This window comes from Hylobates moloch, unplaced genomic scaffold (genome assembly GCF_009828535.3).
Source record: "Hylobates moloch isolate HMO894 unplaced genomic scaffold, HMol_V3 SCAFFOLD_12, whole genome shotgun sequence".
Taxonomy (NCBI): Eukaryota; Metazoa; Chordata; class Mammalia; order Primates; family Hylobatidae; genus Hylobates; species Hylobates moloch.
The window spans coordinates 91,081,402-91,153,490 of NW_026652287.1; the positions used below are offsets into that span (position 1 = coordinate 91,081,402).

Here is a 72,089-nt window from a genome sequence, read left to right on the forward strand (position 1 = left end):
ATTACAGGCACACACCACCACACATGGCTAATTTTTGTATTTTTAGTAGAGACAAGGTTTCACCATGTTGACCAGGCTGGTCTCAAACTCCTGACTTCAAGTGATCCTCCCTCTTTGGCCTCCCAAAGTGCTGGCATTACAGGCATAAGCCACCACACCCATCCAGTTTCTATATTTTAAAATGGAGGCACCAATAGTGCTTAATTCACAGGGATGCAGCTAACACGTTGCAACCAATCAGTAATGTTAATTACTATTTCCTTTCATATGTTTTTTAAAAGTATACAATAATAGGTATAATTTTTTTCAATTTTCATAATTTTTACTTGGCTGAGTGTCTTAATTACATTTCCATGGCCAGTGAGATAATAAACAAAGCCCGCCCTTTCTTTTCACATTGTACAGATATCCACTTTTTAAACATGTTTAATTGACATATAATAATCCTATATTTTTACAGGGCACGATGAGATATTTTGATGTATATGCATACAGTGTATACTGTAGAATATTACAATTAAATCAAGCTAACATATCTATCACTTCACCTATTTTTTATTTGTGGTGAGAGCGCTTAAAATCTACTCTGAACCATTTTGAAACATACAATATATCACTATTAAGTATAGACATCATGTTGTTCAATAGATCACTGAAACTTATTTATCCTGTCAAACTGAAGCCTGGTACCTTTTGGACAACATCTCTTCTTCCCCTATTTGCCCACTGCCTCTCCCATTCCCCAGCCCCTGGTAACCACTATTCTACTCTACTTCTGTGGATTTGAATATTTTAGATTACACATGTAAGTGAGATCATGTAGTATTTGTCCTCCCATGCCTGGCTTATTTCACTTAGCATAATGTTTTCTAGTTCATCAGTGTTGAAACAAATGACAGAATTTCCTCCTTTTTTAAGGCTATATAGTGTTCCATTGTGCATATGGAACATATTTTCTTTATCAGTTCATCTATTGATGGACACTGAGATTACTTTCCTATCTTGGCTATTGTGAACAATGTAGCCATGAACACAGGAGTACAGGTATCTTTTCAACATACTGATATTGATTCCCTTGAATATATAGCCAGAAGTGGGATTGCTAGATCATATGATAATTTAATTTTCAGTTTTTTTCAAAATCCTGTTTTTCATTATGGTTGTACTAAGTTATATTCCCACTAACCATCTACGAGGATTCATTTCTCCACATCCTAACGTTCCTTTTATTTTCTGAATAATAGCCATTCTAGTAAGTGTTAGGTGATATTCCATTGTGGTTTAATTTGCATTTTCCTGATGATTAGAGATGTTGAGCATTTTTTCATATGTCTAGTCACCTTTTAAATTTCTTTATTTAAGCAGTGTCTGTTGAGGTTTGCCTTAATCCATTTGTGCTGACATAATAAAATACTACAGACTTGATCATTTGTAAATAACAGTAATTTGTTTTTCACAGTTCTGGAGCTATGAAAGTCCAAGATCAAGGCATCAACAAGTTCCGTGCCTGGTGAGGGCTGCCCTCTGTTTCCAAGATGGCACATTATTGCTGTATCCTCACATAGTGGAAGGTGAAAAGGCAAAAGGGCTGAATGCTGAATAAGCCTCTTTTTAAGGGCCTTAGTCCCGTTCAGAAGAGAGAAGGCCTCATGACTAATCACCTTCTACAGGCCACACCACTTAATACTATCACACTGGTCGTTGTTTCAGCACGAGTTTTGGGGGACAGCCAGACCATAGCAAAGTTCTTTGCCCATGTTTTAATTAATTGGGTTGTTTTCCTGTTATTGAATTGTTTAAGATTCATATATTTTGGATATTTGCCCCTTATCAGCTATATGGTTTGCAAGTATTTTCTTTTAATCTGTAATTTTTCTTTTAACTCTTTTTTTTTGCTGTAAAGTTTTTTTAGTTTGATGAAATATCATTTGTCTATTTTTGCTTTTGTTGACTGTGCTTTTGGGGTAATATCAAAGAAATCATTGCCTAGAACAATGCTGTGGAACTTTTCCCCTACGTTTTTCTTCTAGTAGTTTTACAATTCTAGGTCTTAAGTTTCTTTCTTTAATCCATCTTGAGTTTATTTTTGTCTTTAGAATGAAATAAAAATCCAATGTTATTAGTCTGCATTTGGATATCTACTTGTAAAGAATACAGTTATTTTTATTGTCTGGAGTCCTGACAAGAAACAGAACTCACTTCAGATGGTTCAAATGAAAAACAAAACAAAACATTAATGTATTGTACTTTCTGAGGTATAGGAACAGCAAAAGGAGTAAATCAGGGATGGCGGAGCATGCAGAGACTAGCAACAGCTGAAAGTAATTTCCTCTCACAGGCCCAAAGTGGCATGAGGAAGAAATGGTGTTACCAGCATTCACTGAGGATTAGAATTGCAAAAATGATGCTTTCTAGTGGGGAAAAAGGAAAAAAAGTTATTACCAAGGACAAGGTAATGTACAACTTCCTCTCCTCCCACCTTCCTATCTCAGTGCACTAGGACCGCTGGCTGGTTAGAAGCAGAAGCCAGCTGGCAAAGAAATTACAGTGAGGCAGTTTGCAGAAATTAGCTTTCTAAGGCCCAGATGGAGCGGAGCATGGTGGAGCATAGACTAAGGGAACAAAGAAAGACCATGGATGCTTTGATATTCTCTAGTGTCATGTTCATAGTCAAGTCCCAGTAAATAATACCCAGACACAAGTGATTCTTCCCAGTTTCAATATCCTCCTTCCACGCTGGTAGCCTATCTACCGTCAACACCACCAGCTTCTAAGCTGTGCTTTATGTCATCAAGATTTTTATAGTCATTAAACTACATGGTATCTCCTTAGCACTTTGCTTCTAATTAAAATATATATACTGATATATGTCATATATATATTCAGTTGCAAAAGTGTTTACAAATTATTAAAGTTACATGCATGATCCAAACTCTTCTGCAAAGTAAGCCAAAAATCTTGTTTGTTTTCAAGATCTGGACAGAATTCTTTGATTTGACTATATTCCACAAGAATGCTTTCATTCTTGCTTTTTACTGGAAACTTTTAAACTGTTGACACCACAGATTTTAAAAAATAAACAGATGGGCATAGCTTCATGACTTCATTTTATATTGTGAATATAAATATTCAGAGAGATAAAAGACAATGTCTCTATTTTTAATGTTTGTAAATTTAAAAATTTGCTGACGTCATTTTATCCATCTGTACTTTGCTTGGCTTTTGTCCCTTAATAGATCTATAACTGTGTTGGGAAGTTGTTTAATCATAAGTCATTCTAGGTAAGTTAGAGGTTTAAAAAAATAAAAATGAAAGAATTAAAAAAAAAAACCCTGATGTCAAGATAACTAAAAATGTGAGATTAGCAAACCTGGTTACAGTCACAGTAGAACGAACATAAATCATTTTCAATAATTTTTTTCTTTATTTAAAAAAACCCTTTTCTCACTTTACAGGGGAAAAAAAAGGTATTTGGCATACAGTAGTACTGGACGCTATCCAGAGAAGAGTTTTTTTCAGAACTTGGTCCCTTTTCTAATCTGAACAAGTTCAAGCTACAGCAAAATTACAGTTTCCCAGTCTCCTTTTAATTTCCAATTTTTGTTAAAAAGGAACCTCAGAAGATATTGACTTTATGCTCCTAAATTTGAGACAGGGCAGGTTAGAAATCTTTACAATTTAACTAATATCAGTAACCTAATGGTGATGAACAAAATTTATATGTAGATGGAAAAATTTAAGCTAGTAAACACTAGGTTGTCATTTTAAATTGAGATGGATTTTTATGCTTTTTTTTGTTCTAAATGGATATTTTACCATCACAAAATGGATGGTAATTATAAGTTACATTTTGCCAAACATGGAATCAGAAAAAAGAAAAGACTTTTCATGATGCATCAATAAGTAATGATTACATATCAGCTGAGTGCAAAATCATGTGGTCAAAATTAATAAATACAAATAATTTATGTCTTCATTTTCTATGTATCAGGTTTTGTTGTTGTTGTTGTTCAAGAGTAATTTGTCCAAAATTTGTTTCCACATAATTTGATCGCATTTATATTTTAGGGAGAATTCTTACAGTCTTGTTAGTGCTTTGCTCAGGTCAAAGACATGTAATAAGCAAGTCATACACTTTGGGATCTCATAATTTCTCTATAGAGAGTGGAGCCCTAAAAGGGATAAATAATGAAACAAATAGTACTATAACACTGAGCAACAGGTGCCATAAATATACATAGACTAATGTGAGCCCATCTATTCAGTAAAGTTTCATGGATCTGAGACTTCAGATGATCCCACAGTGAGACTGAGTTAGCCAGTATACAGATCACATAAGTAAAAATTTTTTGGAAGAAAATTTTCTAAGGTGATGATCTGACAACTTTGGTTTCTAAAATATTTTTAAAGTAATAACTCAGATTTAGAATTTGTTTCTTGTATACACAATTTTCTTTGAATACTAAGAGCCACACATCTCAGTGTGATCAAGATACACGCTTTTTTAAAAATGTGAAATTGGCTACTTAAAATATGCGATGTGGCTTTGAGAGAGAGAGAGAGACCTGTGAGTTGGAAGCTTGGTCTAGAGAAAGTCTGCTCTGTATCCCTTCTGTCTATGGAAAGATTCTCAAGCCACAGAACAAATACAAATAATTCCAGCTGAAATAACTACAAATAGCGTTCTAATTATGCATCCAATTTCCAGGCAAATATTATTTAAGAATATTGCAGTATTTTCTAATGTTATATAACATAGGTTGGGATACATTTTAATAGTAGAAATTTACTCTTCAGCTGAACAGGTAAGTATTTTCCCTTATTTTTATAGCTAGTATCAGAATTTGTTTATTTTGTAAATTTTCCAGCTCTAGCCTTTTTAGCAATCATAAAAATCCTCAAGAAAATGACATATTTTATCTTTAACCAAAATATTTTGTTTTCCAAAACTGTTTTCACTAGTGATAATATATTATAGCAAGTAATATTTTGATCAAAGCTTTGTCACATAACCTATAAGAAAAAAAATTACCAACTACTATGCTTTTCTTACTAGACACTTAAAAAAAACTGAGAAAAATAGAATACCAACAGTATCATTTTCTTTTTTATTTTCCACCTAATTTTTCAGATGAGAGTATTAAAGTCCAGTGTAATAAAGTCTTTTGCCCAAAGCCACACAGGTAGAAAATATTTTCCTATGAAGAAGTCCATTTGTTTCACTATACTGGGCAGTATATGTTAATTGAATGCATAAATGCACTTTTGTTATACAAGAATGGTATATTTGAAATGCATGAATAGAACTTTTGTTTATGAGAACCTTTGAATTCTAAGATCCTAGAGGAAATCCTTAAAAGAGAGGAGCAAATGAATTGTAGATATAAAGGACAAAATTCTCCAAATTAAAATTGATGGATTGGTAACTATCATTCTACTCAATTTCTGTAAGTTTGGCTTTTTAAGATTCTACATATAATATGCTATTTGTCTTTCTGTGCCTGGCTTATTTCACATAACATAATGTCCTCTAGGTTCACTTATACTGTCACAAATGACAGAATTTCCTGTTTTAGTAAGGCTGAATAGTATTCCATTGTGTATATATATCACATTTTTAAAAACTCATTCATCTTTTGATGGACATTTAGGTTGTTTCCATCTGTGGCTGGGGGAGGAGGTAGTCAGGGAAAGGGGAGATGTTGGTCAACAAGTACAAAGTTAGATAGAAGAAATAAATTCAGGCATCCTATTGCACAGCAAAGGTGACTATAATTAATAATAATGTATTGCATATTTCAAAATAACCAAAAGACAATTTAAAATGTGTCCATTGCAAAGAAATAATACATATTTGAGGTAATAGATATGTTAGTCATTTGATCATTTCACTATAATTAATAATGTATTGTGTATTCCAAAATAACTAAAAGAGAATTTAAAATGTGTCCATTGCAAAGAAATAATAAATATTTGGGGTGATAGATATGTTAGTTAGCCATATGATCATTTCACAATGTATACATGCATCAAAACATCATATTGCACCATATAAATATATACAATTATTATTTGTAAATTAAAAATAAAAGAAAACAAAATTGATAGATTGGAAAGAAACGAGCATTGATCACTAAAAGTAGAAGAGAGAAGATTTTTGTTGGTTTATTTATTGTTTGTTTGTTTTGGCAGGAGAGTTTGACAAAGTCAAAAGAATGGTGTGATTAGGAACTGCTTCATGAAGATCTGAAAAGAATTTTCCAAAAATGTTGCAGTCAATTAAATCCTGTACAGTGAATTTGCTGATTAGGATAAGAAAGATGGCCACACTCAATATTCACAATAGCAAAGACTTGGAACCAACCCAAATGTCCATCAATGATAGACTAGATTAAGAAAATGTGGCACATATATACCATGGAATACTATGCAGCCATAAAAAAGGATGAGATCATGTCCTTTGTAGGGACATGGCTGAAGCTGGAAACCATCATTCTGAGCAAACTATCGCAAGGACAGAAAACCAAACACCACATGTTCTCACTCATAGGTAGGAATTGAACAATGAGAACACTTGGACACAAGGCGGGGAGCATCACACACTGGGGCCTGTCATGGGATGGAGGAATGGGGGAGGGATAGCATTAGGAGAAATACCTAATGTAAATGATGAGTTAAGGAGTACAGCAAGCCAACATGGCGCATGTATACATACGTAACAAACCTGCACATTGTGCACATGTACCCTACAACTTAAAGTATAATAATAATAAAAAAAGAAAGATGGCCACACTATTGGAAGTTTCTATTGATGAAGATAAGGGTAATCTCTAACTAGGTTTATTTTGTAAGTAAATGCAGCACCATCTCACTTTAATACAAGTTGGGACTAAAAGTATTGCAGGTAGCACAGAGTACCCCTTCAAAACATAAAACTTAACATTTGACTGATAACTCGTATATGTGGGAGGAATTCTCTATCATACTGTTTCTTACGACGCCCTACTGAGTGACATATGGTTTATGTGATACATTTACAAATAATACAGTTCAGAGACAGTATAAGGTTCTGTTAAGGCCACTTGACTGATGGAGTGGTGCCACCAAATTTCCAAGAAAGGAATGTTGCAAAGAGAAAATATATAAGACCTAGAATTAGGATAACATCTGGATTTAGGTGTGCCTAAACAAATCATGCTATTATGCAGAAAGTCATGGGAAGTGCCCAGACTGAAAAGTTGCGGGTTACTGATGCTGCTCCGATTGCCTGCACACAGTGTAATCCCATCCATCTGCCAACGGACAAGAATTAGATCCATATATATACATGTGGATATATATATATATATACACACATGCATATATGCATGTATGCATATGGATCTTAAACATAAATGAATTATCTTTCTCTATAGATATATGGTATTGCCTTCTATATAGAAAGAGCATTCATTTGTGTTTAAGTTCTGACAACCCCTAAGATTTCAAAGTATTTTCAATGTATTGATAGAACATCAGGAAGCACAGATCAATTCAACCCAGGAGCGTTTTACAACTTAGTTTAGCACTCCGAAGAGAAGTCTGGGTAAAAACACAAATATAATTCTGTGTTTATTCAAGAAAATTCTGAAAATTGAACTTACAAAAAAGAGAATGTCGATATATACATACGTAAGGCACAACTTATTTGATGGTTCCTTGGATGTTGGAAAAAATTAGAAAGTTGGCATAAAACAATCTCTACCGCGGGGTTGGTAATAGAGAGATTCGAAAGTGCACTGGACATATTGGACTTGAAGTTAAAAACATGAATCCCAGTTTGAAGATATGTTTTTTATCTTCTGTATTTTTGTTGTTGTTGTTTGTTTTGTTTTCAGAGACAGAGTCTCACTCTATCCCCCAGGCTGGAGTGCAGTGGCGCAATCACAGCTCACTGCAATATCCCCCTCCCAGGTTCAAGCAATTCTCATGCCTCAGCCTCCTGAGTAGCTGGGCTTACAGGCGCCCGCCACCATGCCTGGCTAATCTTTATATTTTTAGTAGGGTTTCACCATGTTGGCCAGGCTGGTCTCGAACTCCTGACCTAAGGTGATCCTCCCACCTCCCAAAGTGCTGGGATTACAGGCATGAGCCACTGTACCCGGCTATCTTCTGTATTATTTTGGGCAAGTCACTTCACTCCTCAGAATAAAACTTACATCTCACAATATACACAGTTAAGCAAATAATACTTGCTTTTGCTACTTCAAATGGTCTGAGGAGATCATTCCTATCTTGGTTGAACTCTGGAGATGTGTTTGCTCCTGCCTGGTTTATTATTATATAGCATCTTCTGTGTCTTCCTTTTTAGTTCCCTGGTGCAATGCCTGTTGTACAGTATACATTTAACAGACGCTGCAAAATTTGTATAACTGTATAATTGTATAACACACACAAGAGGAAATAAATAGAGTACTCAAAAAGATTTGTTGTGAACTCTAAAATGTGAAAAGTATTAGAGAAGTCCAAAGTAGAGGAAGAAACAGAGTGGCAGAGGGCATAAGAAGACATTAACCTGAGAATTTTCCATGGCTGGTTGTAAATTTTCTTATGAACCCAAACAAATTATGAAACAAATATTTTCAGCTATTACACACGGGATTAGCCTATCACACTATGTAACTGACCTTGTGTTATACTCTCTTTATACTCTCTACAATTAATGATCAATCTATAACACTGCTGTGCAAGAGAACTTTCAGCAACGATGGGAAGTTCTACAAGCGTATCTTGGAGATATTGTAATTTTCGTTTTAAAGCACATGTTACAGGAAAGCGAGATGCACAATTTTTTCAGTTTTACAGTGCATATACAAGTCATTTGTACACTATATTACAGTCTATTAAGTGTGAAATAGCACTATGTCTAAAAAATCTACATACATTAATTTTAAAATACTGTATTGCTTAAAAATGAGAATCATCTGAGCCTTCAGCGAATCATCATCTATTTGCCAGTGGAGGGTCTTGCCTCAGTGTTGATGGCTGCTAGTTAATCAGGGTGGGGGTTGCTGAAGGTTGACTTGCCTGTGGAAATTTCTTAAAATGAGACAGCAATGAAGTTTGCCCCACTGACTGACTCTTCGTGTCCCGAAAGATTTACCTAGCATGTGATGCAGTTTGACAGCATTTTACCCACAGTAGAACTATTTCAAAACTGGAGTCAATATTCTCAAACCCTGCTGCTGCTTTATCAATTAAGTTTATTTAATATTCTAAGTCCTCTGTTCAACAACATTCATAGCATCTTCACCAGGAGTAGATTCCATCTCAAGAAACCACTTTCTTGAACATCTACAAAAAGTAACTTTTCATTTGCCTGTTTTATTATGAGATTGCAGCAATTCAGTCACATCTTCAGGCTCTACTTCTAATCCTAATCTCTTGTTATTTCTACCATATTATTTCTACCATAGTTAACTTCCTCCAACAAAATCTTGAACTTCTCAAAGTCATCTATGACGGATGGGTGAATGAACTCTTGTTAATCTTGACATTTTGAATTATGAATGTTACGGATGGTATCTAGAATGATGAGTCCTTTCCAGAAGGTTTTCAATTTATTTTTCCCAGATCCATCAGAGGAATCAGTTGATGGCACTGATGGCCTTACAAAATGTGTTTCTTAAATGACAAGACTTGAAAGTCAAAATTACTCCTTGATCCATAAGCTGCAGAATGAATGTTGTGTTAGCAAGAATAAAAACAACATCAATCACTTTGTACATCTTCATCAGAGCTCTTGAGTAACTAAGTGCATTGCCAATGAACAGTAATATTTTTAAATGAATCTTTTTTACTGAGCAATAGATCTCAACTGTGGGATTAAATATTCAGTAAACCATGCTGTAAACAGGTGTACTGCCATCCAGGCTGTGTTGTTGCATTTACAGAACACAGGCAGAGCCAATTTAACATAATTCTTAAGGGCCCAAAGATTTTTGGAATGCAAATTAGCATTGGCTTCAAATTAAAATCACAAGATGCACTATACCCTAACAAGACAGTAAGCCTGTCCCTTGTAGATTTGAACCAGGCATTGACTTCTCCTCTCTTGCTATGCAAGTCCTATACAGCATTTCTTCCAATAGAAGACATTCATCTTCACTGAGAATCTGTTGTTTAAGGTAGCCACCATCATGGATTATTTTAGCTTGATCTTCTGGATAACTTGCTTTGGCACTGTGCCTCCACTTTGTACTTTTATGTTATGGAGATGGTTGCTTTCCTTAAACCTCATGAACCAACCTCTGCTAGCCTCAAACTTTTCTTCTGCAACTTCCTTACCTCTCTCAGCCTTCATAGAATTGAAGAGAGTTTGGGCCTTGCTCTAGATTAGGCTTTTGTCTAAGGGAATGATGTGGCTAGTTTAATCTTCTATCCAGACCACTCAAATCTTTCCTATACTAGCAATAAAGCTGTTTCACTTTCTCGTATTTCTATGTTCACTGGAGTAGCACTTTTATTGATTGGTTGATTGTTTGTTTCTTTTTGAGACGGAGTCTCACTCTGTCACCCAGGCTGGAGTGCAATGGCGCAATCTCAGCTCACTGCAACATCCGCCTCCCAGGTTCAAGCAATTCTCCTGCTTCAGCCTCCCAAGTAACTAGGATTGCAGGTGCATGCTGCCACACCCAGCTAATTTTTTTGTATTTTAGTAGAGGTGGGGTTTCACCATTTTGCCCAGGCTGGTCTTGAACTTCTGGGCTCAGGCAATCCACCCACCTCGGCCTCCCAAAGTGCTAGAATCACAGGCGTGAGCCACCATGCCTGACCTGGAGTAGCACTTTTAATCTTCTTTAAGAACTTTTATTTTGCATTCACAATTGGGCTAACTATTCAGCACAAGAGGCTTAGCTTTCAGCCTGTCTTGGCTCTCAACATGCCATCCTCCCTAAGCTTAATCATTTCTAGCTCTTGATTAAAAGTGAGAGACATGTGACTCTTCCTTTCACTTGATCATTTTAGAGGCCATTTTAGAGTTATTAGTTGGCCTAATTTCAATATTGTTGTGTCTCAGAGAATGGGGGGCCCAAGGAGAGGGAGATAAATTAAGGAGAGGAAGAAAGATGAAGGGTCAGTTGGTGGAGCTATTGTAACACACACAATATTTACCTATTAAGTTCACTGTTTTATATGAGTGTGGTTCATGGCACTCCAAAATAATTACAACAGTAACATCAAAGACCACTGATCACAGTTCACCATAACAGAAATAGCAAGTTTGAAATATTGTGAGAATTACCTAAACGGGACACAGAGACACGAAGTGAGCACATGTTGTTGGAAAATGGCACCAATAGACTTGCTCCATGGAGAGTTGCCACAAACTTTCAATTTGTGAAAAATGCAATATCTGCAAAGCACAATAAAGTGAAGTACAATTATGCCTGTATATGTGCCCTGTTTAAATAGTAGCCACTAGCTACATGCAACTGCTAAGCACTTGAAATACGGCTAGTGCAATGGATGAACTAAATTTTTCATTTCATTTCATTTAAATTAGTTTAAAATTCAATGAAATACTCACGTGGCCAGTGGCTACTGCATTGGACAGCACAGATCTACAAGTTAATGGCTAATGAATGACCACATTCATCTGTGGAGCAGAGGAGAGTGTCTAAAACAGCATAGTGACCAAAATAATACATGCCTAAATAAAAAAGAATCATGATTTCAAAGACTCCAGTTTTCAAAACTATTAAGTCTTGCTTTCTGCAACTTGTGACTTAACACACCTCTTTGACAGATCCTTGTATTCTTTCACCAGAAACAGAAACAGAATTCAGTTGTATTTCACTAAATACATGGCTTCATCTTTTGGGACTTGGTTTCCTCATCTGTAAAGTAAAGTGAAGTGGTTGGACTTCGTTAGTTCATATTTAAATTTTTCTTTCAGCTACAAAGTTTGGAAGCACATTTAAGTGAATTGCTGGGAAAAACTGTGTGTTTGATTTTAGGTCTCATCTGTGAATTCCTGTCTCATCATCAGAATCTCTCTAACATGTTTTCCTTTCCCTCTGTACTTCTGACTCCCTCTTATCTGCCCACAGTTCAAAAGATTTCTCCTGTCTGATAGATTTATCCTTCTGCATTTGTGCTGTCAAAGAGCTTTGTTTAGACAGAGTCCAGACATACTTGTGTGTTGCTTATGAATTCTAATTAAGAAGGACAACACATGAGTCAAGGTTATCTTTAAAAAAATAGAACTTCAGTCTAAGATCAGAAAGGAAGAAAAACATTATAAAATAAACTTGGCATAAAGACTCCAAAGTTTAAACCAAACTAAGATGGGAAGTATAGGAAGCATGTTTTTCTTTCACAAAATCAGATTAATTCTTATTTGAAGGGTTCTTTGAGCATAAAGAAACTGCCACTGCAGAAATGCAGATTTCTGATGTGGCCACCTTGAGTTTGTTGAAGAAAAACAATTCTGAAAATTCACTCAGGTCCCTCTGGCTCCCCGGGTTCTTTGCACCCTGATAAAGAAAAAGATTACACACGCGCCACCTTTTGGAGAAAATGGGAATAGCAGCAAAGAGGGCAGATTCAAAGACCATTAGCTCTATTTCACCCTCAAAGGGAAAAACAAAAAGCCAAATATCACTTATTTTTATTATAATATTTAAAAGCTATATCCCCCAGAGGTTTATTAATCATGTGACATAGAACTATTAGTAAAGTCTGAATTAAAACTTGGATTTGGTTTTTCTCATTTTCAAAATGGTAATAAGCTGATTTTGCTTTAAAACAATAAGTCTGAAATAAACACAAAATAACAAAACACTGTCTCAAATCCTAATGTCATAGTTTTCATTTATCCTTGGTCATGGATATAGATCTACAGGGAAAATTAATTATTTGTTTCTATTTATTCTATCCTAGTTAGAATAATCCTTAACTTTAAGTATTGTACCTCCCTTTTTCTTAGTACTTAGAGTGGAAAACCAGAGAGGCAAATTCATTTATTTTACTAGAAAGAAAATTCTTATTTGTTTTATCTAGAACCATGAAAAAGAAGTGGTATCACAAATCTGCTTAGTTTTTTTGGACTTGAAGCATAGAGTCGAAGGCTTTTGAGATTCCACAATGCTTGGGAGAAAGTGTAAGTAAAATTACTGGTTACTATACGTAAATATCTTTTACACATGTTAGGCATTAAGGCGTGCCCGCCAACGTTATAATGACCACTGAGCAAAAGATTCTGCAACTAAACAGTAGACAATGCTGACGTATAAAACGCTTCCAGGATGAAGAGGGGAGATAGCTGAATTTCATTTTAAACAGTATTGACATATCCACAAATCTGACTTAGAGATAGTTCTCACTAGACTTGTATATTGAAGTCACAATCATAAAACAATGCTCTTCATTTATTGTCTTTAAATTCTCATCTCTGTCTGAAGACCCTTTCAAATATAATAGAATAACAAAGCAAAGACGGCAAATCTGATAAATGACTGATAGCTTCTATGTTTCTGAGTTCATTCTCCCAACATTATTTTGTTTATACAACAACCTACATGTACAAGAATTAAAGAGTTCTTAAAAATATTTAACTTGAGTCTTAATCCAGATCAGATTTTTCATTATTTCCTAAAAAAGTCTCACAAAAGCTGCTGTGATTTTAAGTATGAAACGAATGCTACCGTTGTAAATAGCAGGCATAATGTTTTAAAAAATAATTCTCATTGAATATAAATGTACTATGTTGACTTTTATATCACTCCTTTTCCCACTCTGTAAGTTTTAATGAAATTATTTTTCCTTAAAATAAATACATGAAAGATTGATTACTAAAACAGCATTATGTGTTTTATGTTCTGCCAACAGGGAGATGATAGAGTTGGGTTTAAATTCCTCAGCACGCCCTGCTGTGGTTGTCACTCATAGCTCTCCCTTTCCAAAAACCTCAAAATAACTTATAATGCCACGTACTATATGTGGAGTAATAATTAGGCTTTCCAGGGTACTTTCTGTTGGACAATCCCTTTGGCACACACAAAAGCCATAAAATCCAGCTCTTCACACAAAGTTCTCCAGCTTTTTTTGAATGCTTTAAAGATCATAACTGTGATATCGCTTGACAACTTGGCATGGTGAAAGCTGACTAATGGGCACTTTTGAGTATGGAGTTTTATGCTTTTTTTCTTTTCTTCTTTTGGGGACATCTACCAGGATTTGAGAATCAAATTAATAGGATAAACCTACAATTTACAGTCCTTGAACCCTGAAAATTAATTAAGGGCAGACATGTTAAAGGTTTTAAGTTAAAACTGACTTTTGCAAAAGGAATTTGGGTCTTCAAATGAAAAGAAAACATAAAGACCTTCCAAAGAAATTTAACATTTTAAATGAGCTTCCAGAAGCCTAGAGCTCATTCCATAATAATATATTACTTTTCTAATTAGAATCCCTAATTATCTGGTGTATTCCTATGGATGCATAGAACCTTGTAATTTGGCCACTTGCCCACTCCATTTGGGGTTGCTCTTGTGAATTTAAATTGTACCCCAGTCACCACCAGATGCACCTACGACATGTGTCTTCAGAGTCTACCACACTATCAGTATAAAGTAGAGGAATTATCAGAAATGACTAGAGAAAAGAAAGGAGATTTAAATATTTATAGAGTAAAATCAGGTTGGCTTAAACCCAGGTTTTTCCAGTCAAGAAAAGGGGATAGATCTTTTTTCCTTTAGAAACATACAAACACACACAATAAAGCATTTTTATTCACATAAGCAACTCTAAGACGAGGTCCTAAGACAAGTTTATAATGGTGCCCTGCAGAAAATAAGAAAAAAACTACTCATAATTATTTGTTAATTATTTGTTAAACTCACTTTATCTAACCTGTAATTTCCACTAAGTCCTTGCTTGTTTTGATATATGTTTAATTTAAATTTTTTGTTTGTTTTTTGAGATGAAGTCTCACTCTGTCTGGAGTGCAGTGGCGCAATTTCAGCTCACTGCAACCTCCGCCTCCCGGGTTCCAGCAATTGTCCTGCCTCAGCCTACAGCATGTGCCACCATGCCCAACTAAGTTTTGTTTTTTTTTTTAGTAGAGACAGGGTTTCACCATGTTGGCCAGGCTGCTCTCAAACTCCTGACCTCAGGTGTTCCACCCGACTCGGCTTCCCAAAGTGCTGAGATTACAGGCGTGAGCCACTGCACCTGGCCATGATATATGTTTAATTAAAATTAACAGAGGGCATGATAAAAAACAAAATAAGCATAAATTACTCATTTAACCTATGTACCCATAATGTTCCCAGTTGTTCTCAGCTCAGCTTAAAAATTGGTCTAATTTGTAGCTAATTTTTATGTACTGGCCTGCATATGTTTAAATAGTGGAATAAGCAAACATCTAAACATGACATTTAAAATCTATTTTGAAATTTCTTGTTCTGCTTTTTAGAAAATGACTGGATATATGTACAAGTATATATATATACACATATATACATATATACATACATATATACATATATATGACTGCATGTGTGCATGATGTATATGTATACGTGCATAATTTAGGGTCCTCGTATTTTTCACACTGTGGGTAGGAAGGGTAGGATTTAGACAATCTTGTGGCTGTTACCAGGAAATGTAGCCCTTTTTGATCTTAGTAAAACATTTTACAAATAAATGCATAAAATTAAAAATTATATTATCATAGGGGAAAATATTAAAATACACAGGTTACTTGTCTTCACATAATTTTACAAAATAGAAAAAAATATTTTAATTCTTAAAATTATATAATAAAAAACACTGGTATAAAATAAGAGAGTTTGAGATTTGAATCTTATTTCCAACATCTTGTGTAATATCCAATATCCAAGAACCTGTGATCTCGGGAAGTTGTAGAGCCCCTGAAGTCCCAGTTTTCTAGTCAGAAACCTTATCGTTACTTTTCAATAAACACACATTCCTTCCTTCCAAAGCTTTGCAAAAAGGCACTTCCTCTAGTAGGTCCTTAGCCATAAACTCCACCTAGCTTAATTAATCATATTTATCCTAACATACAGTAAATAAATTTAAAGTTCTCAAAAGAGCAAGTCACGTCTAAAATTCTACACAACCAAGATATGATAGCAGCTTTCATTCATCCATTCACTCATTCATTCATTCATTCATCATTCAGTTATTTATTCAACAAATGTTCATTAAAGCTTGCGTGTGTGTGAATGAGTGTTGGATTTCTCTGAAAGGCTGGAGCAAAGTAGAGGATGCCAGCATGCATACTTGTCCTGCTATCTCAATATCTTGTCCAGTTTTCTCTATTCATTTCACAGGACTGCATATGCACCAGGTAGTCAGAGGTGAAGAGGAGGATACCCCTATAGCTGTGGGGTGTCTCACTATTTTAGAAGGGACTGAACTCATTTGAAATTGGCAACTGAAGGAAGTCATTATTCTCAACTCAGAAAAGCCCAGAAACAAGTCCAGGCTGGTAATAAAGAAAGCTATCTTCAATGTTCATGCCTCGGAAGTCGATTTTCTCGAAAGACACTGTATCTAATTTTGTATTTGTAATTTTTTATTTTATTTCATAAAGACAGCCTCAATATTTATAGGCTTGAAGCCGTATAAACTGAATTTGCCTCTACCTGTGCTACTTCTTTTTATTTTGTTTTGTTCGTTGCACTATATTTTGAGGCCATTACTTTTAGAAACAGTCTTCAAAGTGTATAAACCAGTGGTTCTCAACTATCCTGTTCATAATAGTTGTATGGAGGGATTCTATTAAATATGAACCCCAAGTTTCCACACTAAGGAGCTTCTGTTTCAGTGGTCTAGTTTGTAGCTTTCAGAATGAATACGTGTGTGTGTGTGTGTGTGTGTGTGTGTGTTATTCCTGTCTTTAGACCATACACTGAACATCAAATACAAGACAAATTTTTTAAAATTTAAGAGAGCTTTAGAATCTATCTGCTGTTGTTGTTCTTCATTTTAAGATAAGCTGAAGTTTTTTCTGTTATGTTGGGTGGCTTTCTATTCTGAAATGATGGCAGCTGCAGGGGGTTTGGGATAGGGTAGAAGGCTCAGTTTGGTTAAGGACTTTCTTTCAAAGTGGCTCTGTAAGCAGATATTTGGAAATATTAATCTTTTTTTTTTTTTTTTTTTTGAGACTGAGTCTTGCTCTGTCTCCCAGGCTGGAGTGCAGTGGCACAATCTCAGCTCACTGCAGCCTCCGCCTCCTGGGTTCAAGCGATTCTCCTGCCTCAGCCTCCTGAGTAGCTGAGATTACAGGTGCATGCCACCATGCCCAGCTAATTTTTGTATTTTTAGTAGAGACGGGGTTTCACCATGTTGGCCAGGCTGGTCTTGAACTCCTGACCTAGTGATCCACCCGCCTCGGCCTCCCAAAGTGCTGGGATTACAGGCGTGAGCCACCACGCCCGACCGGAAGTATTAATCTTACTCCTTATTGACCTTGCCATTGATATGGCTGGTCATTTAGAATAGTTGATATTAAACTTCAGTTCCAATTCCAAGAGACTACAATAAAAAATGTTGAAGTCATATAGATTGGGCCCAAAATAAAATATAAACAGTCCCCACATCTCCGTGTTGTAGACTTTGATATACAGCACTTTTAATTATATTGCCAACTCACTCTATTTCTTTTTAACCTCTGTTCCTTCCAGAGGACCCCTAATTCCTGCCAACCACCTGACTCTACCTCATTCCAACAGTTCCCAGCCACCTGTCTCCCCCCTCCTCCATTCCATCTGCCGTAAAGCAGGCTCTGCAAAACAGTCATTAAAATCTTTAGAGATGCCATCTGCTGCCTAGTATTGTCTATGAATCATTTGAGGTTATAAATATTACATTTGCATTGTGTGGCCTGGGACCTCTGAAAAACTGACTCAACTAATTTAACATCATAATTATCATCATGGCCTAGAGGACTACAATATCCAAATAGTATTTCATTAGTAAGAGCAATGGCTTTTTAAAAGAGTAAAATAGACTCCTTCCTTGTCATCCAATGAAACCCATCATCCAGTGAAACCCATCCCTGGATCAAAGATTCTGGAAGATACTACTGTCTTTAAGTTTTACTTAAACCAATTAAGAGCTAAGATTTAGCCAAGATTCAAAATAAATTACTTAGTGACATTGAAGATAGTTGAATAGGAATATGGATAGATGAGTAATAGAAAATGCATAGTACATTGTAGGTTTAGTAGAAAGTGATTAAAGATAATCATTGTATCATCTAGAAATTAAAGAAATGAAAATAAACATTTTCTGTCCATTCTTTTACTAAATAACAAAGATTTGTTTAGTCCCTCCATTTAGTACTATTATTTTTATAATAATTATAAATTTAGAGTTTATTTGATAAAATATTTAATTCTCAATACTAAATCATATTATCAAAAATACATATCAAAATTATTTACATAATTATATGAAGTTCTAAACTGCTTAAATGATTTAAAGGGTATGTATTTTGTATATATCTAATCATTTTCTTCCTTCTAAAATGATTTATGAGTATGTAATTTTTTCAAAGTTATTTTATAAAGTAAATCACAATAAGGTATTATAAATGCTTCCAAAATCAAAATACATGTTCCATATCGCTTTCAACGACACAGTAGTATCTGTAATTAAATCCTAAAACTTGATAGAATAACCCTGCACCACCACCTGCTGTTGGAAACAAAAAATTTAATTTCATATTTTCAACTTATAGCTATGTATAAGCTTGGTGCTAGGTATCAATCTTGGTGCTAGTTATCAATCTTGGTGCTAGGTACCAATCTTCATGGGGATAAAGCAACATTATTATTATGGCTTTTATGGATTTTTAAGGATTCTACATAATTTTTTGAGCATGTGTGTAGATTTTTAAGTATACTGATTCTACAAAGGAGGAAAGCAAGAAGTGGAACAAAACAAGTAAAGCCAAATCAAATAAATAAACACTTGCAATTTGAGTACTCTGCTGCACTTTAGGAAGAAGAGAACTTCATTTTTCTGCCACAGAATCTCTACAGTTTTTATTCTTAATAATTTCATACACTATCATGATTATTCCTGCGTATATTTATCACTGTTAACAGATACATTATCAGTGTTTAATGCAAAGGGAAAAAATGGCCTTTTCCATTAGGACAAACCTGTATTTGAATGCCAGCCCTTCTACTTGTTAGCTCTGAGCTCAGTCCAATTATTTAGCTTCTCTGAACACCAGGCTGAAGACTTTTTAAAAATTGAGATATACACATGCATCTTATAGGGTTTTATGAGATTTTTAAATATTATATGTAAAGTACCCGGGATACACATTAAGCACTGAATAAATGGCATCTCTGATTATGTTATTTTTATTCTATAATCTTTGTATGAATCACTAAAATCTCAAATCTGGGAAGTTCAAATCTGATCAGACCATGGACAGATGTTAGAGAGATCATAAGAAGACACAAGAAATTTTATATTTGAAATAAATACAGAGAGTGAGATTTGAGTCAGACACTCAACCAAACTTGATAGAAATACCAAATCTATAATAAATAAGCCTTAGAGTTTCAGTCAACAATCCAACTGGGGTTCATCTTGACAAGGAGGTTGGGGGGGAGCACAGACAGTCCAAACATATGTTCATGAACATATACAGATTCATCCGATGAAGGTCACTTTAGAAAGCTCGAGTCTCCCTCATAGACAAGCCTCTAACGGATTTTAAAGAATGGACTTTTATCATGTTTTCTGAAATAAATTACTCATCAACTCTATAGAAAGCAGTAGTAGGCACATTTAATGATACTTACATAAATAATGTAGTGAGCAGGAACATCACTAGGGGAGTCTTTTATAAAAATCTAATTAAGTCAGATAAATGAAATAAGACTATCCATTTAGTACTATATGAAATGAGGCAATGGATAAATAAAAAAGAAAATAGAGAGACGGATGGACAGACAGATGAATGCAGAGACCTCAGAAAAGAAGTTTAGCAGGGTAGAAAGTAAAACTCTTCCTTACAATAAAATTCCAACTAACAAAGGTAGAACGAACGATAGAAATAGAAAAATCACTATTTGGAAACCATGCTAGTAATAATCATTTCAGACAAGACTCACCAAATAATTATTGCATAAAAGTATAGTGAGAAACAGGATTATTATGTAATCTCAAAGTAGCTCACAAGATAGTTATTCATTACAAAGACAAAAATGGTAACTTTACATTAAAGAAAATTGGCAGACACCACCTTTACCGAATGGACAGTTAAATTACTGTTTCACCAAAGACAACATGCTGCACTGAGAAAAACACATCACTCCTGTTGTACTCCTGCCAAAAATACATAGCTTAAATCTAATAATGAAACGTCAGACAAACCCAAACTGAGGAACATTGTTCAAAATAACTGGTCTGTATTCTTTAGAAAAAAGTATCTGTCATGAATGTCAAAGAAAAACTGAGTCTCTGTTGTAAAGAAAAATAAAAAGATATGAGAACTATAGGCAACATGGGATCCTGGATTGGTTTAGAATATTAGTGGTATAAATGGCTGAATTTGAATATGGCTTCTAAGTTAGACTGTAGTGTTATTAATGTTCGTTTCTTGATTTTGTTCATTGTAATGTGGTTAAGTGACATAAAATGTACACTAATGTATTTAGATGTAAAGAGTATTATGTTTGTAACATACTCTCAAGTGTTTCAGGAAAAAATATGTAACTACAGTTATATTTGCATCTACACTTATATCTACATTTGTAATCATATCTATGGAGATGCCAGGGTTGGAAGAGAGAAATAGGGAGGAAAAGAGGAGAGGGAGAAGGGAGGAAGAGTGACAATTATAAACAAGCAAGAGAGGTAAAGGTTAACATTTGGAGAATCTGGGTTAGGGTATGATATATAGGAATGCTTTGCTCTAATCTTGCAACGTTTTTGTACACCTGAAATTACTTCACAATTAAAAGTAGAAAATGATAAAGGAAAGTGGAGGAGAAGGGGAAAGGACAAGGAGGAGGAGGAGGAGGAGGAAAAATTTACTTTCAATTCTCCTCTTTTGCAATTGTTTTAAATCTGGCCACTAAACATCTAGATTTCATAAATACATAACTATTCAATCTGAGTAACATTTTTAGGAGAGAAAAACTAAGTCGTATAAGGCACAGAGAGCTTACATCTGAGTATTACATAGCAGTGAAACATGGGTTTCATTGCTGATGGGATTTGTGGTTAACTTACATTCTTTTTCCCCTACTGAACAATTATAAATTTCCTTGAGCATTAATTAGTAGCCTTAGCCAGATGTTAAAGTGTGGCTGATAAAATGTAGCATCATATTTCAAACCAAAATCCAAAGTCTAAGCAACATCTAATTTTTTTGGAATGTAGATTGTGAAACTTGAAATTACCAGAGTATTGGATGTGCTGGAGAAGTTTGAAAGGGTCACAATTGAACCAAACGCATCAACCAGCCTAAAGGGCAACAGATGGCAAGGAATGTCTCAGAGCTGCCTAGCTTATTTTATCCCTATTCTTGGTAACATCTCCATTTTCTCTTATATTAGACAGTGTACTACATAGGTCCAGCCTCAGAATGCCTGCAAACCGACAGTTCCCTTCAACCTAAGACAATTACTGAATAGAAGTTTTTGAGCTGACAACAGATGGATACATCACCATACTCTACCCACAGCTGATAAATTCATCAGTGAGCCCTTGACCTGGTGCCAACCAATTCTTACAACCAGTGACACCTATGAGGTGGCCTGGAACAAAAGGTCCAGGTACATAGATAATGGTGCTTATGGTGGAGTTTTCTGTTTTGCTTTGTTTTAAAAGAGAATTATTGAAACACACTCGACACAAATTTTGCACATTTTAATGTGTACAATTGGATTTATCACATATATATACATATATGTATATCAACATATTTATACCCATGAAACCATCACAATCAAGATATTGTGCAGCAAACCACCATGGCACACATTTACCTATGTGGCAAACCTGCACATCCTACACATATACCCCTGAACTTAAAATGAAAGTTGAAGAAAATAAATGTTGAATAAATCTATCACCTCCAGAAGTTTCCTTGTGCCTTTGTAATCCCTCTCTTACTCCTGTCCACCTTCCTCCTATAGAAGGCAATCGTTGATCTGCTTTTTACCAATGTATGTTAATTTTCATTTCTTAGTATTTTGTAGAGATAGAAGAACCATACATTGTGTCCTGTTTTCAATGGCTTCTTTCACTCAGCATAATTATTTTACTAGCAGTTACATATATGGTGTAGCATAAATTTCTTTTTATTGTTGACTAGAATACTAGTTTACAAATATGTAATGGTTTGTTTATCTATCTGTCATGGACATTTGGATTGTTTCCAGTTTTTAGCTATTATATCACAAATAGAAATGATATGAACATACATGTAAAAGTTTTCACAGGAACAATGCTTTAGTTAACTAAAAACCTAGGAATGGAATAGGTAAGTTTATGTTTAACTGTTTAAGAAACGGCCAAGCTATTTTCTAAAGTGGTTATACCATTTTACATTCATAACAGAGTGAACGGCAATTCTAGATCTTCAATAATCTAGCCAGCACTTAGTGTATATAATATTATCTCATTGTGATTTTAATTTGTATTTCCCAAATAACTAATGATGTTGAGTGTCTTTTAACATGTTTATTTAATACCAGTATATGTTCTTTGGTGAAGAATCTATTCAAATATTTTGCCTATTTTTACATAGGTTGTTTATTTTCTTTATTGTTGAGTTTTATAAGTTCTTTATATATTCTGAAGACATATCCATTGTCATATATACGCTTTGCAAATGTTTTTTCATATACTGTACCTTGCCTTTTTATTACCTTAACAATGTCTCATGAAAAGCAGAATTTTTAATTTTGGTGAATTCTGACTTAATTATAGGCCATGCTTTTGGTGTTGTATCTAGTAAATCCTAGCCCAGAGAATCCTGTGTTCTCTTCTAGAAACTGAATACCTTTAAATTTTATATTTAGGTCTAATATCCATTTTGTGTTAAGTTCAAATAATGAATTGACATTGATTTTCTTTTATGTTATGATGACATTTTCATGTGTTTTGCTTTGTTTGATCTTTTGCATATTATTTGATTATTCCAACATCATCTAATGAAAATACGATTCTTTCTCCTTTGAACTTTTACACCTTTTAAAAAATATCACTGTCCATATGCGTGTAGCTCTATTTTTGTAATCTCTATTTTATTCCATTGATCTATTTCTAATATTTGTACAAATACAACATTGCCTTGATTAAAATCACATTATAATAAGTCTTGATATCATATAGTGTTAGTCCTCCCACTTGGTTCTTCTATTTCAAAGATGTTTTGGCTTCTCTAGATTGTTGCATTTCCCTGTGAATTTTAGAAATTTCTTTTTCATTTTCTGCCAAACCAAAAAAAACAAAAACTAGGACTAAAGACCCATGGGTATAGTATGGGTCTCAGTATACTTAGACCTTCAGTAATTTCGCTCTGCAATTTTAGGTAGTTTTCAGTGCACAGATTTTTTTGGTGTTTTATCAGATTTTACCTTAATAACTTTGTATTTTTGCCATTACTACATATGGTACAATTTTTTATTTTTAATTTTTGATGGTTGGTTGCTAGTATATAGAAATATAATTGATTTTTATATTAATCTATAAGTTTGTCAAACTCATAGGTTCTAATATCATTTTATATATTCCATTATATTTTTTATAAAATGTTTGAATAAAATTTTACTTATTTCTTTGTGACATGAGTGCCTTTAGTTTTAATTTCTTTTTCTTTATCTTATTGCACTGGCTAGAGCCTCCATTTTATGTTAAACAAAATTGATGAGACCAGACACCTTTGTATTTTTCCTAATCTTGGGAGAAAACATTAAGTCTTTCACTATTAAACATGATATTAGTTGTATATTTTTTTATATCTGAACTTTATCAGGTTGAGAAAGTTACCTGCCATTTCTACTTTGCTGACATATTGTCAAGAATGAATGTCGGATTTTTTTCAAATGCTTTATCTCGTTAATTAAAGTGTCGATTTGGTTTGTTCTTTTCAGTTTGTAATATGGTGAATTTATTTGATACATTTTTGAATGTTAAAACAACCTTACATCCAGGATAATTACTACCTGGTCATGATGTATTAACAGAATTATGCAGATATCAAAACCAGACAAAAATGTTAACATAAAAGAACATTACATACCAATATTTTTCATGAATATGCAAAAATAGATAGATATGCTACCCAAATTTTAGCAAATCAAATCCAGTAATATATGATGACTATGCGTGGTTGAACCCAGGAAGGTAAGGTTCAAGAGCAATGGGAAGAGGAATAGAGAGGACGTGAGTAAGAACATGGAGTAAAATGAATTTGTGACGACTTTGATGTTGAATCACCATCCAGTTCTGCATTACTGCTGTCATAAAACTCAAGTATTCCTTATTTTCTTATTTCAGTAAAATTTCTTCATCCTGATTTTACATGTATCCTTAGCACAAAACCTCCATTAATTGAGAAATAATGGTGGGTCTCTGCTGCTTGAAGCCAAAAACTCTTAACTAACAAAACATCCTTGATTATCTTTGTTTGTGATTAGGGTGTGCTTAGATTAAGATGTTTTAATATTCTCCATAATGTAATAGAGTTTATGGATCTTCTTTATGTTAACACTCAGCAGGCCCTCACGGAACAACTGACCTGACAGCTTCCTTGACTCTTCCCAGCCTCCAGAACTGTGACAGACAAATGTTTGTTGTTTATGTCACCTAGCCTATGGTAAGTTGTTATAACAGCCTGAACCAATTAATACAGAAGGTTTGTATATGGTAATTTTGTGAGGAAAGATTTAGTTCCTCTAAAATTTTGTGAAAGCTTTTTACCATAAGTTGCACTTTAGGACATAAACCCTATTCCCTTTATGTAAATACATAAAAAGAAGTCAATAAAGCCTCTAGGATTTACACCTCAAACTACTCCCTCTTTGTCTTCATTCTGCTATATAGATGTCTCCAGGGAGGCCATACCTAATGAGGAGCTCCCAACAAATTGCAACTGATGTTACCTACAACCAAATATGTCAGGAGGGTTAGAAAACCAATACAAAGTTAGTCTGTCAGAACCTGTGTCAGGCAGAGGGCTCCCATGCCGCATAGTTGCTTTAAGATGTTAATTGATTATAAAGCACAGTACAGCTTCCAAACAAGTGTACTCCAAAATGAAGTGGAAATCTTAATGAAGTCATCAAGACACATCATAAGGACTTAAGTCGAATATTTAAAAAGAAAAATTTATCAGAATTCTCTGAAGCAGATTTTTTGATTACACAATGAGAATGAAAATATTATCTTTTGAAGAAAAACATCTTCAAAAAATTTTTTAGAAAATGTTTTAAACCTAGGTCAAACATCCTTCGAAACCACCCTATTCCATTTATTCTAATAACATACTCAGTAAGTATCACCGTAGTATTTGAGATACACTGAGAAAATTTCACTGGATAATAGATATAATTGTTCAAATTATTTTTCTATTTAGCACATATAAATCAAGCCCCTGTAGAGCTCCAGACACCGTTCTAAACATTGGGAATACAACAGTGAACAAAACATATATAGGTGGTGACAGATGTTATGAAGAAAGAAAAAAGCAAAGAATAGGGTTATGGGTTGATGGGGAGGGGGAGTGCTATTTAAATAAGAGGATAGGAAATTAAGTTACAATAATAAGGTGACATTTAAACGGACATGTAGGCAGAGTGATGGAGTGAGCCATATAGAATAAGACTGTCCAGATATGGAGAGCAGCAAATGCCAAAAATCCAAAGCAGTTTTATGCTTGGCCATATTCAAAAACCAGCGAGGTGGACAATATGGGAGGAGCAGAGCAGGTTAAGTATCAGACTTCCACACTGGGGATGCTTCAGCCTCCTACCTCCCATTAAAGGTACTTCGTCTCTCATTAAATTCAACAACCTTTTTGCAAAATAAATTATTTAACTTCTGATTCCCCCAAGTACTTAACATCAACTGCTTTTCACATATGCTTTAAAAGTTTCAACTTGTGTCTAATCTTAACACCACAGGAAAAAATCCTTTGTATTTGCTGTAGACTTTTTTTATGTCTATGTGGATGTGTCCATCTGCGAAAGGCAATGGTAGGTAAAAGTGTCAGAACTGAACTCTTTTCTGTTCAGATTTAGTTCATCAAACTTCAACGGGGCTTATATTTCCATTTTCTATTGTCCATTTAAAAATATAAGAAGGATTTTTAAAAGAGCTAAATTTCCACATAAGAAAGATAAAGTAAAACTGTATTTGGAAAGTTTTCTTGGGAGCCAGTTTAGAATGGTTAGCAATACTTGTCAATGCAAGAGCAAATAAAACAAGGAACTCTGCCCACTTCTGTTAATTTACTGTAAAACCTCATTGGTAATAAATGTCAAGAAATCCTTCTTACAAAGTTGTCTTCTATAATACATTTGTAACTTTTTTTCTGTTTATAAGATCTATTGTAATATTTTTCCTGGATGTTTTTCAGGGAAAACAGGAAGCAAAACAAACACATCATGCAAATTATTTATATTGGCTAAATTAGGAGACGTTTGTTTATGCAAAACAATCAGCATCCACAAAGATTATGCAAAACACTGTTCAGTAACACCAAGTTTTTACACAAATGATACACTGTTTCCCCTGCTCTTTCTCTGTAACTCCTCAGAAAATTCACTGGTTGTGTGTGACCTTAGCCTAAGGCAATTTTATATCTACAGTTTTTAAAGGTATGCTTGGAATTTCATTTGGAACAATTCCGTAATAATACGGACCTATCTTATATAAGAGAAATGATACGTTTTTCTTCTTGGTCATAGATTTTAGGAGTAAAGGAGAAAAGCAATAAGAGGTTAGGGGATGGAAGGTGTATTAGTCCATTCTCACACTGCTACAAAGAAATACCCGAGACTGGGTAATTTATAAAGAAAGGATGTTCAATTGACTCACAGTTCCACATGGCTGGGGAGACCTCAAGAAACTTACAATCATGGCGGAAGGTGAAGGGAAGCAAGCCTGGACCTTCTCACATGGCCGCAGAAGAGAGTATAAATGCAGGAGGAACCACCAGACACTTACAAAACCATCAGATCTCGTGAGAACTCACTCGCTATTATGAGAACAGCATGGGGGAAACTGCCCTCATGATCTTATTACCTCCACCTGGTCTCTCCCTTGACATGTGGAGGTTATAAGGATTATAATTCAAGATGAGATTTGAGTGGGGATAAAAAGCCTAACCATATCCACAAGGCAAATCTTCACTCAAAGATAACGCAAGAACAAAAAAGGGATGGATAGAATTAATTATATTGCTGGGTTTTCTTCATGAAGAACACCTGTGCCCTGTAGAGCTTTTCATTTAAGACGCTTCTAATAACAAACAGTTTAGTAATAGTACATTTTGGGGGTAATCTCAGATTAAAAACACCAGCATTTCCTGACCCAAGCAGCAAAGAACTTACGGCTGCTGTTGAAAACAGGACAAATTTGCTACATAGCCTCTCCTGTTACTTAAAAAATTCACTTTGGTCAGCCAAGATTAATAAGGGGGGCTCAGAGTCCACACAAATTCTTCTTGGCCCCTGCTATTTGTCAAAGCATCCATGTAATATTAATAGCATTAAGCAGCTCCTAAACATTCATATTAGTGATACCAATAATATTTGGCCTTAGTGTCAGCTCGGCACTTCCCATTCTCATTGGAAAGGGCAAATATTTATATTAGCTCCACTTAGAAGATGCATCTTAGGATACTGAAGCATGTAACTTAACCCACAAAATTAAAAATAAAGTCATTTCAGTGTGACCTTTAAAGAAACACAATTCAGTTATAATATGGCTTTTTGAATATAAGAAATAAAGTATAACTAGAATTGGGTTGTCTTATTATCCTGAGAGTTACAAGGATATATATTTCCTTCTGGAAAATAGTTATTTTGGACCCTGCCTGTCCAAGTATTTTCTCTGTCAATTATCGCAGATTGTTCAGGTCTTCAGGGAATTCATGGATCAAAAAACATAAGACAGTCTTTCCATATTGTAGAAGATTTGTATCACCAACTATAACTCAGTGCCAATTTCTGCAGTATCCATCCATATTATAAAAGTTCCAATAAACACTGGAGTTGGAAACTTTGGTAGATTCTTGTGAGATTTCTGAGGTTTAGTTGCCAAAAGTCACAAAAGGTTGAACTTTTGTCAAAGATATTGATATTTAGCAGAATTGGAATGAAATTTCATCATGGTTTGGTGGCACTAATATAAACAGAAAAAAATTGTTTATTTTTTTAACAGTGACTTAAACATTGATGATTTTTTTCATGTTACTATCAATAAATTTATCTGAAAGTAGGGGCTATAATACTGCTAGAGTTAGCTAGTATGCTTTTGTTGTTGTGATTGTTTTCCCTTGTCCATAGTTTCTCTAAACATTTTATTTTTCTTATATCTTTACTAGGGTTATTTTACATACACACATCGTCTCTTCATTCCACATGTGCCATTTTCATCCCATTTCTGAGTATTTTCCAGTGCACCACCCTCCTGTGTCTCATTTAGCTCTTACCAAATCTTTGTATTATCACATAATAGAGTTACAGATGGTTTTAGGGCTAAATTATATTCAAAACCTGAGCTATGTTTTTCAATTAACTGTTTAAAATATTTTAAATGAATCCCTTATTTAGTGGTAAATCATTTAATTAGCAAACACCTAGAAGAGTGTAAGGCACAGTAATAAACCTGGGGAAATTAGGTCATCCTGACTTGTTTTTGGAGAGCCATTTGACTGCCAGATCCCGTGGGTTCCTTAAGAATACTATTTCCCAGAAGTAGAAACATTATTCTTTAGAGGCAGAAGTTGAAAGATGTTCCTGGTAAATGGTATATAATTTTAACTTGCAGTGGTCCTGAAGAGAACCTGAATATGCATCTAAGTTGTTTCTCATTTATACTGTCTCAAAGAACACAAATATACATTCGAGGCACAGGAAAAATGTCAGATTTCTACAAATAAAGTATTTGCACGTGTAAGTCATGATCAATGCAGGCAAAAGACCTACAAGGAGACCAATATAAGAATATAAAATGTAAATGTTTTAAAAAAAGTAATTTCAATCTAAATTTTTTCATTACCATAATATATTCCTATGCACATATACTCAGAAATATATCTAACAAGATCTTATAATATAAGTTACAGAATCTAACACAACGTGAAACTGCTACATATAAAACTATAACACAATTAAGCAAAAAGTAACACTTTTTAATCAGGCAAAGGGTTAATATATTTGCGATATAGTTTATAAGAAATAAATATCAATTAGACTGCTTCTGAAGAACAATGTCTAGAAAATACGGCATGTGAATATTTTATCCTTCATCTCAATTTTTTAGAGTGTGGATGACAGTTTACAGAGAATTGAAGTTGATAAGGCAAGGAACAGCTGAAAGTGCAGGCAGCCCTTAGCCAAATAAAGTTTCTAAGATGGGAAATATCCCCCACTGTTCTGTTCTGGAACTGTTGCCATTGCAGTGTGGGGCAAGTAAGAACATGCAAATTTCTTGACAACCTTCTATATGCATGTCATCTAAAAATTGCATGTATTGGGAGGCCGAGGCGGGCGGATCACGAGGTCAGGAGATCGAGACCATCCTGGCTAACACAGTGAAACCCCGTCTCTACTAAAAATACAAAAAATTAGCCAGGCGTGTTGGCGGGCGCCTGTAGTCCCAGCTACTCGGGAGGCTGAGGCAGGAGAATGGTGTGAACCCGGGAGGCGGAGCTTGCAGTGAGCCGAGATCGCGCCACTGCACTCCAGCCTGGGGGACAGAGCGAGACTCGTGCCCCCCAAAAAAAATTGCATGTAGTGCTCACACCAGCCATTCAGCTCACTCAGCTATTTTCACAGTGCCTGATTTACTAGCGAGAAAACAATAGCTTAAATAGATTAAATTATTTTCCCAACATCTCCCAGTGGCTAAGTGACAAAGTCAGGATGCATCCTCAGTTCTATGTAATTGTGAAGTCAGCGGTCTTTCTGTTAAATTCCATTGCCTTGCATTTCATAAAGACTGAGAGGGTTCTGTACTATGGAAAACTGATCTTGAAGACTGAGATGCCTATGAAATGAGAAAGACTAAATAGATAACATCCATGGAGAAATAGGAGGATGGGTAGGTGCCTGCCATGCAGGAGGTGAATATGTTATGTATGTGAGCATGTACATGGTACCTAAGTGAGTACATACGTGGTACCTAAGGCACTGTGGTATACTTAATATAGGGTAGAGTAGAAAACTAGTGCAAGGAGAGGCCTCTCAGAATGGGGCATGACTGAAGAGTTAGAGGAATCTAAGGGAAAACAACAAGTCTGATAACCCAATTTATCCCAGAGTCAGGCTTGGGTTTGTGTCTTCTTGTCTCTATCATGTCTAATGTCTCCTCGGTGGTTGCTGGCATGCCTTGTCTTCTCCATTGATTACACTAGTAACCCCTATGAGACCGAGGTCAAAGAGAGAATCTTTCTTTTTTTCTCAAGAGCCCCAGGTGTCACAGTGATCAGATAAAGCTGGCCAGATGACTGAAACTTCGAGAAGGCCCAATAACAAATGGAAAGAAATGGTTTGTGAATGGAGTCATGAGTGGCACAGCAAAAATTTCCTTTCATGGAAAGTTGTTAGACCATTGAGTGTTAATGTGCATGACCTCTCCATGCCCATCCCTCCATGGAAAAAGGCATAAAAGGCAGAAATCTTAAGGTTCTGGGGTCCTCTGTCCTGGTAGATTCCCACACTATGGGAGCTGCTGAATCTGACTTTGAAGCTCAGGGCACCGTCCTGTGAGGATAAATGGAGGGACTTAAGAGCCAGGCTTACTTGCTAGCATCCTTGACCATGCATTGTTTGTTTGCTGATTCTATAGTAAACAAAATCTATTCCAAATCATCATTCTCTCAATGGTCCAATCTAGACCAGCTTTAATGGTCCGGCCTAGTTCAAGCGGGATATGGTAATTGCTGATGTTTCTTGTAAAGCACTTTGTAATTACCAAGGTTCTATCATAGATCTAATTTTATTTTTTATAATCCTCTCATGAAAAAGAGGGTATTTTTCTTCCCCAATCTTCAAGGTGTAGAAACTGAGTTCTAGATTTGTTAACTCCTTTCACATCTCACCACTGAGGAATTTGGGGCCAGAATCTATGTATCCTCTATCCTACTGCCTTCTGCATATTATTTTATAAATAGCATAGGGTTAATGACGGATAGGAAGGTCGCATGGATCATCACTCTTTTCAAATGAAAATTTCTCCCAATTTTGGGAACTTTTGGCTTCCCATTATGTTTCAGCACATTTCAGATTAAACATAAATAGGGATAAGATTTTACCTGTGGAGAAAAATCACAGAAACTTGAATAAATGTTCTTTTCAAGTTCAAAATTGCAAGTAACCAGAAAACAGTCTTGGAAAATATTCTAAATAGGGGGTTGAGAGTGTAAAGAAAATATCCAAAATGCAAACTACATGTCATGTAATAGTCTGGAGGTACACAAAGAAAAGCTGCTTTGGTGTTTAGAAATGAGAAAATCAAAATTATATAACAACTAGCAGCAAAATATTCAATACTTTAACTCATAAAACAAATTTTTAGTCTCTGCTGACTTGGGAAGGAGGTAGGTCAAGGAACAAGGACAGGATCCTGGCACATAGCTTAATCAATGCAAACTGAATGGATGAATAAATGAAAGAAGTTATTGCCATAAACACAGCTGAGAAGGAGAATGAGAGATGAGTCCCCCAAACACAGATCTTATCCTGTACCTTCTCACAATTTTTTCTTTAACAGCTTTTGCAATATTTGATTTTGTTTTTAATTTCTCCTTTTCTGCAGCTCATGAATCCGTAAGTTTCACCTTTCCCTGGATAGGATGAAGAAAGGTCCTACTGGAGTGTAAGATTTGAATGTGTGATGGTTGTGGTAGAATGGGGGTAAAGAGAAGGCACTTGTAGAAACACGCATAGTACTAAACCTAAACCTGCAGTACTTACAGTTGTCACTACTTCTCTGTGTGCTCAGAGCTTTACTTCTATTAACTCATTTAATTCTCATGATCCTAGAAGGTTGATTTTTCTACTTCCAACTTATTTATCAAAAAATAGAGACAGAAGTAGCACATAGAAAAGGCGGCAGAGCTGAAATTGTAACCTATATCTCTCTGAAATCAATGCTGTCTGCTGTCTTCACTAAACCATTCTCAGACCATAGGAATAATCCAACTTTTTCAGTTTGCTCATTAGTAATGAGTAGTGATATGACTAATAACTGAATATAGCAAAATAGTTATGGACCTAGTTATAATAAATCCTGTTTTGGTCCTCTCTACATTATACCAAAGCTAGCCTTTGGTTTATTAGTTAAAGATAAATTTTGAAAGCATATCATATACACAGATAGCATTCCCAATAAAAGCACTGGTTGCATAAGTAAAACCCAAATGCATTGCCTCCACAGAGCCTATGCCTCCAGTATCACGTAATCAGGGGTAACTGCTGTTTTTCCCATAAAAGTCCTGGTAGCATCCAATATTGGAAAACCTGGTTAGAGGCTGGTGGCTCCTGGTGTCCTTTGCCTAGATACCTGGCTACTCTAAAGGCCTGAGCCATCAGTTTCAGAAGGTTACAATCCATGTGCATATCTCAAATTTTCCTTTTATATTAGATGGCATAAAATACAGATATGAATTTATAATTCTTGAATTAATCAAAATCACAAACTAAACTGAATCAAATGTAATGTTTCTTTTTCTTCCCTGCTTCTAAGACTAAAGTCATAGAATTAAAGGCATCCAGAACTGTGTTTAAATTATTCTATCCATCTCCTGAATCCATTCAGAATGTAAAAGTATTCAATAGCTCTTTAAAAGATTTCTTCAAACTTTACATAATTCTATCCTTTTCTGATTTTCACATATTTCCTAGCATAAATTTGATTGCAAGAGGATGAATATTTTGACTTATTTAGAGAAAGAAAATAGTTTTCTGATTAGTTATTTAAATAATTTTGACAAAGATGCTCTCCAAAAATCTTAACACAAACAAAAAGTGATTTTGAAATACTGCTTTGGATTCTTCCAACTTAAAATGAAGAGGAGAAATAGAAACTGGCATGTGCTTAGAAACACTAATTGTAGACTTGGGTTGCTGAATATTCCCTGAAAAGTAATATAACATTTTTTTCCTTTGAAATAACAAAATAATGGCATTAACAGCCCATAGCCACAGTGAAAAACTGGAATAACAAGAGAGTGTGAAAAATATTCCAAGGTGAATGCCAAAATGCCAAGGTAAAATGCAAAGAATGATAATAGCTCTTCATTTTTCTAAGATGAGTTTTCCAGTTCTGCTGGGAATAAGTATGGGAGTTAAGTTACAACTGGTAGCACATCACATGGTTGCCACTTCTAAAGTTTGCTAAGAACAATTACAAAATCCTAAATGGTAGTTATTCTTGGATATTTGCTCTCAAATCTCATTCTTTACCAGCTCAAACTGAAGGTACTGCTGCTGGTTGCGAAAATGAGAGGGTTTTCCGGTCCTAGTTTACTCCTTTGAAATCGCAGACTCTTGGAATTCAAATAGATGACATGCATGGGAAATCAAACATAGAACTGTCCTTGTAAGTAGGAAGAGTTAGAAGCCCTTTGCCAGCTTTATGGAGGCTATAGAATTGTGGTGTCATGTATGCCTTCTCATATGCTGGGAAATTTAAACTTTAAAGTCATCTGTGTCATAAAAGCACCCCTATTAAATGTAAATATCCCTGGACCCATCATAAGCCTAATAGATTCCATTTCCTGTCACATTAGGAACTGGAAAACTCTATTAGGAAGAAACACTGTATAGAAGATGGGTTGAGAAAGATTGTAAGAGCAAGTGGAGGTTTACTGTGTGAAATATCACTGTGATTAAACAGCCATGTGTGTTGGCTGATGGCAGGGTCAAGAGGGAGACGGCTTGGTGGAGGGTTCAGGGAACAAAGTCACATACAGTGCTCTTCTTCCAGCTCTGTTTTACATCATTATTAGTTGATAATAGGAACGTCAAGAATGAGAGGTAAGTTGTTAAGTCTCATTTTATCTATTAATTATTAAAGAAAAAATATTTACAACACTTGTTGAATAGTAGGGCAGACTTTACCCAAGATCATTTCATTAACTATAGGGACCACTGAGATGGGTTTTGCGATAGAGGAGAAAGGTTGGGCTCAACTCCATATACAATAAGAAAAACTGGGAATTTATAGCCTGTGAGCCAGGTTGCAGTAGGAAGGTCAGTGGACAGAAACACACCAAGAGGAGGCATCAGGGTAAGAGGCGATTCTGGTTAAACCAATGTAACAGAATTCCTGCTGATGGCAGGCCAAGGTGATCAGACATTACATGAGGAATGGTGGGGAATGAGGAACCTGCTCAGATATACAGTATGATCAGATACTGAGCGTGGAAGGTTCTGATTAAACCGACTGATCAAGATTGTTTCTAATATTGGACAACGCAAAAACACAGAAGCCCAAAAGTCAGGACCTAGTTGAGAAGAGAGTTCAGAGGTGCCTGATTATGGCATGGGCAAGGAGGAAATCTTTGTCCACATTCCTGCACCCAATGTAACTTTATATTTACTATGTTAATGAAAGTAGAAAATATTCATCTAATAGGCCATAATATAATATTTCTACATCATATAGGAATACATTTTACTTTAATAGAAGTGGAACTGAACAGTCACTAGAAGGATAGCCATTACAGATTTTTCCGTGGTGGGGATGAATGGAGCTTACTTTTGTATTATAATTTAATGAACAGTCAACCAGAAGACTTAAATTCTAGTTAAACCATGCGAATGTGGACAAGTCACTTCTCTTTTACTTCAGTTGTTCTCCTAGAGTTGGCTATGTGCTTTCTAGGCAAAAGTCTTCTTCAAGCTTTCACAGGCAACACTTTTACCAAATGGTTTGTCACAGAACAACAAAAGTCACTGGATCTCCGGGCTGCAATATCTATTTGTTTGCTATTCACTGCCTGACTGCAATTCAATTGCCTCATATTTATTATAAAATAATAAATATCCATGCATTAATCTCTGTGTTAGCTAGTTGCTCTATCAAAATTAATTTAAAATGCAGTAGATTTTACAAGACAATAGTATATTAGTCACTCTCACAAGCAGAGATGAGCTGTCAGGGGTTGGAGGCAGCTACTATCAACAGTTGTCTTTGGTCCTTGCATCTGAAGAGAGAGGGTGATGTGGAAGTTGGCACAATAACTGACACACACACTGCACTGAAGGGGAGAATTTCAGTCACAAAGGCTGCACTTAAAATTAAGAGCATTTATTACTAGCAGGAATAAAGAAAGAAATACTGAGAGATAATTGGCAGGCATTTCTACAGTAGACTTCGAGTCCAACAAGCAAAGCTCCATATTTATAATCTTTGAGAATTTTTGTTTCCCAGACACTAGTCTCTGTGCTCTGCCCAACCTCTGTCCCTCAGTTTAATATTCTTTATTTTGAAGTAATTGTTTTTAAAACTAGCCTTGGAGATATATGCACAAGTCTTTTAACAAATCTCCCCTACCAGTTGTATATAATAAATGCTACCCTTTGTCGGGTGCAGGCTGTTTGATTGGATTTATTCCTCCTATATTTTTAGTTTGTAATACAAAATTTGTTTGGCTTTGTTTCCAGTCCTTGAATGTTTCATGTTATGAGGCTCTTAGTTGATTTTAGACTGTAAGTCATGGGCAAAAGGACCTCTCTTTGTTTCCTTCCTTTTTTGCATCCAGGAATGCTTCCTTAATCTTAGGTTGATATCTTTCTTCTAGTTAGGGTTGCCAGAAAAAAATACACTATGCCTAGTTAAATTTGAAATTCAGAAAACTTTTTTTTGTAATATAAGGTATATTGCATGTAATATTTTGGACATATTCATACTTCAAAAGTAGTTATTATTTATAAAAGTAGTCAATATTTAAAGTTAAGTAGGTGTGCTATGTTTTTATTTGTTAGCAATTCCACTTTTAGAACAAAACTGAAAGATGCAAGAAATAGCTATTTTTCCCACTAAAATAATACATGGTCTATAACCCAACTCACAATAAGCATCATAGTGACCAAAGATTTTGCAAGAGCAAAGCAAGGCACCAGCCTTGAAACTTGAATAGCCTAGTCCTCACCTCACTCCTTCAGATGATCCCATCTGCCAATTTCATATTTTAGAATATATTATGTATAGAATCTCACTTTGGTTACAAAATTTTTACCAGAGAGGATGTTCTGACTGCAAGTGCCAAAAATTCACCTGAAAATAAGTATCTTAAGTAAAAAGGAGAATGGATACCTGATTTGCCAAATGTCCTGTGACAAGGAAGCTCGATTAATGCAGTGGTTGAAGAATATAATTAGGAACCAGGCTCTGTTCCTTCGTACTGCTCTGCCACTATTTTTTTCCTCGTTGTCACAAGATGGTTGCTACATTTCAGGGCTCACATGCAGACAAGATCCTATTCAGTAGACCAAAAATGATTATTTCTGGGCTGCTTTATAAAAGAAAGGAAATCTTTTAAAAATGACCTTGGCTGACTTCCTCTCACATGTCATTGCCCAGCACTGGGCTATATTTATATCCCTAAATCAACTACTATCCAGGGCAAGAGAGTATGCAATTGGATTATTTATCAACATTTACCTCTGAGCAATATTCAAGAAAGATGGATACCCAATACACATTGGGGCCCTGCCAGTAAGGAAGTAGAATTGGAAAGCAATAACAAAAAAAGGAATTTATAAAGGACTATCAATCATAATTTTTAAAAGTAGGCTTCTAATAGAATAATTTTTTAAGATGCATCATTTTTACTTATGAAGTGTCCACAAAAACTGACCATTAAATAAGCTACACAGAAAATCTAACAAATTCCAGAAGCAAATAACATATAAGAGGTTAAGTGAAAGCCTCTAAGATTTGTATGTGTATAGTTTTAAAAAGATATTTATCACTAACTCTTAGAGTGAAGAAGGAAATCAAAATAGGAAATTACAAACATTTATAAATACTATAACAAGCATATAATATTTAAATACTCATAGAGTAAAGCTACAGTAATCAAGACAGGATGGTATTGGTGAAAGAATAGACAAATATATCAATGGATAAGAAGTGAGAGCCCAGAAATAGACTCATATAAATATAGATAACTGGTCTTTGACAAATAATATAGCTTAAATATTTGTCTCTTCCCAAACCTCATGTTGAAATGTAATGCCCAATGCTGGAGCTGGGGCCTGGTGAGAGGTCAATGGATCATGGCGGGAGATTTCTCCTGAATGATTTAACACCATCCTCATGGTGCTGTCCTCAAAATAATGAGTGAGTTCTTGTGAAATCTGGCTGTTTACAAGTGAGTGGCACCTCTCTCTCTCTCACTTGCTCCTGCTTTTGCCATGTTACGTGCCTGCTACCCCTTCGCCTTCTGCCATGATTGTAAGCTTCCTGAGGCCCTCCTTAGAAGCCAAGCAGGTGCCAGCAGTATGCTTCCTATAAAACCTGCAGAATCATGAGCCAATTAAATCTCCTTTCTTTATAAATTTCCCAGTCGCAGGTATTCCTTTGTAGTAATGCAAAAATAACCCAATACAACAAAGGAGCAAAGGCAGTATCATGGAGCAAGGATTGTTCTTTCAGCAAATGGTGATGGAACAAACATCATGTACTGCAAAAGTTAATGTCAAAAGAATGAGAAAATAAGCCACAGACTAGGGCAAATATTTGCAAAAGACAGTTCTGAGAAAGGACTGTTAACCCAAAATACATGAAGAACTCTTAAAAATCAACAATAAGAAACTAACAACTAATTTAAAAATGGCTAAAGACCTTAACAGATACCTCATCAAAGAAGATGAACAAATACCAAATAAGGATATGAAAAGATGCCCAACATCTTATTTGTCTTAGTCTCTTTCACCTATTATAACAAAATACCATAAATTTGGTAGCTTATGAGCAATATAAATTTATCACAGTTCTTTTTTTTGTTCAGATAAAATATTATAGGTTTATTTATTTAAAACTTAATTTTCGCATTGGGTATGCAAAATACAAACTCCATAAAATGTTCATTTTACTTTGTACTTTACAAATGTGCAAAATAGGCTGGGCGTGGTGGCTCATCCCTGTAATCCCAGCACTTTGGGAGGCTGGGGTGGGTGGATAGCTTGAGGTCAGGAGTTCGAGACCAGCCTGACCAACATGGTGAAGCCCTGTCTCTAGTAAAATAAAAAATTAACTGGACATGGTGGTGGATGCCTGTAATCCCAGTTATTCAGGAGACTGAGGCAAGAGAATCACTTCAACCTGGGAGTTGGAGGTTGCAGTGAGTCGAGATTGTGCCACTACACTCCAGTCTGGGTGACAGAGCAAGACTCCATCTCAAAAACAAAACAAAACAAAAACAAAAACAAAAAAAAACAAAAACAAATATACAAAATAGAAATTTATTTAAATTTATATTATATATTTATTAAAGCAAGGAAGTATACACACAAAAAAAATCTGTCCTTGGGAATAAACCATTGTACAAATTATTGCACATCTAAAACCACAGTGCATAGAGATTGTATAAAAATGTTAAAGAAGTATGCCAGGTGTATTTACCTGACTTAGGTCACAATCTAGATCAGAAGACAAGGATTGGAGTGCCACGTTCTGACAGTCAGGTTCTGATGAGGGCTCTTTTTCAGGTTGAAGCCTGGGGACTTCTCACTGTGTTCTCAGATGGTGGAAGGAACAAGAGAGCTCCCTTGAGCCTGTAAGGACACAAATTCCATTGATGTGCGTTGCCCTTGTCATCTCCCACAAAAGCAGGGATTTGGGGTCTGTTTTATTTAGTGATTTTTACTTGAGCATTGTGTGGACTATAATAGATGCTTTCTAACTCTGTTGTATGTCAAAAGTGAATCATTATCATTTTATGGATGACAACATTAAGGCATAGAGAGGTTAAGCACATTTCCCAAGATTGCTCATGAAATAAGTGGCAGGAGTGGGATTAGAAGCTAGTCAGTCTGTCTCCAGAGTTAAGGATTTCAACTTCTATGCCACATTGTCCCCACAGGGCTAGAGTTACTGTACTGGTAATATAGCCAGATTTATGTAGTGAGAACCAAACTGTGGGGAAAAAATCAATAAATATGATACTTCAAGCAAATATATAAATAACAGCTAAAACAAAAGAGAACTGAAATGAGAATGTGACACCCTAGAACAGCTGACATGGGACAAAAGTACCTTGGGACCCACACTCCGAGTCAAGAAAAAAACAGTATTTATTTCAGAGCCCTGGCATATTATAGAATTATTTTATGTTTCAGTTAATCATACAGCAAATATATTCTAATTATGGCCAGAATTAATTATGCTCAGAATTAATTATGCTCCTTGGTAGAAGGGATATAAACTTCTAAAAATAACTATTTTTTTCTGTTTGTTTTTACTTATTTTATTTTAAGTTTAGGGGTACATGTACAGGTTTGTTACATAGGTAAACTTGTGTCATGAAGGTTTGTTGTACAGATTATTTCATTACCCAGGTATTAAGCCTATTACCCGTTTGTTATTTTTCATGATCCTCTCTTTTCTCCCACACTCCACTCTCTGAAAGGCCCCAGTTTCTAGCTGTGCACCCATGTGTTCTCATAACTTAGCTACCACTTATAAATGAGAACATGCAATATTTGGTTTTCTGTTCTTGTGTTAGTTTGCTAAAGACAATGGTCTCTGGCTCCATTAATGTCCCTGCAAAAGACATGATCTCATTCTTCCTTATGACTGCATAGTATTCCATGGTATATATGTGCCACATTTTCTTTATCCAGTCTATCATTGATGGGCATTTAGGTTGATTCTATGTCTTGACTATGTTTTAACAGAGATACAAACCAAGCCTTGATGAAGGATTCTTATTATGTCATTCTGAGAACGTGTCTCTTTGCTGTCTTTCTAGCTTCTGCATGGGTTAGAGGAGTCTTGCCTGTGAAATGTTTCCAAGAGCACAAGCCCAGTAGCATCACTGGTTGCAAATGAGGTAATAAAATGTTCTGGATTAAGGATCACCAAGTGGGCCAGCTGAAGACCATACTGCCATGAGAGAATTGGTAGACAATGGATACTGTAAAACAAATCAGAAATCCTACTTTTTTCTTTTTCTGAACCAGTGGAAGTGAATTTCAGGGACCAAGGCAAGGAAGAAGCATTGTGCTCTGAAAGTGTCCTTGACTGCACTTCTAGTTATTGTCAGGAATATTATGTGTTTTGTTTGCTGGCATATGCCTTTCCTCTATCCCCAGTGTTCTTGCTTTTCCGTTATTGTAAAACCAGGACTCAGTAATCTTAGTAAATGGTAGTAATCTTAGCAAATTGCCTTAACCTCTTTGAGCCTACGTTTCATTATCTGTAAAATAGGGCTACTAGCCCTTAATATGTAATGTTTTCATAAATATTTAATGAGTTGAAATTTAGAGTGCTATGCATATGTTGTGGCAATTAGCAATCAATAAATAACGTAATAGTAGCCACTATTAATGCTATTTATCTGAGACCTAACACATGAGCTTGTCACATAATATGTGTTCATTAAACATATGTTACACATATGAGTCTGATTGTGAACTCTTACAGAAGACTGACTACCTCTTCCCTACACCCTATCGTATTGAGGTACTCCTAGTTGGTGCTTAGTGCATTTGTTCACGCTAAATATTTACAGGGATTCAACAGAGAACAAATCTGGTGTTGAAAGTATCGAAATTTAAAGTCTGATGAAGATGCATAGTCTCTAATTTTTCTACCTGGTAAAGTTGCCCTGGTGTGGATATTATACTTTGTCTTCCATCATGTAAATGAGCTTTCTTGGTCTGTTCACTAGCACTGGCCTCAAGTTGATGTACCTCTTGCTTGATCTTAGGGATGGTTGGCATCTTGAATCATTTTCTCCATGCCAGAAGTCATATTTGAAAAGGGAGGTGGTGAGTTCTCAAATATGATAGAATGTCTGTTTTAAAATTTGCTGAATATGGGAAATTGCCTTGGGCATGGCTTTCATTAGATGCTGGGGGTTTACAGACCTGGGTGCTGAGTTAAGCTGCATCGCCATCTCGTGGTCAGTTGATGTGGTGGCCAGAGACAGAGCGTTTAATGAGTATGTGAGTGAGCAGACTTCATACGCTAGAGTTGAAGGGAACTTGGGGGTCACCTTGTAGACCTCTTATTTGTACACAAGAAAAATGAATAGAAGAAAAGAAATGACCCAATCTTTTTGTTACAGAGGTTAATCACAGAATTGCCATCCCATTTAGTTGCTATTTCTCTCAACAGTGTGCAATATAGGCTGTGTGTCTTTAGCTGAATACTTGAGTTTTCATGTAGTTGCATGACTTACTATGAACATGAAGGCTCTTACTTTTAAAATGGGGCTGATATTATTGTTGTAAGTATCAGCTGAATGATGGAGTATGCAAAAGGACTTTAAAAATAATAAATTATTGAATGAAATCTAAATATTATGTTTTATGTTAAATTTTTTTTGGTGTGGAAACAGATGCCATCTCATTCAAAGTTGCATCTGCAGTTGAAAGCCACTCACTTATTTATTTATAAGTTAACTTCCATGAGTATGTATTGGGCAGTTGCTATGTCATCACCACAGGAAGAAAGGACACAAAGAGTAAGAAAACATAGACTTAACTCTTAAATAAATTACAGTCTAATAATGAAGAAAACGTTAATACAATGTGCAATGTGTTGTGATAACAGATATTAGAGTAGATCCCAGAGACTGGTGCCAACTTCAGTGCTTGCACATAAAAAGAGAGTGTTCAATTCTGTGAGTTGGGGTGGAGCAGGGTTGCAAAGACAGGATAAGCTTTATATAGGCAAAAATAAACATGAGTTAAGTCTCAGGTAAATAACAGTAGTATGCCAGGGAAATAGGTGAGGGCAGTTGGGAAAAGGAAATTATGTATATGAAATGCTAAAACCCTGAAAAACAAAACTATTAAAAAGAACAATATTATCTTATAGTTACCAAAATATTTTAGTTCTGGTCATATGTCTTCAGGAACTCATGGATTTCATTCCAAACAAATGACAAAATAATTTGGCTTGGGGCCACTATTTCATAACATATAATAAAATTTGATATTTTTTGAAATTATGAAAACTAAGATAATTTTAAATTGTGGAATACGTTATACCCTAAAGAGTGAATAGAAAATGATGAGAATCAAATGCTTTATGAAAGCTCATCTAGACTAATGGTTTTATCAATTTCTATATTACACACTCGTCTTTTAGTTCCATGTATTAACAGCTGTTGGAGTTTTTTTCTATTTCCCTTTCATCATACCAGGTATTTGAAAGAAAACCTTAATGGCCTAAAAGTCACACTTTCTTATTTCAAATTCCTTCTAGTTTTCTTCACCATCCTCTGGCATTCAGAGAATTGCTTTGTAGACATATTGATTGACGGCCATCTATCCACACATCAGGCATTCTAATGGCTCCCTTCTGGGCTATCTCAGGAGAAGAAATGTTCATTCGCCCTTCAAAACACAATAGTGAGGACAACTCTGTCAAAAAAGATATTTCTATGCATAGTGAAAGGCAAAAATTACATTATTCCTGGGTATGTTTTCCTCTGCCTCTGCACTTCAAGGAGAACAGGAAAACTTAAGTTTTTAGACAGATAACAAGGTAACAAAATAATTTGAAAAGAAAGCAAGCGTAGAGAATTTCCAAAATGCATAAAAGGCTGACTGTGTTTTAAGAACTTGGTTTTTGCCTCTCTCGTTTTTCACTTGCCCACCACGAATACCATACTTTTCAAAGAGGTACTTTGTCCTGACTTTACGCCTGCTTAGGTTACTCATGCCTTGAAGTGCTTTCCCCTCCTCTGACTCTCATCCTTGCCTTTTCAGTGACAACCATCATTCAAGATTAAGCCCAGAAATTGCAGTCTCTGGGAAAGATCTGAGTTTCCAGGCTGGAATATATACATGTTCTATATGCTCCCTTGGCACCTTGTGCTATTTTACTGTGGCAGATTGATTGATTGCAGGCATTATTCCTGTTTTTCCTGCCTCTCTGTTTCATGTGTTTTGCAGTGGAACTTTGAATCTCATCCCATCAAGAGGCTATTTCCTCATTCCTTTGAATCTGAGTTTGCCTTGTGATTTGCTCTGGCCAATAGAATGTAGAAGAATATTTGTTTGCAAAAAGATTGCATCGCTTATAATCACGGACTTATAAGATCCTAATAATTGCTAGGGGAGGGATAGCATTAGGAGAAATACCTAATATAGATGACAAGTTGATGGGTGCAGCAAACCACCATGGCACGTGCATACCTATGTAACAAACCTGCACCTTCTGCATATGTGCCCCAGAACTTAAAGTATAATAAAAAATTAAGAATAATAATTGGATACTAATTAATTGCCCAGTTTCTCCATGCAGTAGTCTTCAGGCATCTGCCATTATGGTGGCTCATAAGAAATATAACAAAGTACAGATGTATTAAGGCTTTTCTACACTGAAGGATTTCACTAACATAGACCAGGAAACTGCACCCTGAGGTCAAGCAGCCTCGCACAGTGTCTTTAAGACCACTGTCAAGGCTTATATTGAGAAGTGGGTACTATCAAATATGTATGCCAGCTGAGGGCAAAAGTGAAAGCAAACAACTGATAACATACATACATACCCAGTGAGTTCTTTCAATCTCAAAAGGATGCTCAATTATTTCTTTGACTACTGTCAGTTTTCATTAATTAACAGAAAAGATTATTGAGAAATATATATTACTTTGTAGGGTTAGTTGGTTTAGTGGTGTAATTATTCTTGGCAGAACTCTGAAAGGACACAAGTAATAACACCTTCAGATGCCAGTTGTCTTGGCATTGAAGACTTGAAATTATCCCTTGGTGATTTCCAATCCGGCCAAACCTCTGTGAAAAAACACCCTAGGCATATAGTGTCCCAACAAGGGAAAATCACTGCATCAGAAAAAGTGCCTATGATCACCAGTGTGCTTGAACCTATTAATTATAGGGAACTAAACATTTTCTCTTGGTTTTGTGACTCCTATTGGAGGTTTCATTGACTTCTCAGTTATCATAGTAAAAAACCTGGGACATTTGGTTCAAAGAAGGAAAATGTTAACGCAATTGGAGTGTGTTCCTGCTTCTCCACCACCTCCTTGAAGCCCCATCATATCCCTCGTTAGTTCTACCATGTCCTTCAGATGCCAACTTTTAGTCCACAGGAGGGACATGAGCATGCCAGAAGCTGCCACCATGTGGAATTGTTCTGAAAGTCACACATACTGTCCTCTTCACAGGTTAACATTCCTGGCCTAAGAATTTACCATTGCAGAAAAGTAATATGAATATCTTTTGAATTACGACATAATAGTTCATATGCGTGCATACACCAATACTTAGATAATCAAATGGTAATGAGAGACAGTCATAGCTGGCCCAGCCTGTGGGCCTTCCTGAAAATACCATATTCAAAATAGTGAAATTATTCTCAGGGAGGAGGTCAGAAAAATCAGGGATTCCAAAGGGATGGTATGTATTTCTGAGAATGAAAAGTGGCTCTATATAGTTCTGTAAGCCAAAGCTTGAGGTGCCTCCAACTTGTACACACAGAGGTAGTCCCTCACAAGGTATGACTTTCACTGAATTAGATCACTTCCTATCCTTTCAGTATATAAGTCATGAGTTGTGTAAGTTGAAGCAAAGACTGGAAAGGAAAATTGTCTGTCAAGGAGGAAATGTAATTCTTCCTTATGCAAAATAAACCCAGAGCTATAAAGCCCAGGGCCCCTAAATTATCCCCATGGAGTCTTCCTCTATCTTTCTCTTGTATCATCTTTTGTATGTGGCTTCTATCCTCATGGTCACCTTCTAGCTCAAAATGGAGAGCTCAGGCCCTGGCATCACATCTATATTCCAACGTAGAAAGAAGAAGGAACAGAGGAGGAAATCAGACTTTTCTAGTTGCACGCCAATTTTTTTCAAGATGCCTCTCTGAAAATTGTTACCAAAAACTTAACATTACTGGCCAAAAGTTAGTCATATGTACCTGGCTGAAAGGGATGCTAGGAAAGACAGTCTGTTAGCTGTGAACATTGTTGACTCAAATTACTTTAAGTTCTACTACTAAAAAAGAAGTAGAGAATGGGTACTCAGAGGACAGCTAGCCAAATCTTCTCTACTAAGTTAAGGATATGAGAGAAGGAAAAGTAACAATGAACTGACCTTGAACTGATAAAAATGATGACAGGAAAGAACTTCCAGGCAGAGGGCAGGAGAGTCAGGTTAGGTTCCAAGAGTCTAAAGTCTTGGCTGCAGATGGGAGCCATCCAGAAGTTATTAGTGCAATGGAATATTAAGTTTAGGATTTAGAACAAGATAAGTAGGAAAGAAACTGTGCTGTTCTGTGCACACCACCTCCTGGTTTTGGTAATTTGTTCAGGAAGAGTGCTTTAAGATAAATCTGGGTCAGGGTTTTTGGCCCAAATTGGCAGAAGCTATCAATTGATTCCAAATGCTAGACCCATGTCTCCACATCCAATAGATGTCATTGTCAGAGTCTACCTGATCTGGAATCTGTTTGTTGCAACAAACCCTTGGGGTTAGTTGTGCATAGATCTCTAATCTTTGGAACCAGGGAGATGAGGATTGTTAATGATGGAATAAATCAACTGTTATAAACAAATTCTGGCTAAACATGTGAATACTTCCTCCTCTGCATTTTGTACTCCTAATAGTCCCTCCTTGACTGGGGGTGGGAATCCTTAGGCTCAGTGCCGCTCCTGGGTGGACTGTCACCAACTCCCTGCTTTTCTTTGCTCTCTGTGGGTCAAGTTATTTGCCTAGTCAGTCCCAGTGTGAGAACCTGTGTACTTCAGTTGCAGGTGCTGAATTCACGCACCACTTTCAGTCACTCTCTGTGAGCGCTGTGGAACAAGGTGCCAAGGAGGAAGTGTTCACATGTTTAACCAGAATTTGTTTATAACAGTTGATTTATTCCATCATATTCTTATATTGGCACCAGAAATACTGTCTCTGGATTTCCACTTATTTTTACTATTCAGGAAGACTGGTTTGTTCCTGATCTCCACTTCAAGGGGGATGTAAGAGTAGAAATGTGTGGGTAACTTTTTCAGCATCCAGTTTGCTTTAAGATTCTGTTACAGAAATTGAACTGGGTGTATATTAACTTTCCTTTCCCCCAGCACTGTGGGAAGATTTTCCTTCGCAGTATCTAGAGGCAGATGAAGAGTTCTGGAGCCATGACATTGGTGAAACTATTCACAATGGTCAAGACTGCATAGTAATTTTCCCCATTATCTACCTACTTCTCCAGTCACATTTAACTCCACACTACTGCTTTTCCCTCTTTGCTCTTTCACTGTGCATTTTTCCCTGCTACCACAGGCCATTTGCATGTGCTGCCCAGCCATCTGCAACACTTCTCTCAACTACTTGCTTGCCTCTGGCACTCCCTCCTCTAAACACACACATTTAGTTCATATTCATCCTTCAGACCTCAGCTGAAGCAGCACATCTTAGAAGAAACGCTTTTTGAATCCTAAAGAGCACTCAAATCCTTATAATATGCAAACTTGAACTGTCATTTCTACAAAAGTATATCTTAGCTTGAAATTTGCATACATTAATATTAATATGATTAATGTCCCTCTACCCTGTTTGGCTCTAATCACACTGACAGCAAGGAGTGGGTCTTTTATGTCAACTCTTATATTACCAGCACTCAACATATGCATGGTAAATAGTAGGCGTTCAATAAATATTTTGTGACTGAATGCATGAATCTGTATTTGTCCCTGGCATATAATAAGCCTTTGTCTCTCTCTCTGTCACACACACACACACACAAACACACACACACACATAAATACACACACACACTTTCTCTCACACACACACACATCTTAAATAAATATATCAACTAAACTAGTTAATATGTGTTAAGTGAATTTATGAAAAAATTGTTTAAGATGCTGTGTGGTACAGTGAAATGAACATGAACTTTACAGTCAGGCATTTAAGACCTAACAGCAGTTCTTAAATTAATTGGCTGTCTGAGTTTGGCAAGTTATCTTATCTCTCTGAGCCTCAGTTTCCTCATCTGAGAAGAGGATAAGAGCTTTGAGCTTAGTTGTCAAAGTCAAATGAGATAACTTTAAAAAACTGCCTAGCTGAGTGGTATTCCGTAAGTGCTTAATAAATGGAAGCTACTGCCATGATTGAATTTGTATTATCACTATGTTAAAGCAGGGAATAGAGGTCAGTTTAGTTGAATTACACACAAAAAAAACCAGTGCCGGCTACATAAATTTATTCAGTAACTAGTTGTAGAATAAATGAATAAATTCATTTTGGGAATGACTTGAAATCTGTACTGTGAACAAAGTATTTTTCAAGAGTATTTTAGAACAACTCAGAATCCTGCCACTAGGTGTCGATAAATATACACCCTAAAAACAAGACCTGGCTTCCTAGATTCTGAATCTGCCGTTAAATTTTCTTGTTATAATATTACACCGCCTCAATTATTTATAAGTAAAATCATGTGTGTCGTCAATCAAAAGTTTCCAACTATCTAGGAGTATCTATCAAGTAAATCAAATTTTCACTCTTTCTTTTCGTTTTCTTTCCTTTTTCTTTTTCTTTTTTTTTTTTTAATACTAGGAAACACACTGGCTTCAGCCTGTACCAACCAAATTGACTGCTTAAAGGCCATTCAGCCCCTTTATCACTGTGGCTCAACTTTGACTTTCTTCCCAGTTCATCCGTGATTCAGACTTCTGTTTCAGGAGCTTTGCCCATGCCTTCTGCCACCTTCTGTGAGGAATTATACCTGTCCCATCCCGTCAGGTCTCCTGAATGTCCAGGTAAAGATTTATTTTTTCCTTTGGGTCTCAAAAATGTTTTATTCTAGTCACCCTTCACTAGACGTGGATTCCCTGTTACAAACTATATTAGTTTCCTGAGCTTACTGTACAAAATACCACAGACTGAATGGTTTAAAAAACTAAATTTATTTTCTCATAGTCCTAAATGATGGAAGTCCTAATGTTACCTGAAAGGGTCCCAATCCAGACCCCAAAAGAGGGTTCTTGGATCTCACTCAAGAAAGAATTCAGGGAGAGTCTGTAAAGTGAAAGCAACTTTATTAAGAAAGTAAAGGAATAAAAGAATGGCTATTCCATAGGCAGAGCAGCCCCGAGGGCTGCTGGTTGCCCATTTTTATGGTTATTTCTTGATTATATGCTAAATAAGGTGTGGATTATTTATGCCTCCCCTTTTTAGACCACTTCCTGACGTTGACATGGCATTTGTAAACTGTCATAGTGCTGGGACATAGCATTGAGTGCTGTCATAGCATTGAGGATGACCAGAGGTTGGTCTTGTCATCATCTTGGTTTTGGCAGGTTTTAGCCAGCTTCTTTACTGCAAGTTGTTTTATCAGCAAGGTCTTTATGACCTGTATCTTGTGCTGACCTCCTATCTCATCTTGTGACTTAGAATGTCTAACTGTCTGGGGATGCAGTCCAGTAGGTCTCAGCCTTATTTTGCCCAGCTCCTATTCAAGATGGAGTTGCTCTGGTCTAGATGCCTCTGACACTAGATCAAGGTGTCAGCAGGGTTGGTTTCTTGAGGCCAAGAAAGGAGCCTCTTACTCTGGCTTCTATGACTCTCTCCTCCTCGTATCTTCACATTGTCTTTTCTCTGTACATGACTGTGTCCTAAACTCTTTTAAAAAGAACACCAATCATATTGGACCAGGGACCACCCTAATGGCCTCATTTTAATTTAGTTGTCTCTTTACATACCCTATCTCCAAATGTAATCATATTCTGAGATGCTGGAGGTTAGTACTTTAACATCAGAACTTCAGAGGAACACATTTCAGCAAATAAAATACACTCTCACACACTTCAAAAGTTCTCAACACTATTTACTACAACTGCAATTATTAATATGTGCAAGTCATTAACTTAATGTCTATTATGTGCCTAAAATCTATAAGTTTCCATAAGGGCAGGAACCATGTCTGTTTGGTTAAAGAGGTAACCTCAATATCCTGCAACTGTGCTCAATGTCTATACATAGTAGGTTGTCTTTGTCTATTATTGCATTAATATCATCTTCTTTATTTTTATTTCCTACATAACTCCAATGTCTGGCACAAAGTGGCTCAGTAAATATTTAATTAAAGAAATATATGTAATAGCCAGCAGCAAAAAGGATGCTCTGGATGCTTTATTTTTCCTTTTTCTTAACCAACTCCTTACTCTCGTTAGCACGACAGCCCACTGAAGTGGCTATATATTTGGCATCAGCAAAGAGAAGTAGGTTTCCCACAGTCAAATGGGTGCATAATAGTAAATTAGCCTCAGCCCAGGTTTAACAGTTGTACGTTGGGTGGCTTGATAATAATAAAGTTGTGTCAGTTTATAGAAGCAGACATCCTATAGAGCCACATTCAGTACTTTCCTTTGTCCCAGGCACTGGGGCCTCTGTCCTGGCCTGCACTGCTCCTCTGCCAGCTGCAGCCCTCTCTTACTATGAGAAGTCGGTGTGGCAAGGGTACAGAACCATCTGTAACCCACAATCCCCACTTTTCTAGACCTCTGGCAGGTACTCAAGACTGTGATGTTTCCTGCCAAAGTGGCCCTCTGCTTGCTGCTGGGGTTTGCAGAATCTCCTTCCCCAGATTCATTCTGCTGAGGCAACCTCAGGCCCAAGAGACATCAGGAGATTCTTCATGGTGTGGGACACAGCCAGATGTGGAGAAAACATAGGGGCAGCACATGCAGGGTTAGGAGCACCCATATGATCTCTTGGCTCTGTCCCCCCAAATATAGGGGTAGACCTGGATGTCTTTGTATATTTTATACTCTGATGTTTCACCTAACACGTTATATTAGAACATATAGGAAAGTTTCCTAAGACACTATCCCAGGAATTCTCATGCCTCTGTAAAGTCATTGTTATTGAACATGTGCAGTGCTTCAATACCAATTCTACCTCCACCATTTATGTGACTTTGGACATGTCACTTAAACTTTCTGAGCTTTAGTTTCCCCAACTGAAAAAAAGGAAGTTAAATCAAATCATATGTTTATGACAAAACTTTGGGTGTGATGTTTCCTGTTGCCCTGGAATTACTTGCCAGGACCCAAGGCTGAGGATGAAAGATGTATTATGAATCCCACATTTAAATGAGACATCAGTGAAATATTCACCAACAATTAAGGCCAGATACCTCCCACAGGACATATGAAGAAACAGCCAAACCCTCTCAGCTACCCCCATCATCACCCAACCTCCTCCCTCAGTCTATTTCAGTAGAGTCCTGGGAAGAGTAATTTAAAAAGCATGAGGAATGCAAGAAATAATATATAGTAATTGAAAAACGCATACACAGCAGAAAAGCAATAGGCAAAACACTGGCAAAAAAAAATATGGAAAATAATAGACCTGGTATTCCTAACGAGCCATAAAGTAAAAGGCAGCAATATGAAATGATTAAATTTAAAACATAATTCTTTTCAGGCTATTGCACCTATGAAGTAAGCCTTCCTTTTTAATCATGCTGGGCACATGCACTAAGAGAAACATGGACCTGTTTTTAACCCTTGATGTTGAGAACTCAGAGAAAAGGTGAAGAGATCATCAACTAACTGGGGAACGCTATGTAAAAAGGACTAAAGAAACAATATTTAGGAAGGAGGAAAACAAAAGAAATAGAAACAACTTTTTTCTCTTCTTCAAGTACCTGAAAGTGTGATTTTTTTCAGAGCTCTGTTGTAGTCTTTTTTCTGAGACAGGGTGTCTTGCTCTGTCATCCACGCTGGAGTGCAGTGGTGCAATCACAGCTTATTGGAGCCTTGACCTCCTGGGCTCAAGTGATTCTTCCACCACAGCCTCCTGAGTAGTTAGGACTACAGGTGCACACCACCATGTCCAGCTAATTTTTGTGCGTGTATTTGTATAGAGATGATGTTTCAACATGTTGCCCAGGCTGCTCTTGAACTCCTGGGCTCAAGCGATCCTCCTGCCTTGGCCTTCTGAAGTGCTGGGATTCCAGGCCTGAGCCACAGCACCCAGCCTGTATAGTTTTTGAAAAAGACAACATTGGAGGAATTGAATTTCTTTAGCAGTAGTAGGATTGACGACAATGATATATAATTATAAACCAGAAATATAAAAGAACCTTTGCCATTATATTCTTTTGGCACTTTCTGTGGGACAATTGTCTATAAGCTAAAGTACAGAGCAAACTGTCTTATTACCAAGATGAATTGGCTGGAAAAATGCTCTCATTATAAGTTGTTTATCCAAATTAGGTAGACAGTTTACTGATCAGAAGATTGAAATACAGCAATTCAACACCTGATGCTAGTGGAAATAGTTCAGCTTTGTGTTCAAATCCTGGCTTTTACCTAGTAGCTGCACAATTTTAGGTGTCACTCAAAATTGCTGGGCCTAGTTCCTTCCCAGAAGAAAGAGAAATCACATTGTCTGTCTAGCAGACAGTGTTGGGAGGGTAAAAAATGACTCCAAATGCAAAGGACCAAGATTGTATCTTGCAGAGTAGAAATGCTCCCTCTTTGCCAGTTATTCCTGCACCAGTAGTTTTGAAATTCTACCCTACAAATAAAATGGGAAGTAGTACTATGCCAATTAGAGAACTTATAATATTAATAAATCTTGACATATTAATATCTTTTATATTAAAAACAAATTTCTAATTCTTATACCTTTAAAAATTGCTGTAATTTTACTTTTTTTTTTTTTTTTTGAGATGGAGTCTCACTCTTTCACCCAGGCTGGAGTGCAGTGGCGCAATCTCGGCTCACTGCAGGCTCTGCCCCCCAGGGTTCACGCCATTCTCCTGCCTCAGCCTCCCAAGTAGCTGGGACTACAGGCGCCCGCCACCTTGCCCGGCTAATTTTTTTTTTTTTTTGTATTTTTAGTAGAGACGGGGTTTCACCATGTTAGCCAGGATGGTCTCGATCTCCTGACCTCGTGATCCGCCCGCCTCGGCCTCCCAAAGTGCTGGGATTACAGGCGTGAGCCACCGTGCCCAGCCAATTATACTTATATATTCAAAAAAAAATGAGGCCTATAAAAGTCCAGTTACTAATTTTTATTTATTTTTATTTATTTATTTATTTTGCACTACAGATAGAACCAGCCATCAAATCTAGCTTTCTCTTATTTGGAAAAAGTAAGTTCTCCTTTTAATTTGATTAATAAGTAATTAAAGAGAAGAAAAATGGCTTTGACACAGATACTCTCTTAAATTGATCAAGTGGTTACTTTTGATTAACTCAGAGGTTAATAACTGAAGGTTTTGCTTCTCTTTGTGGATGTTGCTGGTGTTGCCACACCCAGATCCACTGCACCTGCTATGGCGCCACCCCTCAGTTGCTGAGATGACAGCTGTTCACGTCTCACACCTACCCCATCTCTGGAGAATTTCCTTCTTCAAGCCTGGGGAGTTATGTCCATCCCACCCCAGCCTTCTACAACCCACAGCTAATGACAAGCTGACAGGCAGAAACTGGTGGAGCATTTGCCTCAAGGCAGAACCCACCATGAGGTGCAATTTATGCTCCAGAGCTCTGCTCCCCATGGATTGAGGCTGAACCTCCTCTTCAGCTGAGACCACATTCCTGCTTAGCTCCTTCCCTGCCCTGTCCTATTCTCTTCTCTTTCTTCTCTTGAAGGCTCTCCTTACCTAAAACAGCTCCGCCTGAATTCCTGTCATAGGTTCTGTTCCTAGGAAATCCAACCTAAGATGCTGGAAAAATGAGATGATTCGTGATCAATTTTATTTTTATAAAACATTCTAAGAATGAAAGTTAGGATTCAGTTATAATGTAAAAAGGGAAAACACTTAAAACTCAGAGTTCTAAAACAATTTTAAATTTCATTTCTGTCATTTGAAATCAGACAAATTATAAGAATTTAAAGGGAATCTTAAAATGTTGAAAGCATTCCTATTGCATTTATCACAGATCAATAACAGGATAAAACAGAAATTTGCCACATAAAATAGCCCATTAAGTTTCTCAATGTTATTAATAACACCATTAGGGAAAAATATTTTCCCCACCTCTATACCCACCCATGCTTTTGAGCCTCTTGTTTTTTCTGTTTCCAAAGTTTAGAGAGAACAATGGTGACCTCCAGTGGCCAATAAGGCAATTTTTCGTCAAAACTCCCAAATTAAGTCACAGAGATACCGCGCCCTAATATTCATAGATTTTTTTTTATAGTTTGCACAATGTGTTAACCTCTATTGATATACTGTTAAAGATTTTAGAACTCAAATATCCTCTTTTTAATCACAAGCCTAAAGTAGAGTATCACTCAGAACACCATCCAAAGTTTTTAAAATAAACTGAGATTATTCCAAAGGAGTATGGGGTTTTAAACCCACAAATAATGAGAAAATTAAATGAGAGAAATTAAGGTCTTAACATACTAAATTACATTATTTCTAATTTCTATGGTGTTTTGTTATTGGGTGAAAATACATTTTTAAGTACCATCTTACAAATAAACATGAATAACCCATTGCTAAACACTGACCCAAAATACTATGTCTGATTTGCCTACTTTCATTTAACTGAAGAAATATGCAACTGAAACTAATGGTCTTTATTTTATTTTTTTGTAGAGACAGGAGTCTCACTGTGTTGCCCAAGACGGTCTTGAACTCCTGCGTTGGTCTCTCAAAATGCTGGGATTACAAGTGGGAGCCACCATACCCGGTCATAGTGCTCTTATAAAATGCATCATCATATTTATTTTATAAATTCAGAAACAGAAGTCTGTATAGATAAGTTTTTAAGTTACTAGGGACCTGAAGATGTCTGCAACTGAAAACTCAGGAGAGTTCCGAGGCTAGACGGGTCAGGAGATGAATAAAAACGTTAGCCCCAACTGATCACAATGAGGTTAATCACAATACTAATTAAAGATGCTACAGGTCCTAGGACAATGGTCAGAAGAAGAGCGACTATACTTTCCTGTTTGCCCTTGGAAAATCGAGGGCTGACTTTTCTACGTGCTCAGTTGTGCTCAGATAACCTAAATTGATAGAGAGAAAGCTAGCAGAGGATAAGATAAACTAGTTAACTGTAAATAAGATTTTGCTGTTGGAGAATCTTCTTGTTGCTCTGGTTTTAGATAGCAGAGGAAGCCAAAAAATATCTGCTTTAAGTTACCAGGAGTTGAAGTTCATCCCTGCCGAAGTTAACGGGTTGCTTCTTTTTTCTGGTGTATTCCTACTTTACTGGTGAAGAGAAAATAAATTAATTAATACCTTATTGTTAAAAGGACTGTAGTGGGAGAAACTCTTTTATAAACTATGTGATTTTGTATGATTTTCTGATAGAAAATATTTGATCAGTTAATTGTCTTTAGACTCTGGATTTCCACTGGCCAAATATTGTTTATCTTCTTGGAGTGCTTTGGCCGGCTTTCTTTCCTTAGGAAATGAGTTGGAAAACATCAGTGATACTTCAAAGCCATAGCTTGAGGTTATCATCTGATTTATGAAATGACTATTTCCATCATTTGTCAGAACACAGAGTCCTTCCTGTGGAATTGGAATCCTAGTATGTAAATAAAATGGGGGAACTGCTGATTATCACATCATTGTAGGAAACAACTGAACAAAAAGGTCCATACCAAAATGACAAGAGTTGGATTTTTTGGGGGTGGCAGGGGGGAGTCCCCCTCTGTCACCCAGGCTGGAGTGCAGTGGCATGATCTCTGCTCACTGCAACCTCCGCCTCCCAGGTTCAAGTGATTCTCCTGCCTCAGCCTCCCCGAGTAACTGGGACCACAGGAGCGTACCACCACGCCCACATAATTTTTTTTTTTTTTTTTTTTTTTTTTTTTAAATTTTTAGTAGAGACGAGTTTTCACCATGTTGGCCAGGCTGGTCTCAAACTCTTGACCTCGGGTCAAGAGCCTCGGCCTCCCAAAGTGCTGTGATTACAGGCGTGAACCACTGCGCCCAGCCCAAAACGACAAGAGCCTTAATATCTTTGTAGGGTACGGGAGATAATTTGACGAATTTAACATTTTGGAGATTGGGAAACACAACCTGTTTTTCTTAATTTATGTTCAGGGATATACTTTACCAAATGAGGTCATTAACTGTCTCTCTAGCATGTCCATAGTTTTTCCCCATTTCTTAATTTTCCTTTCCCTCAACAACAGGAAGTCAGGAAAAGTGGATCTCATTCTCATGTGTCTCTGTCTTATTTGAGCTTTGGAAAGTTACAGAACCTCTGTAGTCTTTAGATTTCCCGCCCCTTAAATGAAAATCATAGGTCAGGAAATCTAAACATTAAAAAATAAAATAAAATAAAATTCTGACGCTGCCCTGAGAGATTCTGATGCAGGCAATATTTGTGAGCTTGGGAAATGAAGATATATATTTCTAGATAGCTGTCTAGGTGGTTTCCATTATGAGCCAGTCTTTGGCACTGTTGGGTAATATTAGATGATCTCTGAGGACTTTTACAGACTTATGAATATAAAGTCTATTCTTCAATAATAGTAAATTTTGATGCAAAATGGTTTTCTTACCCCAAGAATGTCAATTGTTCAAATGGTAACTTCCAAGTCATTATGCATATTCTTGGTAATATCAAATGTCCATTCATCTCAATGGGAAAGGAGGGAGGAAAGAATAGAAAAAAAATCAAATCAGTTAAACCTGGGTTTGGGGGACTGGCCAGACATTAGACAGAATGAATTTTTTATTTTTCTTTAGTTGTGATGTTACGTAAATATTTAAGTGGGGGGGTCTCATCAGAATATAAATGGTATACTTAACTGAGAGTAACAAAGGAAAGTTTTACAAAAAGACTATTCTGTTCAAATATGGACAGGGTGAAAGGAAACCAGAAAGTGAAGTTGCAGTCCCCTGGGGCTAGCATCAAGGAGGAGCTATTAATTACCCTCCTGAGCCTAAGGGAAAAGAGGAAGGAACCACTACAAGGATAAAGAGATTTAAGGCTGCTCAGTGAGAGCTGTTTTGGTCGTGTGACAAAGCCAACCTGAAGTAATCTGACAGGAGAAAAGTGGAAGGACTGCATCCCTGGCCTCAATTTTCTCTTTTCCAATGTGCTTTTGATACCTAGTGCCTCCCATTGACTGATTCTAAATCTAAGAGGAAAGGCAAGGGCTGTGCAATGACTATGTAAAGACAATCCCCTGAGGGCACAGAGGAAGAAGTGGAGGGACACAGAGGGATAGGTGGTAGTTAAGCTGCAAAAAGACAGCTTCTTCCCCAGTGGTTTCAAACCTGCACAATGTGAACATTCTTCTGTAATGTTGTTTCTTGACTTATTCACAAGAATGCTTCCTATTTAGCTCCATAACCCAGCTCAGATGACATCTGATCTATGAAGTTGTCCTCGCCCTTTGCCCACAAACCCATCTGTGTATGACCTCAAAATCAACTTTTAAAATTGCTCTTTTCATATCATGTTATGGGCCCGCATCTAAATTATTATTGAATTGCCCATATTTTCAATAATCCAGGACAAAATGTCCTTGAGGATTTGGTTGAGTCAAATTAAGGGGTCTGTTAGAATAGACTGTTAATACATTTGTTTTTTGTTTTGTTTTGAGATGCAGTCTTGCTCTGTCACCTAGGCTGGCACGATCTCGGCTCACTGCAACCTCCGCCTCCTGGGTTCAAGCCATTCTCCTGCCTCAGCCTCCCAAATAGCTGAGATAACAGGAGGACACCACCACATCTGGCTAATTTTTGTATTTTTAGTAGAGACGGGTTTTTGCCATGTTGGCCAGGCTGGTCTCGAACTCCTGACTCAGGTGATCTGTCAACCTTGGCCTCCCAAAGTGCTGGGATTACAGGTGTGAGCCACCATGCCTGGCCTCTCTCTTCATTTCTAACTCACCATTTTCGACCCACCTTTTTCCCAATCTCCATGAAACTTAATGTCCATGTCACTAAGTTACCTGAAATATGACAATTCTATGTAAATGAAGGATTGCTTTCTTTTCATATACCACATTTTTAGTCATGTTTTCCTGTAGGATCAATTACTGTTTTATGGGTAAATTCACATCTGCTGAATTTGGAAAGCCTCTACTAAATAACATTGGCAAACCACTTCTTGGAAATAATTACTTTTGATAGACATACTTGTTTTTGTGACTTGACCATTTATTTCAGATACTTTTGAATGATTTTATTTGTAAATTATGGTTAAATGATATCTTGTATGTAAAGACATTAATACCTGATTTATTAAAAAAACTATCAACAAAAAAGCAACAACTATTATGTTTGGTAGTGCTAACAATAGCTTACACTTGTAAAACTGTAGTATTTTACGGCAATTTAATAGATACTATCTCATTTACTCCCATGAAGTAGATATTATCAGGACTTTCACATTATTGAAAAGATTGAAACTGATTACCTGAGTTTCTCAAACAAGATTACATAAGAGAAAAGCAACAGATTCCACTTTCAAATTCAAAAGTTGGAAAGCTGAATTTGAAAGTGGAATCTGTTGCTTTCGTCTTATGTGATATTGTTTTTGATTTCCAAGTCCGCTGACATTTCACTATATTGTTTCTCTACAGAGCAAATGGCTTGTGTACTTCTGTGCCATTGTGCACATGTTTTGTCCTAATATTATATTTTTTCTCACCCCTTTGAATTCATGATGCCCTAAATATGGAACCAAATTCTTCTCAGCCTCTAGAACTTAGAGGGTCCCCTGTAGGGGGTGCATGTATTGTCATGAGAAACAACCAGGTTATCTTCTTATATGGACCATTGTTCTAACTATAAGACTCTTGAATTTTCTTGGCAGTTACTGCCTCTCTGGGTCGAAGTCTTTTAATTCATTACAAGGAATTGAATTTCTTCTGAATTTGGAGATCTCACTTGTTGTTGCCATCTGTTATGGCCTAAACTGTGTCCTCCTCACCCTACCAAATTCATATGTTGAAGCTGTAACCCCCAGTGCCTCAAAATGTGATTGTATTTGGAGACATGGCTTTAAAGAGGTCATTAAATTAAAACGAGGCCATTAGGTTGGACTGTCTTAATCTGTTTTGACTGCTGCAACAAAAATGTTATAAACTGGGTGGCTTATAAACAACAGGAATTTGTGTTTCACAATTCTGGAGACTAGGAGGTCCAACATCAAATTGCTGGTAGATTCTATGTCTGGTGACAGCTGCTTCCTGATTCATGAACAGATACCTTTTCACTGTGTCCCCACATGGTGGAAGGGAGTTGTGTTTTTTTGTTTTTTTTTTTGAGATGGAATTTCGCTTTTGTCACCCAGGCTGGAGTGTAGTGGCGTGACCTCGGCTCACTGCAACCTCTGCCTCCCGGATTCAAGTGGGTCTCCTGCCTCAGCCTCCCGAGTAGCTGGGATTACAGGCGCCTGCCACCACGCCCATCTAATTTTTGTATTTTTAGTAGAGATGGGGTTTCATCATGTAGGCCAGGCTGGTCTCGAACTCCTGACCTCAAGTGATCCGCCCACCTCGGCATCTCAAAGTGCTGGGATTACAGGAGGGAGCCACCCCGCCTGGCTGGAAGGAAACCTTTTTTCAGAGCAGTAATCACATCCAACAGAGCTTGCCCATTATCATACCAACGGGTTAGGATTTCAACATACAAATTTTGGAGTACATACACATTCAGTTGACTGCAAACTCCTCTCAGATGTTCAAAAGGTGATGCTGCTTTGCTCTTTTGAGTCATAGAAACATAAACTTGTGAGAGGAAAATAAATCTTGGGACCCCCAAATCACTAAGCCAAAGGGAAAAATCAAGCTGGGAACTGCTTAGGGCAAATTTGCCTCCCGTTCTATTACTAAAAACGAAAGCTACTAAGTTAGAAAAGCTACTTACCTCCCTCTCAAGGAATTTCCTTGTGGACGAAAGACAGACAGAACTTAAAGTCATCCCTCTGCTCACTGAGATAATGTATATCTAATGCCTCCTTTGGAAAGGCTAATCAGAAACTCAAAAGAATGCAACCATTTTTCTCTTACCTTCCTATGACCTGGAAGCCCCTCCCCACTTTGAATTGCCCCTCCTTTCTGGATGGAACAAATGTATATCTTACATATATTGATTGATGTCTCATGTATCCATAAAATAAATAAAACCAAGCTGTTCCCCAACCATGTTGGGCACATGTTGTCAGGATCTCCTGAGGTTGTGTCACAGGTGCACGTCCTTAACTTTGGCAAAATAAACTACCTAAATTGACTGAGACTTGTCTCAGCTATTTAGGGTTCACAAAGTGTTGGCGATCTAGTCAGAAAAATGGGGCTCTCTACCTGATCGTCTTGCCATTTTATGAAAGCCAAAGAAAGATATTTCAAAGAGAAGGGCTGGGGAGTCTGTGAGTCACTACTACTCTTTGTTTCTCAGTGATCCGAGAGTACTAATATTTACGTAGCTAAAGCTGAGTCAGTGATGTGCAGCCCACTGGGTCCCTGCATGGTGCCCCCTGCCATAATGGGTTGACAGGACCATGAGGTAGAGCTTAGGAGGGAGGCTTGGGGGCTGCAGGGCATATTAAAACTTCAGTAAAATCACTCTTGTAAAGCGACTGAGCCCGAAGGTAGTATAGCTTTTTCTGTTCCTCTTGCAATATGTCAATCAGACTGCCTCACCTGCAAAAGTACCTTTCAATTTTATTTCTTCCATCTCCTAAGCTCTGATTTGCGATTTCAAGTTTTACCAGAAGAGGAATCATGGGTCTTGGAGGCTCCCCTGTTTTATGTTTATTTTCTGACTCACTTTTGTGTTCATTAGGTAATGATCAGTTTTCCTAATGCCTCATTTCACATTTCTTTTTTTCAGCTATACATCCTACAACATATCCCTGAGGCAAAATAACCCTAGCCAAAATTCCTGTAAAATGGTTTTGTATATATATCAAATCAGTATAAACAACATTATGATTTTAGACACTTAGCCCTTTCTAAATGAGTACTGACACTCCTGTTTATGTACCTTAAATGAGCTTTGGTACAACAAAATCCTTTTAAGCACACTCTTATTCTAAAAATTTTTCTCTGAATGTAAAGAATTCCCATTTTGATTCATTCATGTGAATAAAATGGGAATAACAACACAATTATTTGTTAAATATCTATCATGTTCCTGGTACTGTTTTAAATGCTGGGCGCACAGCAGTTGGAAAGATAAAATACTTGCCCTTGAAGAGTTTACAATTTGTTGGTAGTGAGATGAGAAAAGCCAATAGAAGTACATAGACTGTTTATCTAAAGCAGTCGCTCTCAGTGTGGTCCCAGTACCAATGAGAGCTGTATCACCCTGACCCTGCATTATGAGGAGCTTGTAAAAAATGAAAATTACTGAGCTCACCCCAAAACTTTTGTACCAGAAACTCTGGGTTGGGACTCAGCAGCCTTTGTTTTTAACAAGCCCTCTTGTTGCTTTTGATGCATGCTCAAGTTTGATTGGTTTTGTTTGTTTGTTTTTGTTTGTTTTGAGACACGGTCTTGCTCTGTCACCCAGGCTGTAGTGAAATGGTGTGATCTCCACTCACTACAACTTCTGCCTCCCAGGCTCAAGCGATCCTCCTATCTCAGCCTCGTAAGTAGCTGGAATTACAGGTGTGTGCCACTGTGCTCAGCTAATTTTTGTATTTTTTGTAGAGATGGGGTTTTGCCATGTCTCCCAGGCTGGTCTTGAACTCCTGGGCTCAGATGACTTGCCCACCTCAGCCTCCCAAAGTGCTGGGATTACAGGAGTGAGCCACCATGTCCAGCCTTCACAATTAAGTTTGAAAACCACTGAACTACAATATAAGACTTAAGTGTTGGCTTAGTACAGGGAGACTTGTTTAAACAGGGCTAAGAGAGTCTTGTGGGTTCGGGGAAAACTTCTCAAAGAAGTTATTTCTAAGAGGAGGATTGCAGGATTGGTAGAAATTGGCTGGGCAAAGGGAAGGCGGGGTGGGCAGAAATGAGAGGATATGCTGTATCAGGCTAGAGGTGCAAAATGGCAGAGCTTATTCAGAATTCAGGAAGGGTTCAGGGAGGCTGGAACTGCCATTGGTGGAGAGTAAGGAACAGTTAACAACTCTTATCAAAGAACAGGCAAAGCCTGCCATCTATCACATCTGCAGGTAACAGAACAGTAAAAGTAACAGCTGCTGTCAGCAGTGACCAGTAGGTTTTTTCCATCAGGAAGGTCTGCAAGTCAGAATAAAGTGAGTGGGGAAAAGAGGCACAGTTGTGCATGTGAAGTTAGAGGGCCTTTGGAGGTCTATGCGTGCAGGGAGGCAGGGAGTGAGCAGGAGGGACAACCCAGATAATACTAGGATTCTCCTCAAGAGGATGATGTCTTAGTCTTATTGGGCTGCTACAACAAAATACCATAAACTGGGTGGGTTATAAACATCAGAAATGTATTTCTTACAGTACTGGAGTCTGGGAAGCCCAAAATCAAGGCACTGGCAGATTTGGTATCTGATGAAGGCTGTTTCCTGCTTCATGAACAGTTAGTTTTTTCACTGTGTCCTCACCTGGTAGAAGGATAAGGGATGTCTTTAGGGCTTCTATTATAAGGGCAGTAATCCCATTCACTGGAGATTTGATCTCACCTCCCAAAGGACCCAGCTACAAATACACTCACCCTGGGGATTCGTTTTCAGCAACAAAAAAATTTTGATGACATACAAACATTCAGAGCATAGCACTAGGCCCTCATCCAATCTGACTGGTGTCCTTATGGAAGAGGAGATTAGAACATACTGGGGACACCAGAATATGAGCACACAGAGGAAAGACCACGTGAAGACACAGGAAGACAGCAACCATCTGCAAGCTGAAGAGAGAAGTCCCAAAGAAACCAAACCTGCTGACACCTTGATCTTGGACTTCTAGCTTCCAGAATTGCGAGAAGATAAATTTCTGTTGTTTGAGTCATCTCATCTATGGTACTTGATTATGGCAGCCATAGCAAAGTAAGACACCATCCTCTTGAGGATGGATTGCATTAGCCTTATGCAATTAGTATGAATGTACTGGAAGATGATGGCATCACTCGAACTGAAATCCAATTTGTGAACATACCCTCTGACTCCTGATGCTTCTGGGAAATATTATTAAGTGAAGAAAGATAAAATGCTAAGAGGGGAGTTCTAAAATTGTTTGGATTTGTGGCATTAGATTTCTCTTCCGGATCCCGTATTCCTATGTCTGTCCTACAAATTCCAACACAGGGTGAAATGTTGGAGATCAACATGAATATCTTGCATTTCTCAGCCTTTAGCATAGGGAATGCCTACACATTGTATATCTTCTGTCAGAAAATGTTTCTATATCCAGTTTCCCATGTTGTCTCCTTGCCTTTTGATATTAATGACTACATTTTTAGCAAAGTTTGCAGAAAGTAGGGGATGATTTTTATGGAGATTTAGTCCCAGAGGTTAATGGGGTTGTGCATTGTGTGAAGAGTAATGCCTTTCAATGGTGACAAAGTAATGCTCAACAGCTTTCAAGCCACTGCATCCATCATGAATGTGGGCTGTGGTTTGTTACTGACATGAAGTGTAATATAGGGTCCTCCAGAAAGCATCATGATTCTGTTTCCCACGGTAACCCCAGCAGCGCATGTCAGCCAACATCTGGGCTTCACAGCTGTGAGGTTTACAAGAAGCCTGTGCCCATGCCTCTTTTCGAAGGTAATTTGCTGAGCAGCACATATGCTCATTTGACAGACACACTGTGGCACCACAGGCACCAACCACAGGGTGATGGGTCCTATAAAATACCCAATCAGCTATTTTATATTTTAATCAAAGGAAGTATAATGTTGGCATTGCAGTAAGTAAAGGATAGTACAAAGCTAGACCCTGACATGGACATTAGTACTTAAACCCAAATTGGAAAACCAGCTGATTAACAAAGGACTTTTTTGAAACAAACCAAGTCATTATGCACCAAGACAAACTACAGTTGTCATTCGACTTTTAAAGACTCTGCAGAAGGCCGGAGGTGTTCCAATAGCCCCTTATCCTCCTCCCACCAAAAAAAGGGTAAGGGATTTTCACAGCATTTTTTCTAATAGTCCTGTGTTTAAAATGGATGTTTAAAAGCATTCTTTTGTCATTCTGTCAGTCGTAACCAACAAATCATTCTCACTGAGAAATTACAGAGGCTTTCAAGATGCATGAAAGAGAAAAGAGTTGCCACTGGAAGGAGGGGGCAGCTGTAAATAAGACCCCTTAGGCATGCAGCTGTAATGAGGACTATTCACAGTGCCACTTCATGCCTTTGCTTTCTGCTCACTTATTCTGGACATATTGCTTAAGAGCTCTGTAATCTTTGGGGTTTGAAAAATTTACAGTTATGTGACCAACACCCAGCCCCACCTCCTTCTGGATTGTTCTACATCTAACTATACTACAGATTTTCATATGATGAATGATCTTGGATGCCAATGAAAAGGAATAGTTCACTCGGATCTATAGATTCCCTCGCTTTGCTAAAATAATATGCTTCTACATCAAGTTTCAAAATGGTTTGCATTTTTTTGCCCTACCTATGTTTTCCCTCAGCTTCTTTACATATTTTTCCTTAGTGTAAAATCTATAATAATAGATTCTGATGTTTTATTAAAAATATAAGGGATATTTGGATTCTGTTACTTTATTCTGAAGTCTATTATTACACTTTCCAGTATTTCCTTTTGAAAACATAATTAAGTTTATTCTTATAATATAATGTAAATACAATTATTTTCTCATTTGGGGAATATATTTTAGAGTAGCTATTAGCAGTATACAATATTACTTTTATTTGTTTATAAAAGCCAGAGGAATTAAGACAGTACAAATTCCATGTTCCATTTTTAATCTTCATAGTTCTTTGTAGGATTAGCTACATTTTCCTTTCTTATTTATTTCATAATTTGAAAAACCATAATGACATCGACTTGATCTTGAATTGCAATAAAATTTTCATTTTTGTCATAGCATTTACCTCATTTTAGATAAAATTTGACTTAGATGGTTTGGTTTTAAATTGTTGCTGTTGTTTTCATTTGTAAGCTTCATGGCAGCCTGTACACTAAAAATTACGAATTATCACTTGTCCTTGCACAAAGTTACCCTCTAATTTAAATATTTTCCCTCAGACTTCCTCTTATTCCAACTTGGGATATCTTCATGTCATTAAAGATTTTGATTTCTTAAAAGGTCCTCAAAATTTTGTAGAAAAGTACTTTACTCATTACTAACCTAGTATTTACACATATGATTCTAATTTTCTTCCCATGTTTTAAGGCTTTTATAGTAATATTACATAAATGGTCTGCCTAACAGCCAACCATTTCCAAGATAAAAACAGGCTAAGAGACAAATGACAGGCAATTATTAAGCCTGTTAAGGAGAAACTGTTAAGCCTAGAAGAATATTGATACAAACTGACTTTCTGCACAGTGGACTCAACAAAGCTAACATAATTCACACCAGATATTCTCTATGGGACTATAAATTCATCAGATTGAAAAGATGGCAACCCAGGAACACAATAAATTGTTCTATGGCATAGTAAGGCACCCTCCACATTCTTATTTTCAATGGCACAATAAGACACATACACATATACCTGACAAAGAATGAGTAATTTTGGAAAAAGCTGCCATGTTTTCAGTTTAATCTAAAGAGAGAGAGAGAGAGGAGGATCCTATATTCACTCCTAACTGCAAGTTTGGAAAAGGCATGAGGGATTTGGGAGTGAGGCAAAGAGGCCACATGGAAGGGAGAATTGAAACACAACTCAAAAGCCTGGCATCTATGAGGTGAGAAGAGAGCAGGAGATGCCAGAAGTACCCATTACTGACTTGACTTACTTCACAGAACACAGGAAACTGTTGCTTCTAAGAAAGTATCTATTTCATCATAAGAGAATTACAGCTCTTTTGTACATATGAATTTAGCCTGTTTGAATTTTGCCTGGTGTTTTGGCTTTGCAAATTTTTAGTTATGAGTGCTAAAGTATTATTCCAACCATTTCACTCTTCCCCAGTGAATGTTAGAACAATCATCTTTCGATTAATAAACATGCAGTTTTTTACAACTACTATCACAAGTAACAGCTTAGTGTGTAGAAAGAATCAATGGTAAATTTTGGTGTTTCCAGTTGCTCAATATCTCATTTATCCTTTAGGTATCTGGCAAGCTGTCTTTCCCTTTTCTGGTCACCACTCCTCTGGGGATGTAGCCAAGTACAGATTTGCACATTTCTCCTCCTACAAGTGTCTCAGCTCCCACAGAAAACAAAATCGACATCAAGCATGTTTAAGATGATCTACATGTGAGGTAGAAAGGTTAACACACAGGAGGAGTAACAGACTCATTTATTTATTTATTTTTACCTTCAAGGAGTTTAAATACAAACACAGAGAGAAAAACTGAAAAAAGCATGATTCTAGAATTTATATTATTGTTATATATATATATATTTTTAAGTAGATAAGTATAAAACTAAGGAATTGCTCAGATGACCAAGTCTGGAGCAAAAACATCTGACACAGGAAAGTGAGAAAATAAAATGAGGGCCTTGAGTAGAAAAATTTCAATGGGTTAATTTCTGCTGGCGTTCAACATGTTATGCCATAGCAAACAAATAAGAACCACGCTGGGTCTCAATTTATCAGATTCCTTTAATTTACTAAGACTGCATATTAAACTAAATTGTTAGCAGCTGGTTGTCTACCTCAACCTAACTCAACTCCTGGGAGCAATTACAGAGCTTCTCAAAATCTGTCCCTGTGTGCACCAAATTGATGTTGGAAAGAAAAAGATACCTCTTTCCAAAGTACTTTATTTCAGCCTTTCAAATTCACCTTCTGAAACCTAGGAGACATTCCTTCTAAACACTGTATACGGTATTGCTTAAGACAAGGAAAGTTTTCCCCCAAAACCCTTTGTGCTCCCTTCACTCTGGTAGAATTTTTCGTAAGTTCTTTGGCCTATGCCCACCATATACTAGGCCACCATTGCTCACAGAAGGCCACAGCAAACCCCTTCTGCAAGCCCACAACGGAATCGTAAATCTTTACAACTTATTGAAGTCTTCCAGATTTTTCAATATGCCCATGATCCAGACTTTTTGCTTGCATGTTTAAATGGTTGCCTGATGGCTTGCAACAAGAAGTAGAAAGGCATTTTTCTTAAAATAAGCAAACAACCATGGCAAATGTCATATTCCCAAGCTTGAATAATAAATATTGGTAAAATCTACAACCTGAAACATGTTTTAAGAATCAGACATAGATTTGGGTTTTTTCTTTCTTTTTCAGGAAGGGGTCTCCCTTCCTGCCAATAAAAATTGCTTTGTGTTGTAAAACTTGAGTTCAGCTTGTCTCCTCCTTATATAAGCCCAGTTGAACAGCCTGCTGAGGGAAAATCAAAGTTTAAGAGCTTGGCTTTTCCCGTTTGGCAAATTTCATTTCCTGATAATATCAGATAATTAACAAATTGTGTGTTTTAATGCCCTGTCTCTTGACGCGCATTTGGGAAAAATACTTCTTGTGCCCTCTGAGTAATGGCTTAAATGGAAGAACATGCTCAAAAGAATGCTTTTTCTCAATGCATAAAACACACTCAGTATTTATTTTAATTGCTACACATCATGTGTATACTCGTTCGTGTAATTATATACATATTTAAAGGGCAAGAGGAAAATATTATTTTAAGACATTATGAGCAAGGCATTGAAAATTTCTAACTCAAGATGAAAATTCATAAAAATTCTTTGGCAAAAACACCTTAGTATTCTCAATACGGTAACTGACTTTTTTTGGGGGGGTGGGTTATGAAATAACTAGATACTACCGTGCATTGCTTTTGGATAAAAAGGGAATGCTGTTTCTTAGCCTTTCTGCCTCTTTACTAAATGGATAATTCAGGACTGGGAAATGCAGCTCTAAGTTTGTTGTTTACGAAAAACACATGCTAATGTAACAGCGTATGAGGAATTAAAGGGAAAATATCAAACGCGCCGTGACATCCAAAATGCATTTAGCTGTTGGCTTTTACTACAGGGCCTTTCATTCTCCAGCCGACCCCCTCCAAGACCAAGTGTTTTTGCGTGTTGGGCTAAAAATAGCCAGCCAAGCCTAACAACTAGCTTCTGATTGGCTCAGAGCAAAGGCCACTCAGCCAATAAGAGCTTCTGGGAACAAAAGCAATTCTTTTGTGTGTGAGATACTCAACCCACGTCAAAACAGCTTCAGGCTGTAGAAATGATTTTGGTTGAGATTTAACAAGGTAATAATGCATTTCAGCCCTCTGAAAGGTTTGAAGCGGAACAAAGGGAGTAGTGAAATCTACAAAACAAACGGAGCGCTCAAGGCTTTCATGGGATGAATCATCCGGGTGCCTGGGCTACAAACAGTTGCAAGCTCAGAAAAGAAAAAGCGCTAGGATTTTCTGTCTTCCTAAGATTTTAACTTATTTTTCAAGCGAAAAACAAAACAAAACAAAAACAAAAAACTAACCAAAAGCCATCAAAGGCGTTGTATCTTGACTATGCCCAAATTTGTTATTATGCTTATTTGATGATGAATAAAAAGCAATTCGTCCACGGTTCCCTTAAATCTCACAAAGAGAAAACAAATGTATGTGTCGTAGATAGTAGGTAGTAAAGCTCCCGAAACTTTGGGCTTTCGTTTTTGGGCATCAAAAACAGCCCACGTTTTCAGAGTAAAGGCAGGTCTTGATTAACGCTGTGATCGTTCTCAAGGTAAGCAAATTACAGCAGCACTTGATTGGAGAAAACCATTGAAGTTTTGGAGGTTTTGGCCACTTTCAAGGCATTATGCCTCTAGGTGTCGCTGTTGCACAGCGGACGAACCTCTTCAGGCCATCCTTCCCCTTTAATAGTCACTGAAAGAAGAAAATAGGCTTGGTAGGCGCCTTTCAGGTAGAACAAAAGGGAGTGGGGAGTCAGTGTTTGAGACCCTTGAGCATGGTTTATGGTCATCACTATGCGACAAAGCATTCCTTAACAATGCAGATTACTTTACATGGAAATGAAATGCCATAAAGGACAAAATGTTGCTACAGTAACCACTGAAAATGTTACATAACACATAGGAGCTCATAGGCCATTTCATGGCCTTAAACTGGCTTTATTGTATGGAAAATAAAAGATGATGTGGTGCTTTATAGGCTTCCTTTTTAGGAAACAGAAAGACCCACACTTCAACCTCTCACATAGGAAACCTGTATAGGTTACCAAGTCCTGAAGTTGGCAGAGAAATACAGGTCACAAACAGACTGTTCCCATGTTCTCCTCCCAGAAAACTATGGATTCAATGTAACTTTTTCTCTTGAATATAGCTTTTATGATAAACAATTAGTAAATGAATCCTTAATTAAACTTTGTTCCTGGTGTGGCACAACAAGACCTAAGAAAATCAAACATCTCAGTAAAACTGAAACATATTTTTATTATCTGATTGGTTATAATCAAGAAGCAATATTTCTGTAACAGTTACCTGTTTAAGGAAACGCATAATCTGTCATAAAATATTGCATTCATCAATTATTGGCCCCAACTGCATTTATGAGCCTATAATCTTTTGCCATAAAACATGGATGTTGGGGGAGGGCTGTAGAGAGGAGTATCATATTCATTAACCAATATTACAGAAACTAAAAGTGGTAGTAGACCCTTTTTTTTCTATTACATTCAGTTTATAATCGTTTTCTTTGACAATAATAATAATAAAAGAAAAAGAAAAATTCACCTAGGAATTGTATTCCTAAGCAACGAAATCTCCAGAGGACTACGGATATGTAGTTTTCAACATGCAATGTCTAGAAAGAATGTGGGTTCTGTTTCTTTGCAGTAATTCTGTGTGTTTTATAGTCTTTGCTTTATCATCTTGGCCTAGAGCCAGTTAAAGAAATTCATCACCAAATGTGCAACAACCCATGAGAGGGAGTCCAGCATTGAGTTTGGAAATAGGATGAGGTGGTTGTAGAGGAAGAGGCCGAGGCTGTGAGTGATGTATTTCCCTATCTCCCTGAGCCTTTCAGCTATTGAGTTGCTCAAGTCCCAGCCCTGACACGTAGCTGCCCCTGTGCCACCATCAGGATGCCCAGTGAGAGAAGAAGAGATGGGGAAAAGGAAAGAAAACATCCCGTCCCACCTGCCCATGTAGTAAAGAAGACAAGGAAGAATTTGTAGAAGCCAGGGGTGGAGAGTCTTCCCCCAGAGGAGAGAGGCTCATTGGTCATAAGCCCTAGGGCAGTGGAACCAGAGCCCTGGTCCTCAGACGAATGTGGGAGAAGGCAGGATGACTCTAGAGTTGAATATTAGATGTCAGGAGCCCGGAGAAGTGAGAGATGGCTACCAGGAGATGGGACCACAGCTGGATTCCAAACATGAACAAAGATTCCCACCTGAGACTGTTATACAAGCACTTGAGAACTGCCAGATGTCAAGGGGATCTTTTGGATAGTGAAAAAATCAGAAGTGACCATGTTAGCCAGAACATCACAGCCTCTTCCCTGTTTTCAGGAAGATTTAAGGCCCCCAGTCTCTGGTGCTATTTTGAAAAGGCTAGAGGAATTCTTGACAATATGGTAGAATTGAATTAGCTGGGCATGGTGGCGTATGCCTGTAATCCCAGCTACTCGGGAGGCTGAGGCAGGAGAATTGCTTGAACCAGGACCCAGGAGGCGGAGGTTGCAGTGAGCCGAGATCACGCCACTGCATTCCAGTGCTATAGAGCAAGACTCCGTCTCAAAAAAAAAAAAAAAAAAGAAAAAAAAAGAAAGACAATATGGTAGAATTTAGTCTTGGTGTTAAAAGTAGGTTAGATTAAGATAAATAATACAAAAGCCATTTCTAACATATCTGAGATTTACATTATACAAAAGACCATAGTTTATATTTTCTAACAACTGTGTTATTTATTACTGCATTCGTTCCTCAGTACAATCCTATAATGGAATTAGGACAGGTGTCCTGGCCCATTTATGCCTGGTGTTCCATTATTGGAACGCTAAACATCTGGGAGTTATTTATATCCTGCTGCTGAAGGTCATCACCAAGATCTGATTGCAAAAATTCAACAAATTGCAGCTTCAGGCATAAATGGGTTAATCAGCATTAACAAAGCAAGCCCTTCTGACTTTTATGTTATTCTTCACAAAACTCTCTGGGATTTGTCATTATTATAATCTCCGTTAAGTAAACATTTTGAAGTTTTGTAAACACTAAGTTGAGGGGCTTGGCAAAGATCATTCAGGCTCTGTCTTCTGTGCTGAAACAAAATTGATAATTGAGATACTTTTCTGAGTAATTTTATTATGAAATCCTCCTCTTATCAGAAATACCTGCATCAATCATGTTTTATTGCTAATTTTGGAAACAGAACAACAGACCTTTGAGAGAGCACTGGCTTGGAAACTAGATTTTGAGATTAACTGTTATGTAAGGACTTAGGATTTTGCTAGTTATAGGTGCCAGGGAGAAATTGATCATAGCTAGGAAGCTAAAAAATGGAAGCCAAGCTATATAAAAGACAAGATCCCGTAGCCATGCACTAGGTAAAGGGTATGGTCATGAGGACCGGAAGCCCAGTAATTCCAAAATTAGGTGGAAGTGATTTTACAAAAAAGTCTATAATTGTGACGGTATGGATAGACAAGAAATCAAGAATCCTGAGTAGCACAGCTAGAACTGGAAATGGTAAGTAGCAAATTTATAAAGTCTAGAAAGTTAGCAGCAAATCTTGGTTATGAATGGCCTAAGCCATATGAAATCCAGATCCTCACAAAGGGAATTGAAGCACCAAAATGGAGGAGGAGTCAATACTGAGGAAATAACTACTTCCTAGGAACTAGTGTAGAAGTGCAAACAGCTGTGGATTCTCAGTTCTAGATCAAGAATTGTAAGTGAGGGGCTCTCCTACCATTGTCCTTTCAGTCACATTTGTCAGCCACCAGGCATCACCAATGAAACACAGCACCCTTTTCTGTGAAATCTGGAAGCGGCCTTAATATCTTTCTCAATACAGTGCCCCAAGAAACCACAGGAAATCAATTGGAATTACAGTTTTGGGTGTATATTAAGCAAACAACTTAATGTAGCCTATAGGAGAATTAGAGTCACAGTTCTATAGAATAGGGTGACTATACGTCGCACATGTCCCAGAATGGTTTTTGTTTACGTCTCTTGCTACAACATAATTAATAGCACCCCATTCACTCTCAAAGGTGTCCCAAGTATGGACTATAAATTATATTGTCCTTCTATTTATGGGGAAAATAGTCAGACATCCAAGCCCTACTTCTGACTGACCATGTAATCTTACGGCTATGTAAAACCACTGAATCAAGTTACTGAAGAAAACAGATACCCTGTATATTTGGTACCATGGAGACCACATTTGTTTTATGCATATGCATGATCTGTTTATGGATTCTGGGTCTCAAATTCCCTTCTAAGAGAAATGAATATCTACATTCAAGACTAAAAGGGAGTGATCAGTGACATAAAAAATACTCAATGTGTTTTGTGATCCGTGGGATCAGAGGCTGTGAAATGAAGTAAAGAATATTTTACTTAATATTGTTATATACATTGCAAAAAATATTACTTCAAGTTTGCCCATGTATTTGTTCTCTCAACAAACAATTACAGAATGTCTATGATAAAAGAGCAAATGTGTGGGATAGGTACTGCCATTCCCAGTTTCCT

The 72,089-nt window shown here is 36.9% G+C and overlaps 1 long non-coding RNA gene across 1 annotated transcript; it reads left to right on the plus strand.

Annotated features, from left to right (window-relative positions):
• Positions 1–12,847: 12,847 nt before the first annotated feature.
• Positions 12,848–54,646, plus strand: LOC131380729 (uncharacterized). Its single transcript, XR_009208853.1, has 4 exons — positions 12,848–13,148; positions 25,093–25,174; positions 47,979–48,181; positions 53,986–54,646. It is a non-coding gene; the product is annotated as an uncharacterized LOC131380729 (long non-coding RNA).
• The last annotated feature ends 17,443 nt before the right edge of the window (positions 54,647–72,089 follow it).